The following is a 71,081-nucleotide window of genomic DNA, read 5'->3' on the forward strand; positions in this document are numbered from 1 at the left end:
GCTTCAGCGCGCGCCTCTTGTGTAGTTGTGAGATCCAGAAGCCTGTTTAGATGTAGCCTTCCTACTGCTACAAGTTCTTTCCAGCCAGGTCATGTGATTCCACATCCCATCCTGAGCACAAAAATGGTTTGTGTAATTGGTAAGGGACAGGGGTGTGATGTTTGTCTCCTACATATGGGTATCTTAGTGCCTCCAGCTTTGTTTCTTTTTTTTTAAATACATTAATCTATCTTGTTTCTTCATTTATGTGTGTGCATGTATGTGTGTTGTGTTGCGTGAGTGTGTATGCTTTTCTTTCTATTTCTGTGAAAAATGCCATTGAGATTTCTGTGAAAGAAAAAAATGTACTGTTTGTAGATAGCTGTGGGCAGCCTGGGCGTTTTAGTGTATTGGTGTTTCCCTTCCATGAGCATGGGCTGTCTATTCATTGTTCATTCGCCATGCTATCAGCATTTGTGTTTTATCTTTTGTTGCTCTTGTGAGTGGGTTCATTTTCTTGACTTCTCTATCAGCATTTTGTTGTTGGTATATGAAGGAGTGGCTGGATTATGCTGACTTGCATCCTGAAATTGCTACTACTACTATTATTATTATTATTATTATTATTATTACTTGAGATAAGATCTGCTATGCTCTGCACAGCTTTAGAGGTAGGCCAGACGGGGGTGACAAGGGCAAAAAGAAACAATGACACACTGACACACAGACACACAGACACACCTACAGAAAAGCTGGGACTGGGTGGGCCATGCACTCTGAACAGCAACAGAAGCCCAGAGTGTTTCCCGCACACATCTGAACGGAGGAGGCAGGCTTACTGTGCACAGCTGAGTGAGGGCGGGCTAAGCTGGTCTCCACAGGAGGATTCTCTAAGGGAGCTGATTCAGGCCGTAAACTTCCCAGAAGAGGAAGCTACTGCTGCTGGTTTCTGCTTGCACCGGGTTCAGCTAAAGGTCAGTCATCTGTACCATCCCTACTAGGACTGAGGAAGGCTTTCTATCCCCTGGGCCTCACGTGGGGAAGGCATGCCATTCCTGGGGGTCAGAGGTATTGGGGTCTTTGACATGGCTGTGATCATGTCAACAACACATATGCACTCTACTCAGTGTCCTCTGCTCCTGACACATTCACTCAGGGCTTCCTCCACTGCCTGCAGTCTGCTGTAGCCCAGGCTAGCTTCTTCTTTTTTTTTTTTTTTTAAGATTTATTTATTTATTTATTTATTTATTTATTTATTTATTTATTATGTATACAGTGCTCTGCCTGCATGTACACCTTCAGGCCAGAAGAGGGCATCATATCACATTACATTATAGATGGCTGTGAGCCGCCATGTGGTCTCTGGGGATTGAACTCGGGACCTTTGGGAGAGCAGGTGGCATGCTTACGCACTGAGCCATCTCTTCAGTCCCCAGGCTAGCTTCAAACTCAACAGCTAGGCAAGGTTAAGCTTGAACTTCTGGGACCCTTGTGTCTACCTCCTGAGGGTTGTGAATTACAGACATTCACTACCTTGCCTGGTTCATGAGATGCGAGGACTGAGGCCAGGCTAGACAAGCACTCCATGTGCTGAACTACACCTCAGCCATTTCTTTCACATTTACTTACTGTGTGTTAGCTTAAGGTGGGCAGAGAGCTGTGCAGAGGGGTGTGTGGAGGTCAGAGGACTACTTGTGGGCGTTAGTTCTTCCCTGCCCCTGCACAGGTTCCGGGGATCAAACTCAGGGTCATTTGGCTTGGCAGCAAGCACCACTACCCACTGAGCCATCTTGTCAACCCAGTTATTCTATTTTTAATGAAGCCAACGTTGATGAGTGGAATCAAGGATAACAGACTGATTTATCTATGGTAAAGTCCTCATCAGCTTTTTTTTTTTCTTTAATAACCTTGTTTTCAACTTAAATTGTGGTTAATACACATAATGGAATATTTCCTGCTTTATCCATTTTAATAATTTATTTTTATAAATTTTTAAATTACTTGTGTGTGTGCATGCCTGTTTGTGGGTGTGTGTGCACACGCATGTGTGTGTGTATGGGTAGGTACATGTAGTTTGCTTGTGTGTGCATGCATGAGTGTGTGTGTGAGTGTGTATATGTGTTGAGCTATGCACAGGTGAGTGCAGGTGCCCATGAAGACAAAAGGATGTTGATCTCCTTGAGCTGATGTTACAGGTGGTTGTGAGTCATCCAATATGGGTGCTGAGAACTGAACTAGGGTCCTTTGGAAGAGCAGTAAGTGTTCTTAACCACTGAGCCATCTCTCTAGCCTCTGCTTTTCCCACTAAAGCATACATTTTTACAAGTGTTAAGTGTCTTCTATGCTGTGCAGTCAATCTCCAGAAGACGGTTGCCTTGTAAAGCTGACACCATACCCCTTAAATACAGGCTTCTTCCCCTTCCTCCCTGGCACTGCACAGGCATTCACTTTCTGTTTCTAGGAATTTGGCTCCTGTTTGTTCCTTATATAAACATGTGTCTCTGTGCCAGTCTTCTTCGCCTCCTTCCCCCTCCACCCCCCACTTTGTTTTTTTGAGACAGGGTTTCTCTGTGTAGCCTTGGCCCTTGGCTGTCCTGGAACTCACTCTGTAGACCAGGCTGATCTCAAACTCAGAGATTGACCTGCCTCTGCCTGTGCTGAGATAAAGGCGTGCACCACCACCCTCTGCCTCTCCATGCCCATCTTTAAAACTTATTTGTTTGTGTGGGGCATGTCACGGATCATATGTGTAGGCTGCATGCACATAAGTGTGCAAGAGGCCAGAACGGGGCGTGGGTGTCCTCTTCTTATTGCATGCTGCCATTTTGCCTTGAGCCAGGTGCTCTCATCGAACAGGAAAACCTTCAGTTTTAGTTAAACTAGCCAGTGAGTGAGCTCTGGTCCCCACTGCCCCAGTGCTGCTGTGGTTGCATGTGGCATGTGACGTATGCCTGCCTTTTTATATGGGTAATGAGCTCATACTTGTAGATCAAGCTTCACCTGAGGACAAACAAGCAAGCAAGCCAGCATGCATGCATTCGCCTCTCTCTGCTCTTGACTGTGGGTGTGACGTAACTGTCTGTTTGAATATCTGTTCCTTGCAGATCAACCACCACTGAGCCATCTCCCAGGCCTCTTTGTCTGTCTTGAGTTCATTTGGCACGAAGTCTTCAAGTTCATCAGGGTGTAGAAAGTGTCAGAATTCCCTCTTGTTTTAAGGTAGGTAATGCTCTGTGGTACACTTTTGCCTATTTGGTCACCCGTCAATTTTCTGTAATGGCTATTTCATCCACTGTTTATCATAAAATACAACTTGTGACACAACCTAGAATTACCTGGTAGCAATCTTAATGAGGGACTGTGTACACTGGGTTGGCCTGTAGGTAAGCCCGTGTGTGTGTTTGTGTGTGTGTGTGTGTATGTGTGTGTGTGTGTGTATGTGTGTCTGTGTGTGTGCGCACATACTTGGTATCTTTTTTTTTTTTTTTTGGACAGCTTTGGCTGTCCTGGACTCGCTTAGACGAGGCTGGCATTGAACTCACAACTATCTGCCTGCCTCTGCCTCCCAAGTGCTGGGATTAAAGACGTGTGCCACCACACCCGGAGTGTGCACTCGAGGTATCTTACATTAACTGATGTGGAAAGACACAGCCCACTGTGGGCAGCACCATTCCCTAGGCAGGGGGCTCTGAGCTGTATGAGAGTGGAAAAATTGAATTGCGCATAAAGCAAGCAAGCCAGCATGCATGCATTCGCCTCTCTCTGCTCTTGATTGTGGGTGTGACATGATTATCTGTGAGAATATCTGTTTCTGCCTTGATTTCCCTAAAATGATGGACAATGGCTTGGAGTTGTGAACTAAAAACAAAGCCTTCCTTCCCTAAGTTGCTTTGTTTTCAGGGTATTTTATCACAGCCACAGAAATGAAACAGGAGCAACTATGTCGATGTGCTTTGCTCATGGAAGGCACAGTTAGGGCTCCCAGGGTGCCCCTCCCAGGGTTCCATAGGTGGGGGTGCTTCCTGTGTCTTTGAGTGTTCATCTGTGACTGCTGATATTTGCATGGTGTCTCTGGCCTCTAGACAAAGATCTTTATCTCCGTTCTCCCTTCCTGCACAAGGAAGTTGGGCAAGATGAACTCCAGAAGCCTTCCTACTCAAGGCCCTACTTTCAGGGTCCTCTTTACGCTTGGCTCACTCCTTTGCTTTTCTGTCTTGTGATCCAGAGTTGTTTTCAAAATTGCGTCTTGCAAACATGGAAATTACCACTCAGTTAGAGCCATTTCCCCCCTAATGCTTCCATGTAGGTTTCAACCCAGAGATATGTTCCTCTGAGGGGACATTTGACAATACCTGCAGACATTCTGGACTGGCACATGTGTCAGTTACCTTTCTGTTGCTGTGATAAAAATGCCCGAGACAATCAATTTAAATGGAAGTAAGCTTATTCGGGCTTATCCTTTCAGAGATATTGGTCCATGACTGCTGGACACCAGCGTTTGGAGCCTATGGTAGCATGGGTCATCTTGTGGAAAAGGAGGCAGCTCATCTCAGGGGGACAGGAAACAGAGGGAGGGGGAAGAGGGAGGGGGAGTGGGCCAGGATCTCAATCCCAGAGAGAGAGGGGAAAGGGGAGGGGGAGAGGACCAGGGTTTTAACCCAGAGATGGAGGGAGGGGAAGAGGACCTGGGTCTCAATCCCAGAGAGGCTGGAGGCAGAGGGGGAGAGGGTCGGAGTTTCAATGCCAGAGAGAGGGGTGGAGGGGAAGAGGAACGGCCAGTATCTCAATCCCAGAGGGGAGTTGGGGAGAGGGAGAGGGCCAGTATCTCAATCCTAGAGAGAGAGGCGGGGAGGGGGATGGAGAGGGGGTCCAGTGTCTCAATCCCTGTTGAGGGCACACACCATTGATTGATTGATTGATATTTTATGTGCATTAGTGTTTTGCCTGCATGTATGTCTGTGTGTGAGAGTGTCACATCTTAGTGTTACAGACAGTTGTGAGCTGCCATGTTGGTGCATGCTGGGAATTAAAGCTGGGACTTTTGGAAGAACAGTCTTGACTTCTCTTAACCATTGAGCCATGTCTGCAGCCTGCTGCATTTATTTATTTTTCTCTTTGCTGTGGAGAGTACCTGATAGAGACCACTTAAGGAAGGGAGTTGTTTTTTTTTTTTCTGGCTCATGTTTTGAGGGTGCAATCCATCATAGTGGACACAGCATGGCAACAGAACGTGATGGTCACATGACCTCCGCAGTCAGGAAGCAGAGAGAGATGGATTTTTATTCACTCTGGCATCCCAGCCTATGAGGTGGCACCGCCCACACTCAGGGTGGACTTCCTTTGACTGGGCTGTTCTGACTTGCTTACAGACATGCCCTGGGATTTTTCTCCTTGATGGTTCTAGATTCTGTCTGGTTGACAATCAACATTAATCATCGTGGTGGATAGAACCTCAAAAAACCTCCTGCCAGTGACTGACCTCTACCAGCAGGGTGCCATCTTCCAAAGGCTCCGCAGCCTTCAAGTGGTGACACATACCAAGGACCCAACATTTAAAACATAAACCTGTGGGAGATTTAAACCACAAAACCCCAGTGGCCCGATGTCCTTCAGGTAGGCCCCAGCTTTATTTAAAGGGTACCATGCACTGGCAACCAAGCCTTCTCATAAGCCTTGGGAGGCGCTTTTGGCATCTCAGAAGTAGAAGCCAAGGATGCTGCTGTCAGTCCTTCAGTGAGCACCCTTATGTCAGTGTCACCCCAAAGGTGACAAGGTCAGTGTGAGACAATCAGTGGAGATAAACTTGTATTCATTGGTTTCAATGTTCACTCAATGAAAACTGTGTAAAAGTGGACTCATCTGAGGCTGAGGGTGGCTGTGACTCAGTGGGTGTGTCACTCAGAGTGCTCGCCTCCCACGCACCAAACCCTGGCTTTGATCCCCAGCATGGCATAAACTGGGTAAGGTGGCATTCTGTATGTCTGTATGTAAGGAGGCATGTCTGTGTCTTCAGCACTCATGAGGTGGAGGCAAGTAGATCAGAACTTCAAGGTCGCCCTCTGCTACATAGCAAGTTCAAGGTCAGCCTGGGATATATGAGACCCTGCCTCAGAGGGGGAAAAGTACATATCGAAGTATTCCAGTCTCCAGAAAGTAGACCCATGGGACAGCCTGCCTTCAGCGTATTTATGGAATGCAGCTATTGACATTCCTCTTCAGCCTCTACTTTGGTCTTATTTCTGGCTCTGCCTCAGCCTCTTGAGACCTTTTTATTATTGGCTCAAGGAAAAGATTAATGGGCAATTTTTACTGTTTCATCAAATGGAAACATTTTAAATCGCAGAATTTTTTTTTTAACTTGGAAAATAAACATAAAAATCAAGTCTTAAAATTTGTGGTCCCGGTTGTGGTTTTTTTTTTGTTTTGATTTGTTTTACATTTTGATTGATGAAATGAATGTTTTTAATTGACTGAGCATTATCTCTAAAAGTCATCTGTTATTGTGTGTTTGTGTGCATGAAATGCGTGGGTGAGAACACATGCCACGGCTTGTGTATAGAGGTCAGAGAGCAGCTTATGTGGATGCTGGGTGTGCTGGCTAACTTTATGTTAGCTTGACATAGGTTAGATTCATCTTGTAGGAGGAAATTCCAATGGAGAAAATGCCTCCATAAGATCAGGCTGTTGACAAGTCCACGAGGGCATTTTCTTAATTAGTGATTGATGTGGGAGAGCCTAGTTGTGGGCGGAGCCATCCCCAGGCTAGTGGTCCTAAGTTCTATAGGAAAGTAGACTGAGCAAGCCAGTAAGCAGCACCCCTCCAGGGCCTCTGCATCAGCTCCTGCCTCCAGGGTCCTGCCCTACTTGAGTTCCTGTCCTGACCTCCTTCAGTGGTAGACTATGGTGGTGTGGAAGAGGAAGCCACATAAACCCTTTCCCCACCAACTTGGCTTTTGGTCATGGTGTTCCGTCACAGCAATAGTCACCCTAACGAAGACCCTGAGGATGGAGCTCAGGTCACCTTTACAAGCTGAGCTATGTCACTGATCTTGTATTACTGTTAAAACTTTTTGGGTTTTTATAAAGTACATTTATTCATTTACTTAATGTGCACACATGTGTGCCTGATGCTTGCTACAGGCCATGGACGAGGGTCAGAGGACAAAGTGCAGGAGCCATGGGTGGACCGAAGGTCATCAGGCCTTTTACCTACTGAGCCGTCTTGTCCACCCCTGCATAACCTTTAAAGTCATTCAAATGATTGTCTTCCTCCTGCAAGACGTTCTGGGAAGCTGTGTATTTCTGTAACCCTTTCTCTGCTGCCTTTGTGCAGATTCTGAAGCTAAAATGAATTTACTCTTAGCAAAGGCTTGCCTGGTGTGCTCATTCGGACCTCAAAACAAACAAACAAACAAACAAACAAAAACACCAATGAAATAACTTGTGGACTAGAACTTGGGATCTGATTTTAAAAAGAAATTTATCAGAAATAAGGAAATGCAGCTCTCAGTCTCTCTCATTTAATTTTGAAGGAAGTAGAAAATTCCATGTCACGGGTGCATTTATGCACTAGCTTATCCCCCTTTTTTCCGTGCAAACACTAGCAAGCCTGCCTATCAGCTATTATTCAAGAAGTAAAACTTTGCAGTCTCCTTAGAGTATTCTTTTTCTCCTGGATCCTGATGACGGTTTTTTTTTTTGGCTCGGCGCTGTCATGGGGGAGGGGGGCCACATTCGGATATGACAGCAGCATAAGGACAGATACTTAGAACATTTACCTGGCTCTGAAGTCTCACACAGTTCCTGAATTCTCCACAGTGCGGGGCTTATCTCTGGGCACCATGCTGTCTTATCTGCGGTTCTCTTTCTTTTCTTCTTCATGAGGAGATTTATAACCCAGAAAAGCCACGCCATGATTTCCACTTCCAAAATTGTATTCTGGCTGCTCTATTTTGTCACGTGCCCTCTGTTGGCTCCAAGTATGCTGCTAAATAATCTACAGATTCCCAGAGTGTATTTGACTTTGTAGGCATCACTGGCTATTATCTTTGCTGGACCTGTTATAGAATGTTAATACATTCCAGGTTACTTCAGCTTTGTAAAGTTCTATTAAAGGCAGGCTGGGAACCGATCAGATAGGAAGAAAGGGACCAGAGTGTGTCCCTATGATGCCACAGGGAATTAGACTTTAAGCCTAGAATGGGGAAAGAGCAGGAAAACAGGCTTCGTAAAAGTTACTTTTTTTTTTTCTTAAAGAAAACTTTTAAGTGACACACTTAGACTGATCACTCAGAACGAGAGAAAGGTCCTTTCTTTTAAAAAGAATCTTTCTTGGGCCAGGCATGGTGGTACATGCCTTTAATCCCAGAACTTGGGAGGCAGAGGGAGGTGGATCTTTGTGAGTTTGAGGCCAGCCTGGTCTATAATGTGAATCCAGGACAGCCAAGGCTACACAGAGAAACTCTGTCTCGAACAACAACAACAACAACAACAACAACAACAACAACAGCAACAAAACAAGCAAACAAACAAAAGAATCCTTCTCTTTATTTATTATAATGCCCAGCACAAGATGGACAAGATGATGGGTGAGGGGACCTCGGAGATCAGGGGTGTCCAGGGACCCTCATGCAGGCCGAGGTGAGGGGATCTCGGAGATCAGGGGTCTCCAGGGACCTTCATGCAGGTTGAGGTGAGGGGTACATGCCCTGGAGAGAGAGAAGGAAGCTGCCTCTGCTGAGCTGAGGGTCCTCAGTCCTTGTCCCTGGGGGAGCTGGGAGTTTCATAAAAGATGCTGTGTCCTTCCACAGCCTGCCTGACAACCTGAGCTTAGTCCCTGTGACACAGCATGGAAGAAGAGGACTGACTCTTGCAAGTTATCTCTCACTTCCACATGTTCACTGTGGCATGCTCACTACACACACACACACACACACACAACACACTCACACAGACCACAACACACACTTATACACACACTCATTCATACACACATGCACGCATATACCACACACTCATACACACATGCACACACACATGCACACACACATGCACACACTCATATACACACACCACAACACACACTCATATGCATACATACACACATTTCATACACACACCAAATACACACATTCATACATACCACACATACATACACACACTTGCACATGCACACACTATACTTTCACACACACATGCACACATACTCATATACACACCATACACACACACCACACACACACCATACACACACTACACAAACACACACACCATACACATACATACATATACATATATGTATTTTTTTTAAAAAATAAACAACGTAAGGTGCTTTGAAGTTCAGGTTACAGCACTTCATGGGAAGGAGGTCACGGCAGGTCGCAGGGCTCTGCAGTCAAACATTTTAAAGCAACAACTGTGTGTGTGTGTGTGCTGGTGCTCGGCTCCAGCTGGTACTCTCCACTCTCACAGCGCAGGACCAAATTCCCAGAGGGGAAGGAGCCACACCCAGCTCAGCTCCTCATTGGTTTTCTCAAGTTCTATCCACTGTGACCTGAAAATATGGAGGTCACTTGACAACCACAAGGCGGTTGGGGTTCCTGCTCTCATGGCTCGGGGAGAGTGTGCAATGCGGTAGTAAAGAGCTTGGATCAGATTCCCCCCTCCCCCGGCACCCCCCCCCACCCCCCCCCCCCCCCCCCCGCAGTTCTACAGTCCTGGGGCCACTTAAGGCCCATGAACATCTGGGTGACTTTTTCTGTGTTTCTCCTCCCTGATCTCTGCTTTTTTCTATTTGCCTTAAGAACAAAACTGTGACAGGAAGAGGGTTGAGGCTCGGTCGGGCCTCAGAGGAACAGCCTTGTCTGGCTGAGCCAGGGGCGGTGGGTGAGTTAGATCCTTAGCACCCAAAGAAAAAAGCGACAAGAAGCAATGGGAAAGGACATGGGCTTTTCTTTTGCATTTATCTGTTTAGTCTTCCTCGACCCCTTCTTTTAAAACATTTAAAAAGCAAAAACCAATAGTTTATGTGGTGCCGGGGATCGAACTCATGGCTTCCTGCGTGGGAAGGAAGCCCTCTTCCATCTGAGCCAGATCCCCTGCTTAGCTCTTTGCACTGACTTTTACCTTTTAGTGTCAACCTATCTTGCCTGGGGCTAAGCCTGTAGTTTGCCTTGTATCTTCTTGGAGCTTGTTGCGAAACCAAAAGTTGAGAGGTGGAGCAGCTTCTCTTCCACAGACTCCAAGGAGCCCGGGGCTCCCCTCAGGCTGCTCCATGCTACGAATGACAGAAAGAGTCCTTTGGACTCAGGTCTCCCCCAAGCTTTCCTCCAAGGCCAAGATCTGGATCCTGGTGTCTTCCTCTGCGGTCCCTGGTGTGTTTCACAGTGGTAATGTACTACACAGTAGACCCTGTCCCCTCCCAGAGGGGACAGGCAGTTCTGCGGGGGGGGGGGGGAGGGGGGGGAGGGGGGGCAGGGGGATGACAGGCTCAGCCTCTTCCTGGGTTGCTTGGGGTCAGAGAGAGGAGCTGCTCTAAATTTCCAGGGCCTTCTATGTGGCCTGTGGGTTGCTGAGGGCAGGCTCAGGTCTCCTTCTGAGTGGTCAGATAAATGGTCTTTTACCAAGTTACTTGGGAGAGAGAGAGAGAGAGAGAGAGGAGTAAGCTCTCAGATTCTGGAGCCAGATAGTCTGAGATCAGAACTACTTGTTAGTGATGCAATATGGACCCAAGCTGGTGAGCTAAGCCGCACAGTAACATGGACACCAGGCTTGAGTACAGGTGACATGGGCTAACACAGCTGGTGCTTGGAGCCCAGCTCCCTGCAAACTTAGTGTCCACGTTGATGACAGCTTCCTGCTAAAATGACTCAATGGTCAGGTGTGATACATATAAAAACACTTTATTATAAAATACCCAGTCGCATGGCGTTTGAGAAGACACGGAACGGCGACTTTTTTTTTTCTTTCCCCTCTTGCCTTTTGTTACCCACAGGAGACCAGTGTACAGAATCAGTCACCTCACGTGTCACCCGCTGAAGGTCATCAGGCCTTAGACCCTCAAAGAACCAACAGCACCAGTGGCCCCTAGGGACCTCCCCCACAGCTCACCCCCACACGGGCATCATTTTATTCACAAGACAGTCTCGTGCCCTTTTGGCCAAAGCTGAGCCATGTTTTCCACTGGCTCAAGGCTGCAGTGAAGAAAGCAAGCACAAAACTTGGTTTCTTTTCGAAACACAGCGACTGTAGTGAAAGCGAAAGGAGGCAACCTCCGTCTAAACACAGTCACCAGGGATCCTAGCCCAGCTCGGGGGAGGAGTGTGTGGCCAATCATCCCGAGGTGGGAAGGAAGATGGAGGGGATGCCAAGGCCACACTGCCTTGCTGTGCTTCCGGAGCATCACAAGCTCCCAGCATCCACCTGGTGCGCCTGCGCTGTGAAGCTCCGTGAATCGTCCTTAATAACTCCCTCTACCCAGAATCCCCATCACAGTGGCTAAGTGTGCCTTGACCCCTCGTCTGGGGCTGAAGTGGCTTTGGTGCAGTCTGTTGGTGTGGAGGGTGAGACAGGAGGGAGTGAAGGCAGAAAAGGGTCTTTCAGTCGGGTGGCCGGGCATCGGGTGCCTTTGCCTGGACCTCATCATACTGAGGCGGAGGAGTTAAAGGCTCGATAGAGGGAGGAGGAACGTTCTTGTCCGGGAGATTGATCCTGAAGTCTTTGAGGTGAAGCTTCTCGGATTTAATCCTTCGAACTTTGAGCGGCTTCAGGCGTTTGGCCAGCTTGGAGTTTTGCCTGTCGGGAGCGTGTCCTGGACTGGTCTCCGCCTCTGCCCTGGTGCTTGTGGGGGTCGTTTCGTCAAGCCCCGTTAGCGACTCATAGGAGGGGAGAGAAATGCTTAGCCTCGGGTTCTGCTCCTGTTCCCTGGTTTCTGAGTAGCCCGTGTTCATCACTTCCTCGTAGCTGGGTACGTAGTACCGTGAGGAGACCTCCTCCTCCTCCTCCTGGCTGCAGGATGACAAACAGAGTGTCAGCACACACGTCACCGGAAGTCCACAGAAGGTGCACTCAGGGTTGCATGTGAGTACTAGCTCCACACATACCAACTCTGCAAACCACATGTGGGTTCTAAACGTAATCAGTAAGTATTTTAGCATAGAGGAACCTGTTTCCCATTTCCAATGGGCATTATAAGAAAGGGCTTTTATTATGCCCATTTTACAGATGGGGAACAAATACATCAAGGCTGTGATCGTTAAGATTGCCAATGCGACAGTATCTAGGAGCATTTATGGGAGAGGCCCTTGGGCCTGTCCCTGAGGGTTTCTAGGCTGAGTTCATTGACTTGGGCAGACTCATTCTAAATGGAGGTGGTGCATCCCATAGGCTGAGGTCCTGAACTGAGTAAAAATGAGAAACTGAGTTGAGTACCAGTACCCACCTCGTCCTGCTTCCTGACTGCGGATGCGTGCCATGTGATCAGCTGCCTCACGCTCCCCTCACCCCTACCATAGCTCTTCCTGGCTAGGATGGACTGTGCCCTCAACTCTGAGCCCAAACAAACCCTTCTTTCCTTAAACTGCTTTTGTTAGGTGTTTGACAAATGTGACTAATACAAAGGTCAAGCCACTAAGGTTACAGATTCAGAGAAATGGGAGGTCAGGAGGCGAGGGCCTTACCGAACTACCACCACAACTGGCAGTGTTTGGGTGTGAACTTGGCTGTTAAGTCTTTTCACACTTCATAACACACTGGGCAGAATTTACCCCAACACCCAGCTGAGTCCCTCAGGCCAAAGGTGTGGTGCTTGAAACAACTGTGGATGTTAACCAAGATGGCTGTCCCCAAATAGAGGAGGAACACCGGAGCAACAACATTCGCACCTCCCTCACATTATTCTTTACTTCTTAATGGCACCCCCTGCCCCCCCTACCCCGCCCCCCCCCCCCGACTTCAAGGAACTCACCTGTGCGTGAGTGGCAGGGGTAGGGAATTGTGGGTAACCTCTTTTCCGTATTTCCCATGTTTCCTAGACTAACTGTGTGTGTGGTGGCTAAATCTGCGTCATGACCTTCCCAGATGAGACGCATATCTGAATCCCAGAAAACGCCCTCCCCAAGGTCTCAGGCCTCATCCTATCCACAGTGGGTGGGCCTCAATAGAACAAAGGAGGCTGGGAGGAATTCTGCCCTTGTTCGGACCCACTGACTGGGGGAGCTCACGTCCTTTCATGCCCTGGACCGGGCATGGTCTGCAAGGGCTCCCCTGGATCTCAGGGTCTTGATGTAAGGCTGATTGGCACCTCTGGGAAGCCTCCCTTCCATCTTGCAGACAGGATGAGGAGACTTCCTGACTTCTATAAACCCATGATCTAACTCCTGATAGTAGGTCTCTCTCCTCTTCTGAAGACAAGGAGGCCACAAGTGGTCTGAGTTAGCTTTGAACTCCCTACAAAGTAGAGAATGACACTGAGCTTCGATCCTCTTGCCTCTGCCCTCCAGAGTACTGGGATTGCAGCCGTATACCACCAGTTTATGTGGTGCTGGGGTCGAACCCAGGCCCTCAGGCGTGTTAGGCAAGTACTCTACCAATTGAGCCATATACTCCAGACTTCCCTTTTCTTAGTCACAGATCCGGTCATGCTCGCCTTACGCTATCACACATGGCTCAATAGGAGACAGCACACGGAGTGCTGGTCTTACAGGCCGTATCACCTAGTGGCAGTGTAGCTGTCTCAGTTTGTACAAGGCATCGACCCCGCATTTCTTGGAACGTCTTCCTGTCATTCAGCAGCAGATAGCTGTCTCTGTTTCTTTGGACTAACACTAATACAGCAAATATTATCTTATGTATTTTCTTTTTTTTTTTCTGCGGTGGGGATGAGACCTAGAGCCTCACCCACGCTAGACAAGTGCTCTGCCACTGTGGTACATGCCTAGCCTGCATGCATATGTTTATGGTTAAAAAAAATGAGGTCACGGTATGATTTAAGCTTAATACTGGAGAGGAAGAGGCAAGTGGAACTTAGTGAGTTTGAGGCCAGCCTGGTCTACATAGCAAGTTCCAGGCTAGCCAGGGCTAAACAGTGTCTCAAAAAACAAACAACAAACAAACAAACAGAACAACAACAACAAAAACCAACCAAACAACAACAACAACAACAAACCCAAGAGGGGGGTAAAAAGAAAGAGAAAATGACAGTATTTCTGACATAAAGCAACCCCCTTCCTTGCTATGTTGATAATTTGAGGGAAGAAAACAAAAACTTTGCAAACCCTCCCAGTAGAGGGTTTCGCTAAACCCTTAATCCTTCCACCAGAGGCAACCACGGTGAGTACTGTGGCCACCTGACTGTCCGCTGCAGTCCCTCTCTAGCCCACCCACGGTGTGGGGCACGCTGACACCTTCCCAAAGGCCATGTCACACAGGCCAGCTGTGGTTAGGAGAACTGCAAGGACAGCTATGTCCCGAGGCCACTTGGCTGATGAATAACGAGGTTGTTCCTAAATAGTTCTCCTGTTTTAATTTTCTTTCTTCCTTCTTTCCTTCTTTCCTTCCTTCCTTCTTTCATTTGTGCACTCACACTCAAGTGCTGTGTCATGGTACATCAAAGACGACGTTCATATGGGCTCCAGGGATCAAAGTTAGGTTTTTAGGCTTGGTGGCAGGCTCCTTTACCCACTGAACCAATTTGCTGGCCCCATAATGTCCATAGCACACTGTCCTCTGATGCCAAAGACTGCCTGTCGTGGTTAACATAGGTGAGATGGGGCTTTTAATCACAGGATTAATATACATAATAACATCATATAACCTTTGTCTATTTTCTGAGCAGTATGTTGGTCTTTTGTTTTATTCACAAGGGTTCTTTTACAATGTGGGGAGGGGGTTCCTCTTCATTGTCATCTTGAGGGTTGGGGTCACCTAAGAGACACATCTCTGGGATGTCTGTGAGGGATCTTGGGAGTAGACGAAGCCTTGAGTAAGTGTGTATTGTTGACATGAGCAAGGCCATGTCAAGAATGTCAATGTCAGGCGGGCATGGTGGCGCACGCCTTTAATCCCAGCACTCTAGAGGCAGAGGCAGGTGGATCGATGTGAGTTCTAGGCCAGCCTGGTCTACAAAGTGAGTCCAGAACAGACAAAGCTACACAGAGAAACCCTGTCACAAAAAAACCCCAAAAAAACAAAAACAACAACAAAAGAATGCCAATGTCCCAGACTCATAGGAGTAGCAAGGCCTTCCTGATCTAGGGTCGACCAGTAGGAGCAGAAAGTACTGTCTGTGGCCTAAGGCTACTCACCTACAGAGACCCCCTTAATGTGATGAATTTCCTGGCTGTTGGTGGGGCCTCTCCATCTGCGTGTACAAGGCCCACCGAATGCCAGCTTTAGGGAAGACCCACCCTGACAATGTGGACAATTTCCATGGGCTGGGTGTGGATGAGGAAGGGGGGGTGGGGGTGGGAGGGAGAAAGTGAACTGAACACCAGCATTTATCACTTCCTGTTTCCTGAGTTCACACATAATATCACCAGCCACCCCAGCTCCTGCGGCCACTGCGGCCTTTGACTCCACAAAGGACTCTAGCCTCAAACTGAGAGCCAGAACAACGGCCCTTCCTTCCTTAGGCTGACTCCTGTGTTTGGTCAGAACATATAGTCCAGGCACTGTGCTGACTGACTGCCTATACTTGTCAGCTCGACACAATCTACAGCAGTGGTTCTCAACCTTCCTAATGCTGCTACCCTTTAGTGCAGTTCCTCATGCTGTGGTGAAGCCCTGCAACCATAAAATTATTATTTTTTAAAGATTTATTTATTTATGTTCTGTCTTCCTGTACATCTGCATTACAGAAGAGGGCACCAGATCCCATTATAGATGGTTGTAAGCCACCATGTGGGTGCTGGGAATTGAACTCAGGACCTCCGGAAGAGCAACCAGTGCTCTTAACCACTGAGCCATCTCTCCAGCCTGATAAAATTATTTTTCTGTTGCTACTTTATGACTGCAGTTTTGCTCCTGTTATGAATCATAATGCAAATATTTTTGAAGGCAGAGGTTTGCCAGAGGGGTCGCGACCCACAAGTCGAGAACCACTGATTTGCAGTCACCTGGGAGCCAAGCCTAGGAGAATGCCTGTGTCTGCGTGGGCAGGTGGAGCGGAGGGGGGTGGGGACGACTACCTTTATTGTGTCAATGGAGGTGGGAAGATACACTCTGAATGTGGGTGGTAGCATTGCATGGATGGCGCTGAGACTAGATGAAAAAAAAAAAAAGACAGAGCTGAGTGATAGACTACACATATTAAATCACTGCTCTCTGTTCTTGATGGGGGTGGAGGTGATAGTTCCAGCCTTCTTGACTCCCCCAAAACGATAGACAGTGACCTGGAATTGTGAACTAACTAAATCCTTTCTCCCTTAAGTTGCTTTTGTCACAGTGGTTTTTTTTGTTTGTTTGTTTTTTATCACAGCAACAGAAATGAACCTTAAAAAGGATGCCAACCTTTATTACATATCCCCCATCTACCATCTATCATTTAAATATGTTTGTGATATTTTGGGGCCAAGTGAAAAATGTGCCTTGAACTTTTTAAATCAAAGTACACACACACACACACACACACACACACACACACACAGCATCTAGGACAGAGAGACAAACCAGCAACCTAGAGCCCCGGTCCCTCAAGATCTGACCAGTTTCTATGGTATACTTTATAATACACCTCAGCCACAGGATTTGGAAAGCCTGCATCTAAGTCAGCACAGAGGTATTTGTAAAATGGTTTGAGGCACCTTCCTGGAGGAGAATGGAAATACAGACTTGTAGTGCTCTGTCAGCGAGCCTGTGTGTCAGTGTGTCCCTACCCTTGGCTGCAGGGAGCAGTCACCGGGTCTCACCTGTCTTCCTCCTGGGTGGAGGGTACAGCTCCCGTCTCCTGCTGGATGCGGGCCAGCTCCTCGCTCTGCCGCAGCTTCCTCTTGTCCCGGATACTCAGGCAGATGGACAGCAGCAACAGCATCACGCCAGCCCCGACCAACACGTAGGCCACTGAAAAAGTCTTGCTCTTGAGGATGCCACCTCCTCCCTCTGTCTTGTTAACCTGAGTCGATGGCTTATCTGCAGGGCTGAAACCAGGGACCAGGTTCCACATGGCCATGATGACCCCAAGGACCAGCATCCCTAGGCCGATGGCTGTCAGTGCGTAGTGCGAGCCGTTGGCCTTGGACTGGGCCATCATGGCAGCAGCAAGGGGCAAGACCCGGTTCAAAGAGATCAATTAAAAAGCAGTGGTGGCAACAGATGCTCCTTCCGGGCAACAAAGAGACTCTTCTATGCCACAGTGAAAAGTCATTAGCAGACTCTCAAGTGATGGCTCTTCTCAAGTGCAGGGCATCCAGGGTGGACCAAACAGATGAGAGGTCTGAAAGAAGAGAGAGAATGGGAAATTATCAGCTCAGATTTGGGGAGGGGAGGTTCCCTGTGAAGGAGGTACCAGGCAGGGCTGAGCTACCAGGCTCCACCCTAGCCTTTACCTCTAATACATTGCAGATGTTCCAGCCACCACCCCTATGCTAAAAGGGAAAACTAGATCTGTCCCTGCAGGAGGCCACCGAGGTCAGGGCTCAGAGCAGCTGAAACATGCTGTGAAGTTTAATGAAGTACCGTCTGATCTCAGCCCTCGTAGGAGAGCTGGGGTGGGGGTGGGGAGTGTTGTTGGGCCATGGTCAGTTGGATTGCAGTCACCTGGGCGGGGGTGGGGGTGGGGGGAGGGGATGCATCAGTTAATGAGGAGACCCATATAGTCAGCCTGCTGGGGTCACGATACAACCCTCTCCGGCTCCCTATTGTCTTAGAGGAGAAAATGCCTCATGTGTATGTTCTACTTGGCCTCACCATCTTGGTCTGCACACCCACTCCCAGCACCTCTGCAGTTACCAGGTTACCGCCTTTTGGGTGTTTATGGATAACCCACTAGCTACTCTGTTGGGCCTGTCTTCTAGTGGTCTCTTCATTGTCCACACAGCAGGGTCTCCACTGTGTTGTGTTCATGACAAGTGAAATGGATGGAGACTGCAGGGCTGCCCAGAAAGACAAGTTTTGCCTCAGTCCCATCTCCCCCACCTCCGAAAGGAGGCAGAAGTCCAGAAGAACCCAAAGCCAAACCAACCAACCAACCAACCAAACAAACAAATCCCTTGTCCAAAGATCAAAGACCCTTCTTGTGGGATCTGGGATTCCAGAACCTTCGGTGACTGAGGGAGCCTAGAGACAAGGCATCGAAGCTGTAGTTTAGGATAGATGCGGAGCACATGCAAGAGGGCACGGCCCCAATCTGCCCAGCCCTCAGCCGGGGGTGGGCAGGAAACGTTGCTGAGCAAGGTCGCCCAGCCGGGCGCTGGGATGGACAGGCCCTGTTTTCAACTCTCTGCATTCTTTCCAGCCTTTCTGAAAGCACAGCTGAATCAGGGAGTTTGAAATGTGATGCCTCGGAGATGTTTTCTTGTTAAACTTTCACCTTCATCTGAAACTCTGCGCTTTGTTAAAATTTACTCTAAAAATATCTGGGACAACATCCTCTCTCAGCTTGAAGTCTGAACCTTCTTTTTTTCCACCCAGTAAATATTTCTGGTGCATCTGGCTACCTGTGAGCGGCATGGGAGACGCTGTGGGCGCCTGGGTGAAGGAAGGAAAGGACACTCAGGAAGAAGGCAAGGAATGACCGGAAATGGAGGAAAGCTATGAGCTTTCTGGCCTTCTAAGGGAACTTTCATTTGTATGAAAGGCCCGCATGCAGAATTCACAGTTGTGTGTATGGGCATAGGCGTGTGTGTGTGTGTGTGTGTGTGTGTGTGTGTGTGTGTGTGTGTGTACGACTATGTACATACAGGCACACATGCATGTATGTGTATGCATGACTAGGGGTGTGTGTGTGTGAATTCACATGCATGTTTACATGTGCATGTGGTATAAGAGTGCATGCTGTGTATCTCATATGAACACATGCTGTATGCGCACATGGTATATGCCATAGGAACATAGGCATCTGGAAAGTGTGTGTTCTTGGTATACAGAGCAGAGACTGCTGCAGTAGGACCAGGGGAGGCAGCTTATCCTACATACATGGTGCCTTTTTTGTTGTTTTGTTTTTTGAGACAAGATCTCGTGTGGCCCACACTGGCCTTGCAATTATTATGCAGCCCAGGATGACCTTGAACTTCCGATCCTCCTGTCGCCACTTCCCAAGTGCTGGGGTCACAGGCGTGTTAGCCCCTTATCTGGTTTCTGTGGTGCTGGGATGGGGGAGGTGGAGGGAGGGAAGCCATGCCTCACACATGCTGGGCCAGCACTCAACTGTCTGAGTTACACACCCTAGAGGGGTTGTGAGTCTAGTGGCAGCAGCTTTCCGACCCCAATGGTCTCTGACCCATCCCCCCCCACCCCACCCCATCCCCCCACCCCCCCGGGACTAGGAAAATCAGGTTCCCACTGGTCTGCTGTTTGTGTTATATCTGGCTTGTTGACCACTCTTGGCCCTGTGGTATATTTAGCCCAGTTTGCTTTCCCTTGCTGAATATACCACAGAAGCTAATTTTATGCTTAGACGATTTGGGCCACACAGCCTCCAGCATGTCCTTAACAAGTAGCGAGCCGAGGTCGGGGCCAGAGAGGGATGTTCGGTTTGGCCAAAGTGCTCTCTGGACCCAAGAGCTGAACCTGCCTGTCACTGTTCACGTATGAGGCAGCCTGGCAACACAGGAATGATGCTGTGTCTGGGGCTTTTTAATGCACTGTTGGCATAGGGGAGAGGGTTCACCTACCTGGGGCTACTGGGGAGGCTCTGGGAAGGCTGGTACACAGCTGTCATGCTAAAACCTTCAATTAAGGATCCACCTGCCAAACCAAGAAACAAGGCATTTTAAGGTGGCTGTGAGATACCCACGGTGAGAGACACCTGTTTTGGAGGTTGGGAGCCTGAAGTGGGCCTCTATAAGAAAAGGATACCAGAAGAATTCAAGGGGCCTGGGGAGATGGGCCATTCGCTAAAGGGCTTGCTGTACAAGCATGACGACCTGAGTTCAAACCCCAAGGATTCAGGTAAAAGGCCAGGCACAGCCATGCGTGCCTGTAACTCTAAGACTGTGGGAGATGGAGACAGTGGGGTCACGGGGGCTCACTGATGGCACGCGTGGCTCCAGGTTCTGTGGGAGAGACAGTGTCTCAAGGGGATAAGGTGGAGAGTGGTAGAGCGTGACCTATGATATCCTCTGCTGGTCTTCGCACCATATACACAGGCATGGACAATTGCACGCAGGAGCACATACCTATACACACACACACACACACACACACACACACACACACACACACACAGTCAATGCTCTGTGTCACTACCCTGGTCTGCAGAATGCTGGCAATCCAGGGACACTGATCCCCAGCGCTTCCACGGTCTTCTGCATGCTAACCACAACTCCAAAGAAGAAAATGGAATCCTCTCCAGGTCACTGTATGGGGGGGACAGATGAGCACCATAGCAAAACCACTAAAGGCCGTGCCCGAGAGGGATGACAGGCCACTCGGATGTGACCGTTCCCGGACGACAGTCCTCCCTGCGGACAGATGCCTTCATCTCAGTCTTGTTTTGACTCTCTTCGGCTCCCTTACTCACCTCATCCCCGGAGTCTCAACTTCCAGAAAGGCGGCTTTTGTCTGCCTGGCTCCCAGCGCACACACACACAATGCCAGGAATGTAACAGGCCCCTAATACATACCTGCGGACTGAGCAAACGAATGCCCACAGGTTTAAATGCTGAGCCCGTATCTCTGTCGATGAGGGGAACTCCAGGCCCAGGTGGCCACAGTCAGGAAAGGATCCCTAAGGTCTAACTCAGGAGTCACCAGGTACCCATGTCTTGTTCTTATATGCAAATGATATCCCCCTGGTAACCAGGATGGTGCTTGCCACTGGGGCCTGGGAAGGTGATCTTATCACACTCCCTGGAGGGCCCGAGGTTGCAGCAGTCCAGCTCTCTGGTCCTCCCCAGGAGAGATCAGCCTTCCAGCTGAGGGAAAAAGTCTCTGCTCTGATACCAGAGTGTTCCCTCTGTCTGACTGCAGCCAGATCGTTCTCAGCCGGAGCCAGTCCCCGTGGACTACAACTTCAAGACAAACAGTGAAATGAATCCAGCTAGGAAAGCCTGGCAGGTGGCTCAGGGGTAGGGCCCCTGCCTCCTTACAGAACTTCATGTTGTAGTGCCCTCCCACCATAAAATTATTTCATTGCTACTTTGTAACTATAATCTGGCTACTGTTATGAATCGTAATGTAAATATCTGAAAAGTGACAGGAAAGAGGGGTTGCAGGCTGGCCCTCAGGTTGAGAGCCACTGCTATATCCCATGCCTCAGCACTGTGGATTTAAAACAGCAGGCCCAGAAAGCTACAGCAGGGCAGAGGGCCCAAGCTGGTCTCTTGAGCCTGGCTGGGCTGCTCTGCAGCATAGGATCTAGGAGGTGAGCTCCAGCCTCAGGAGGCTCCGGGGTGCCGCCATCAGCTTTACTGACAGAAAGGGCTTGCCAGATCAAGGTGGCCAATGCCCGACAATACACACTGCCTGCCGAGCTGCACAACTGGGACAGGGATCTCGTTCCAGGGACACAGGCTGTGCTACATTGACACCACCGAGGAGTTCTAGCCGGACCTGCCAAGCTCAACCCACAATCACTTTTGTTGCTAAGGCCCAGTGTCACTTGGTGGGAGTGAAAGAAAACCTCTGAGCTGCCGCTGCTCTTGGGGGGTGGGGGTGGGGGGTCCTACTGGTCAGAGAATTTTGGGCCACCATCCCCAAGGCCTAAGGCCTAAGGTGTCAGGTGCCTGTTTCAACAGCACAGCAGAGGAGGTCTCTTGGATAGGCACCTGGGAAAACTGAGAGAGAGGGAAGGAGGGCTGCTGTGCCAGAGGGCATCTAGGTGGGCACTAGAAAGCCAGGGGAGCAGTCTGTGAGGAAGAGACTGGCTGGCGGTCTTAGAGACACCCATGGCATTACAGCTCAAGTGTGAGTTGGGCACCCATGGGTGCTCACCCAGCATTTCCGGCCACGCGAAGGTACAATGAGCTGTGCCATCCCAGAGCCTCTGGCCGGGGCCACACAAACCAGTAAGCAGTTGAGTCAAGATTCACAACCAAATCTGGCTGACTTTGAAGCTACCCTCTTTGTCCTGAGCCAATGGCTGAGTCCCCAGGGCCACTCCCTGGGCTAGGCAGACAGGTTCTGCAGTCTGTCACCACAGAAGCACAGAGAGGGGCAAGTCAAGGTTTCTTTGACTTTGGTGACTTTTATTTAAACACTTCCTGGGCCCATTCTATGTGACTTGGTCCAGGGGAGGCACAGGCACGTAACATTTGTCCACAGCTCACCAGAACGACCAGTGAATCCCCAATAGGGGGAAAGCTCGTGGGTGAGTGACAGCAAGATTCTTTCCCTGGCTCCCAAGCACTTTGGGAAACTGAGGCATGAAGATCACTGTAAGTTCCAGACCGGCTCCTGTGAGAACCACGGGTCCTTTCCCAGTGACTTGCTTATAAATAAACCCTAGGCATCTCTTGGGAGCCAATGGGTTCAAGGCTGCCGCATTGGGTAACCAGCTTCTAACAAAAAACCTTCAAGGGCTATGTTCAAAATATATTCAAACCACAGCAACCATTTGATAGTTACCACTTTGGTTTTTGTTTTGTTTTGTTTTGTTTTGTTTGTTTGTGTTGTTTTGGTTTTGGTTTTTGAGACAGGGTTTCCTTGGCTGTGTGTATCCTTGGCTGTCCTGGACTCCCTTTGTAGACCAGGCTGGCCTCGAACTCACAGTGATCCTCTTGCCTCTGCCTCCTGAGTGCTGGGATTAAAGGCGTGCCCAACCACGCCCGCCTCAGCACTTTGGTTTTTATAATGAAAGATGCTCAGGTCCAGAGAAGCAAAGCAACTTTTCCAAAGTCACACAGCCAGTACAGGGCTGGGGGTGAAGTACGCTTTGTTCAATGACTTGTGATTTTTCACCCCAGGTGGCATCTCTCAAAAGAATGATAGATGAGCAGCAAGAAGATGAAAAAACCAGTCCTGCAGCATCTTGAGCTGTTTAAGTTCTGTGATGGAGTCTGAGCTAGGAGATGGGACAGCCCCGGGGAAGAACAATCGGCCTGATTCCAGAGAACAGAAAAGCGAGCATATCCCAGAATGCACCAGGCTTGCCCGGAAGAGACACAGTTCCTCTCGCAGGCTCCTGGCACAAGGCACTGGTGGACTTCATGAGCCAGCATCACTAGGTCCCTCATTAACTCAAGTTAAAGAGGTCAGCTCCATTTGCAGTCCTCGGGGTGCTGGCCACAGGAGGCAGGTTCAGGAACCCATGTCTCCCATGGGAGTTTGTCTCAAGCTTTTCTTTCAGCAAGCTGCTGATGTATGGCCCTACAGACAAGACTGGCACCAGAGACCCAGCCCTTAAGTCCCAGGAGCATTCTGTGTTCCCTGAAAACCCTTGTCTTCTTCCATGGGGACAGAGCCCATGGACACAGAGCAGTGGCCAGACTTTTCTACTGGACACTCCAAATGACTCCGACGCTTGGACTGACTCTGGTTGAGTCCATCGGCCTCTCTGAGATGAGCCACGGCTGGCCTGCCGCCCTGGCAAAGATGGGTGAATGCCATGGCCAGGCTGGCTCTGAGCTCCTGCCCCAGCTGTGGAGAGTGCCACCTCTGAGCAGCCAAGTCTGTTACCCAACCATAAGCTTAAAGGAGGCGCCGTCCCGACTCTCCTCATAAACGGAGGAGGGCGTTGGGCTCATTCACAGAGGCTGAGCAGCTTGTGTGGGCCTCCTCCCTAAGGAGCTACAACCCTGTCCCCAGACCTCCTCACTGCTGGAAGCAAAAGCCTGGGCTTCCACTCACAGGGAGAAACAGAGAGCAGGCAGATCAGAGGCCTACCTCCAAGGACTCTTTTGGATATCTGGAGATGAGGCGGACATGTCCCCAAGAATAGGAGTGACACTTTCTGAGTCGTTGGCCAGATCTAAGGAGGTGAAGGATGGGGACCACTGGGAGGGACGCCCCATGGTCTGTTTAGCTGTCCACACATCCTGCTCACCTGGGGAGACTCCTGCTGAGAGGTCTGTCCTGGGCATGTGGTGACTTCAGAGAGCACCTGCATCTCCTCATGGATCTTCCCCAAGTCATGTCACTCGAGGAGCAGAGGACGGCAGGAGGGAGGTCTTATAAGATCCAGACTATATGTCCACCTCAGAGAGGCGAAGGGGAGGAGAGGGCAGCCCTAATGGAGGCCATGTTATGACAGGCAGAGGGCATCTGGGTGTGTCTCAACTGGTGGCTGCACCACTCACTACTATGTTTCTTAAAGTTTGGGAGGTGACACATGGTAGCCCAGACAATGACCCTCCAAGAGAGTAATAAGATGTTTTTCTTCTTTTTTTTGTTTTTGTTTTTGTTTTTGTTTTTTTTGAGACAGGGTCTGTCTGTGTTGACTGTCTTAGACTCACTTTGTAGACCATGCTGGCCTTGAACTCACAGTGGTCCGCCTGCCTCTGCCTCTGGAATGCTGGGATTAAAGGTGTGCACCACCACACACTTGGCTTTCTTTATTTTCTATGCAGCCCAAACTGGCCTCCAACTTACTATATGGCCAAGGATGACCTTGAACTCCTGATCTTCCTGTCCTCACCTATGGAGTGTCAGGGTTTCAGGTATGTACCACCATGTCCGGTTTATGTGGTGCTGGGGATCGAACCTAGAGCTTCATGCATGCTAGGCAAGGACTCTACCAACTGAGCCACATCCCCAGCAACTCATAGGACCCCAGACTGGGACCTTATGTGGCCAAAGCACTTTTCAGCCGTGATTGAGCCAAGGATCTCTAGACAAGCCAGGTGAGTCCAACTGATTTACACATGCCTTTACATGACAGAGGTGAAGCGGTCAAAGGAGGAAGTGACATCTAAGAGGGTGGTGTTATGTGAGGGAGGCACACTGAGGGGTGATGGAAGCTTCTAGAAGCAAGAAAAAGTAAAGAAACTAGTTCTACTCTGAGCCTGAGAAAAGAGCCTACCCTACTGATTGACGTCAACAGTTGACACTAACTAGACTGCTGAACTCTAGGAACTAAAAGAGAATGTGGGTTCAGTTGGCATCTTTGGGGAATTTCTCCTGAGAGCCATAGAATGTGACTATAGGCAGTGTCCTATACCTGCCACCACATGGCCTTCCATTCCACAGCAGTCAGTGTCACTGGGCACCACATAACGCCTCCCTCCTGACACTCCTTCCTGAGCCTGGGCATCAGACCTTAGCAAGTGGCCCTCCCTCTAGGTTTGCACTTGACCTAGGCAAAACATGTGTTCTGACTCCTGCATGGGGCAAAGGCTTGAGGGAGAAGAGCACTAAGGTACCTCATCTATAGCTGCTCCGATTTCTCGGGCCCAAAAATCGCACATTCAGAGTCCCAGGCTCAAGTCAGTTGGTAGATTACTCGCCTAGTATTCAAAGACCCTGGGTTTGAACCCCAGTTTCCTATAGACCAGGCATAGTGACCAGGCATAGATACTGGGGAGACAGAGGCAGAAGGGCCAGGAATTCAAGGTCATTTCTCAGCTGAGTAGTGAGTTCAAGGCCAGCCTGGACTACTTGAGACTAAAGAAAACAAAGAGCCCAGCACACGAGGGGGTTATGACCCTAACTCAGGCACAGGGAGAAGGGGTCCTAGGCTGGCTGAGGTTGTCCACCAGAGCCAGCCCTCTGCAGTCCTCGGCTATTTCTATACCTGAGGGCACACTCAGGGGACATTTGTCCTCCAACGCCTGGACTTTAGGTTTTTGGTTTGTTTGTTTATTTGTTTTTAGTTCCATGATGGAGGCAGTTTGAAAACCTTCCAAAAAGCATTCCTGTGCAGGGCGGAGGCGGTGAGAGCCTCCCGCAACACTCTCCCTTTGGAGCCTTATCCCTGCCTTTGCCGCTGGAGCAGTGGACCTCAGCTGCTTCCGCCAGCTCAGGCTCTTCCGGGCCCTGATGCACAGGGAGCCAGTTGGCGGGCTGGGTTCCCTCTTTAACTGCTCACTTGGGACTCTGACTGGGCTCCCTCAGGTGTCTGACAGGCTTAGGCAACACCAGGCACTGGGTATTCCTTGCCACTTATGACCTACTTGTTATTGTTTGAAAAGCACTGTCTTGCTTTATATATGGCCTCTATTATATTTTTATTCATTACGTATTTCCTTTTATCAACAACTCATCATTCCTCTGATAGATTCATACTTTTAAAAAATATTTATTTATTTATTATGTATACAATGTTCTGCCTGCATGTACACCTGTAGGCCAGAAGGAGGGCATCAGATCACATTACACATGGTTGTAAACCACCATGTGGTTGCTGGGAATTGAACTCAGGACCTTTGAAAAAGCAGGTGGTGCTCTTAACCACTGAGCCATCTCTCCAGCCCCAGATTCATATTTTTATGAGCCGTGGCCGTGTTCATGTTTTCCAAACCTCCATGATGAATTTTCAGGAATGATTTCTAAGAAAAGCTTGAAGTTCAGAGAAGCTCAGACACCTGCTCAAGGCCACACAGCAAATGGCACAGGCGATTTGAAGCCTATATCCCATCCATTGAAGGCCTCCCCGACACCCAGCACAGCTCTTTCCCCAAAACCCTTGCCAGGTCAGAAGGTAAAATTCCTTTCCCCTTGAATCGTTTCCAGCTGTGAGTCACTCTGTCCCCACAGCTCTGGTGCTTTCTGGCTGTGGTTTAAGTAACCTGTGCAGGGTTGTTTAATTATAAACCTGGTATCAGCAGGCTGAGGTGAGGGCTTGAGTGAGCAGCAAGAGTCATGGCTGGGACTAGTCTGCTTGGTCACCATGGCCCGGTACACACGTGGGGATTTCCCCAAAGGCAGGGTGCTGACTGGGTTGGTTTCTCTCAGGCCACTTTCCTTAGTGGTCCCTCTCTGTGTGGCTGCGTCCTCTGCTCCTGCTTTGTTTCGTTTGTGACAGGGGTCTCAAGGAGCCCAGGCTAGCCTCAAATTCAGTATATAGCTGAAGATGACCTTGAACTCATGAACCTCCTCCCTCCACCTCCCAAAGACACGGGCCACCATGCCCGGCTTGGCCTCTCCTCTTTGAATAAGGGCGCTTGTTGCGTGGAAGGAAGAGAGGTGCCCATAGGATTCTATGTCAGCTTAGTTTCCCACTTCAAAGGCCCTGCCCCCAAACACAACTCCATTCAGGGTCCTGGAGGACTGGAGGACCCAGTCAAGCTAGTAGAACCCACCCCAGCAGGGGCCTGTCTCCCTTGACGCAGCACCTCTCTCCTACTGACAGCCTCCGAGGCCAATGTCTTCCCCACCTCACCTCCTGCCCCTTCTAGCAGTCCTGGAAGGGTACCATCTGCACACCCCACATTCAGAGGATGAAAGCCCAGCTGTGTCCAGCTGTGAGTGGCTGTTTGACACAGGAAATACCAAGACACAGACCTGCAGGGAAGGCAGGACCAGTGGCCTCGCCTAGGCTGCCCAAGGCCCACCCATGCTCCAGACCTCTGTGGTCACTTGTTTTTAAGTTCTCTACAGCTGTGCTGCACACTTCATATCTCCTCAGGTGCCTGGTGGAACTCCTGAGCTGGAAAACAACCTCAGAAGGGCACGGGGGCATCACTGGCTGCCTGGCCCTCTTCAGCTAGAAGGACCCAGCAGGACCCAGGAAGCCTGTGCAGCCCGGCTCATCTTGAAGCTGAGGAGCTTGGTCATTTTGTCCCCTTTCCTACCTGAGTTGCGGCGGGGTTGGAGAAGAGACGGTGACATGGCTCGCTGGCTGGGGTTCTCATGGGGTCAGTGAGGCGCTCCTGATGTCTACTCTCCCCTTCCTCCACGGTAAGAAAACTGACCCTCGGCTCCCCAGGGCTTCCCAGAACACAGGCAGCATTACTCAGCCTCCTAGGAAGCTGTTTCATATGACTGGGTTCGGGCCAATGAGATCCAAGCAGCAGCGGGCTGGGGCACCCATTCAGGGAGCATTCTTCAATGAAAAGGATATGTTTCCTCTTTCCTCCTGGTTGTAGTGTGGATGTGATGGCTGGAGCTCAAGCAGCCACACTGGGTGGTAAAGAATGGCAGAGCTAACCAGCGACAGAGCAAAGAGAGAAGAGCCTGGGTCCATGGCCTCCTCTGGCCTCCTCAGGCACCAGGCACACACATGACCAAAGGGATGAGATAAAGGAGGTTGCGTGGGTGGCATTACGACCAAAGAGACAGTCTGCTGCTCAGTGTGTAGCTTTGATGAAGCAGGTGGCCATCTGGGGGAGGAAATTCACCTAATGGGATCAAAGAAAGCCCCAAAGACTTCTTCCTACACCTGTGTCTGGGGCTAGGGTCGGGGTCAATCCCAACACCCCAGTGAGCTTAGAAGCGGATCCCAAGCTGTACTGTCAGATGAGTGTACAACCTTGGTCTGGTCACAGCAAAGGATGGACCAGGCCGTGCCTGGACTTGAGCCCCTCAGACTATGACGACATGTTAAATGACAGCTAATGAGCCTGAGGCAAACTGGGGGAAGGTGGGCCAGAGGGCTTGATAATGTGGGAACAGAGGCTGGGGGGTTGGGGGGGGCGGCGCTGGGGACAGAAGCCAGAGGAGAAGGTACAATGGTTTTATAGTCCCACAGGTGATGGCCTCAGGAAAGCGAACATCCGGTAAACAGAGGAGGCAGTTACTGCTACAGACTCTGGAACAAAGCTTGAGTTTTCTTTGCTGCACTGGAGGTGTTCTCTGTGTCTCTTTAGGCCTCCGCTTCCTCATCTTCAAAAACGATAACAGGATAACAGCGCTTCCCAGGGCTGGAGAGATGGCTCGACATTAAGACTCTACCAGACCTCAGCTGGGTTTCCAGCATCAGGCAGCTCACAGATACCTGGAGCTCCACCACCAGGAGATCTGATGCTGTCTTCTGGCCTCTGAGAGTATTGCGCGCGCGCACACACACACACACACACACACACACACACACACACACACACACACACACACACAAATAAAATAAAGCCTTCCAGCAGCAAGGATGCAGGCAGCCCTCTAAAACCTCCCTTCCAAATCTGGGGCTTTAATCAACCATTAAGTGAAGAGCTTTGCAGAGGTTGAGGAGAGGACTGTAAGCAGGGCTGGGTGACACAGGCTTGCAATCAGACCTACTAAGGCTGAGGCAGGCAAGTTCAAGACAACCCCTGGGTACAGAGTTCGAGGCCAGCCTAGGCAACTTAGTCTCAAAATAAAAAGTAAAAAGAGGGCTGAGGATGTAGCTCAGGAGTAGAGTGCTTACCTAGTACACACAAGCCTCCAAATTCAATCCCCTGGAGTGCACAGGGTTGGGGGCAGATCCCGTTGCGCCTGTACAGCAGGCTTTTCCTTGTTACTGTTCCCTGAAGGAGGCTTAGCCACTATTTACACAGTCTTCACAATGGGTCAGTCATCCCAAGGGGATGTAATTTGTGCATGGCAGGACGTGTCAGGCAAATAAGACAGGAGTGCTGTAAGCATCATTGGTATGGAACCTGGTACCAGTCTCCCCCACCCCCACCCCCCCACCCCCGTGGATGCCATGGACATCGATATGCAGAAAGTGTGTCCTCTGACCCTCCCCTCCCAGTCTCACCATGACTACCACAGTGGCCTTGGCCAATGACTGTGATGTAAACCTTCTCATCACAGATGGGTTGAGCCAACACAAGGTCCCTGCGCTCAGGACAGAAAGGAACATGCATGGTGGCGCTCTGAGAGCCGCTATTCTGTCCCTGCTTCATACTCAAGAGAGAGTAGAGAGCAGAGTGCTGTTCATCTTAGCTACCACGTTTCAAGGCTCCGATGGTCTCTCTCCAGAATTAACAGGCAGCATCTCTTAGGAGGAGAAGTGCAACAGGAGTGTCCAGGGATGTTCTGCATCAGGGACAGACCTGGTTGTCCCCACAGTGAAAACAGGACACTCATAGGATTTTTCCCAACTCCCTGCCACCAAGAAAGTCTGATGTGTCCTGAGGATGGCAGGACAGACATCCAGGAACGTAGTAGTTTAAAGTAAAGCCTACAATTGAGGCAGGGCCACCATCCCATGAAAACCTACTGTCTAGCTTTTCACAGCTTCCTTCTGTCACTAGTATGAAGCAAGGCTTTCGCTCTTTTCTCTGTCTCCCAAGCATGGGCCTGGCACTCTGGCTTTCCCTGCTTGCCCTCCTCTTTTTTGTTTTGTTTTGTTTTTTAAAAAGATTTGTTTGTTTATTATGTAGACAATGTTTTTACCTGCCTGTTCCCCTGCACGCCAGAAGAGGGCACCAGATCTCATTCTGTATGGTTGTGAGCCATCGTTTTATGTGGTTGCTGCGAATTGAACTCAGGACCTCTTAAAGAGCAGACAGTGCTCTTAATCTCTGAGCCATCTCCCCAGCCCCTCGCCCCTCTCATTTATGAGGAAGACGCCACGACTGCCGAAGCCAACTAGATGAGCCAAGGGTACCCTTTCTCTTCAAGATCTGTGACACAGTACCATGTGCAAAGGCACTGTCACCACACAGGCATGACCAGCCATGGCCTGCAAGCTGCGTTTGCCCCAGGATGGCTATGAATTTGGTCCAACACAAAATTCTAAACTTACTTCAAATATAATGTGATGGTTTTAAGACTTAAAAAAATAATAACTGCACAGTTCTCAAGAGTAAACTGTATAGATGACACACTGTGTCACCAAGCTGAAGGTTAACAGAGATGTGGTTCTGGGATGATGATGTAGCCATCCGGGAGGGCTGCTATTCAGGCAGCCCAAATGGCCTCGGGGCTCCTGCTACACTGCATATAGTGTGCTTCAGATTATAGGCCGGGATGTGGTGGCGCACACCTCTAATCCCAGCACTCGGGAGGCAGAGGCAGGCGGACCGCTGTGAGTTTGAGGCCAGCCTGGTCTACAAAGGGAGTCCAGGACAGCCAAGGCTACACAGAGAAACTCTGTCTTGAAAAACCAACAAAACAAAACAAAACAGATTACAAGTAAAGGGTCACACACTTTACTGGGGAGGGGGCTTCTGTTCCCAAAGTGAATCTTCTACGTCTTTGGAATGGCTAGTGTGCACAGATGTAGTCACCAGCCCCGTGTGGTCACCCTCATCCTCAGGCTTAAATGAAGACACTGTGGCCCTCACCCCCACAACACTGGGGTGGACTCTGAGGCCCCAAGAGCCACCTTACTCTGCCCGAAGAAGCTTGTTAATAAGTAGCAAAGCCTGGTGGCAAACGCTCAGAGGGCCAGAGTCCAGAGTCCACTCCCTATCTGGCTGCCCCGCCCTGCACGTGCCCCACATCCATGCTCTGCAAGTTAGTCTCCACCCCACCCCCCAAAAACCTTCTACCCACAGCTCCCATGAACAGCAAACTGCACTGACCAATGTCAGAAGCAGACGTTTGCCAATGACAGGAGCATGAGGGCTTGAACAAAACATGCAATAATGAAAAATGAACGCCAGGGCCTTGGATCAGCTGCCTCAAGCCAAGGGTCCAAACTGAATGCTGACTGGGGCCTCTTTGCCTCCAGGCTCATGATCCCTCAATCTTGGGGCTCATGCACACTCACGGGGCTGCCTGAAGCCCGTCTTGTGTCCCGGGACTCTGCCCTCCCTGAGCTACATCAGCACGGGGCCAGGGGTTGAGATTTAACTGCAGGGCTCTTGCCGGTCCCATTCCTTTGGATTGGAAACACCACCGTCACTTCATCCCTTCAGGGTGTTTAGATCCAAAAATCTGACCCAAGGAAGCAGAACTCCAAACGTTCTGGCATAAAATGGAGATCCTGAAAAGTGGAGTGTGGGAGTCAGCAGGGGACAGGGCTGCTCCCAGAACCCAGAGAACAATCTCCCAGGATGAACAAACATAGCCAGAGGGATTAAAACCCAGCTGCTTCTTCCTGGCTACAGGAGCGGTGCTGCCTGGTGAAGTGGGTCCTGGGAGTCATGAAGCAAAGGAGCTGCCACCTGCCTGGTGGCTCTCTCTGTCGCACACTCAACAGACACCAACTGAGCACTCACAAACTCAGGAATCCAGGTGCTGGAGACCCAGCGATGACTTCTCAGAGGGACAAGCCAGAACCCAGCATCACACAAGTATGACCGTCTTTATGAAACTTCAAAGAGGGAAAGATCACAGACAAGGCAGACAGGGATGACATCTGTTAATTAGGAAACAAGCCACTGTGGGGACACTTCAAATATGGCTCTTATCTCTGCAGAGCATGGAGCTGTCTGTGCTTGTCACACAAATGGTGCCCAGGGAGGGTCTCTGAAGGCCGAGGGACTGCCATACCAGCCTCGGAGAGCAGGCTGCCCAGGGCTGTCCCCTGAACCCTCAGATGCTCCTGCATGCATCCAGTCTACTTCAGTTTCTAAGACTGGGCGTGGCCAGCCTGGCCAATCCTTTCCTCTGGCCGCCCTGACTGTCCTCTGGGTTCACAGGAAGACAGAGTGGGGTCTGGAGCTGCCGGGAAGCGTCGTGACATCCCAAGGGGAGAGACTGCCACTCCTACAGGGATGTCCCATGGGCACAATGACAGCTGAGGTGGAGGAAGGGTGAGCCAGAGAGGACCTGGAGCCAGGAATTCCTCGAGACCTGAGGCTGCTTCCACTCTGTGACCCAAATAAGGACAACAGAGCAAAGCCAAACCAACGCGGTCCAGCTGCTTTGGAGCTTGGACTCTCCTGGCAGCTGTCCCCACTGTCCCCACAATGTCCTTTCTGCTTGTACAAGTGACTGTTAACTAAGGTCACTGAGGTGGAGACCGAGGAGGGACACCACTCAGCTGGAAGCAGGCATACACTTAGGCCCCTGACTTATCACACATTAGGCATTGCTGTAAATCACCCAGATGCCAGGCCTGGAGGTTGTCAGTTGGAGACTGAGGGAGGAAGGAGGCCTGTCCACCAAACAGCACTGCCAAGGCTAGCCATACCCCTAGTGGCAGAGACACACATAGGCTGAGAGGTAGGTCAGTTGGAAGCATAGTTAGCTAACCTACGAAGCCCTTGGTTCAATCCCTAGAACCACATGAGCTCAGTGTGGTCCTGCCTGCCTGCAATCTAAGCAGGAAGCGAAAGTAGTAAGTAAGATCAGGCACTCAAGGTCATCCTTAGGTACACAGCCAGTTTGGGGCCAGCCTGGGCTACACGAGAGTCTGTCTAAAAGTGAATGAATAAGCAAATAAGGTGATCTGAAGAGGACATGGGAGTGTGGCATGAAGGGGAGCTGGGGGGGGGGTGGCAAATGCAGACCCTGAGGACATTCTGAGCGGCCTGCCTTACCAGAGAAGTGTGCCCCCATGGGGCTGTGAGGAAGTGCTCTATGCTTGCTTCACATCGTGGTGGCTTCCACTAACCGCTCACTTAAATGTCACTCCTGGGGCTGCAGAGATGACTCAGCCATTAATTGCGCTCACTGCTCCTTAAGAGGACTCAGGATCATGTGTAACTCCAGCTCCGGGGGATCCAATAATCTCTTCTGGTCTCTGCAGGCACACACACACACACACACACACACGGGTTGGGGGAGACAGAGAGAGACAGAGAGACAGAGAGAGAGGGAGACAGGGAGAGAGAGAGACAGAGAGAGAGACAGACACAGAGAGACAGTGAGACAGAGAGAGAATGAGAGAGGGAAATAAACCTTTATATGTCACTCCTTTACATTGGAGCCAATCATCTGTTGTTGTTATGCAGTTCTTTTTCAATGCTGGAAATGAAACTCAGGGCCTTGTGCATCCTTGACAAGCATTTTCTTCCACTGAGCCTCACCCCCAGCCCTCCATGCTGTCATTCCTTAAGATTTTCTGATTGGCACTCATTTATCTGTAAATAGGTTTGTGTATGGGCGCGCGCGCAGCAGGGGGCGGGGAGGGGGATGCATTTCTATCATGACGTGTGTGTGTGTGTGTGTGTGTGTGTGTGTGTGTGTGTGTGTGTGTGTGTGTGTAGAGGTCAGAGGACAACCGGCAGGCATCAGCTTTCTCCTTCTACCGTGTAGGGCTCTGGGTTTGAGCTCAGGATGTCAGGCTTGGCAGGAAGCACCTTCATCTACTGAGCCATCTCCCAGGCCCATGCCTCAGAGGCGCTCTAGCCCTTAGAATCCTCCCAAGTGTTTACTTGCTTTCCATCTCTCCACCCCACCCACCCCCTCTCCCAGGCCAGCTCTAGGAAGGGAGGGGCAGCCACTTGGAAAGCACTAGGCAGATAGCATCACAATAAAAGCCAGGCACAGGTGTTGCAGCTGTGCTGGGTGGGGGGCCCAGGGGAGGGCTAGGGAGTGGAGGGGGGCCAGTGATCTATGAGGGATCACCCTCACTGTCTTCAGGGCTCTGTGCTGAGGCAGGAACTGGCTTTAAGGATCTCCCTTTTGCAGATGAGGTAATGGAGGAGTGGGCGGGGGGCTCAGAGCCTGTGAGAAACAGAAGAGGGGTGCCACGGAGGGTAGGCGGGGTGTGCTGTTGCTCTGACTATCCTCCTGGCCCACGTTGCACTGCACAGCTATTTCAAACCATGTTACATGCCTGAGGGGCACGCAACAAAATGAGCTCACATCAAGAGCATCTACGAATAGAGATTTACCTTTATTTTTAGTGTGTGTGTGTGTGTGTGTGTATGTGTGTGTGCGCGCGTGCCTGGACGCGTGCATGTGGGTACATGTGCTCACACGCTGGGAGGCCAACCCAGTCAAGACTCAGCAGGGAACTGTCTCCAGAAGGGACGCTCTGCAGTGAGTTCCAATCTGCCTCCAGCTAGGTGGTGGCATGCTTTTAATTAACGAAACCAAACTTCTCTGGACTTCAGTTAGGCAGCATGGTGATGGGCCGTCTTGTACTTTTTTTTTTTCTTTTTCAACCCAGAGGAACAGTTAGAGAAACTCAAAAAGGAGGTCAGTGAAGAAAGATAATGGAAGGAAGGAAGAAGAGGAGGAAAGAAGGGAAGGAGGGAAAAAGAAGCAAGAAGGAAGAGGAGGAAGAGGAAGGAGAGAGAAAAAGCGCATGTGATAATGGAAAGACCTTTTGTCCTTGTGGTAGTTTATCTTCATTGTCAACTTGACAAGTGACCAAGCCCACTTCTGGTCCCAAGCATTCTGGTCAATATAATACTTATAATAAGAATACCTTGTCTTTACAAAATGCTTCCTGGGCTAAAGGGTGCGTGCGTGCGTGCGTGCGTGCGTGCGTGCGTGCGTGCGTGCGTGCGTGCGTGCGTGTGTGTATACAGCTACTTACAGAGATACATGGTGGGGGTGAGGGACTGAGAGTCGCTAAGAGCCTCCTTGTGGCTACTTTCTCGTGCTAACGCTTTCACACTAAACAAGCAGCATATGTAAGCCTGGCTTCATACACGCAGCGTCCGCCATTGCTATCATTTTCACTTGACCTGAGGCGGCAGACAGAACCCAGAGCGGGCTTGTCTCGTCCTGCCTGATACCTTGTGCCTGGAGGATATCTGCAGCCGCGCGGCAGTCCCACCCTCTGTCCGCCTGGCATGCAGGCCCTGTGATGCAGGGCACAGGGCCAGAGCCGGGCCAGCAACTGAGGGTGCTTTGTCTGAGGCTTAGAGAGAGGCTCTCTGAAGACCAGGAGACAGCCCTGGGTCGGCTCTGACCTAATTAGACTCAGCGAGTGTCTGACATCCTTAGACCCTCAGCTGTACAGACTTGGCCTGGTGATGCCCACTCAGGCTGGGCTTTGGGCTGTCTGTCCGTGGTGTCTGTTGGAGGCTCGGGAACCCGCCCTAGACCTGATGACTGTGAGCGACAGGGCTGGGGCGAGGGCTCTGCTTATCCCATTTGCTTAAGATGCACGTTGTACAAAGTAAAATGCAGGCTGCGTTGTGCAGGTGGGTGAGGGCTTTTAAGCTTGGTTGGGGGTGGGTCTTTTTTGTTGTTGTTTGGTTATTTGTTTTTGCAGGGCTAGGGATGGAGCCAGGGTTTTGAGCACTGAGCCACATCCCCATCTCGGGGGGAGCGAATGCACACGTGCCCCCCCCCAATGTGTATTCTGCAAGGATCCCTCTGGAACTGATGTTATAGGCAGCTGCTGGGAACCACACACACCAAGGACAGTAAGCATTCTTAACCACTGAGCCATCTCTCTCACCTCCACCTCTGCCTCTGAGTTCTGTGGGCCACAGTTTAGACGAATTTTAAGGTTCTCTTTTCTTTTCCTTTTTTCATTTTTTTTTTTTTTAAATAGGGTCTCCTGTAGCCCAAGCTCTTGAACTTCTGATCCTCCTGCCTCCGCGTCCTGAGTACTGGGATTACAGGCATAAATCAATGCACCTGTTCTGTGTAGGGCTGGGGACGGAAGCCGGGGCTTTGTGCACACGAGGCAAGCCTTCTGCTGGCTGAGCCACAAGCACAGCCCTTGTCCTGATGAACTGTCCTGTCCTGAAGCTGTCCCACAGCCTGCCCCCGGCATACAGCTGCTGGCACCTGGCTGCTTCCTTCCTAGGCAGCTGCTTTATGGTGAACACAGCCCTGGCAGATCTGCGCTGCTGGTATTTATTTATTTATTTTCTTGACAAACACCAGGGATAGTGACCGGCTCACTGGGTCACAAAGAAAAGAGTGTCTTTAGTGGTCTCTCTAGGAGCTGCAGCTGTCCCCATGGGCTGGGATCCTCCAGTCCGCTGTCTGTACATTCTCCATCCAGATGAGATGCCACTGAGGGTCTGAGTCACAGCGGTATCAGTTTTGCTGGCAGCGATGGTTCCGGGTCACATTGTGCTCCTTTCTGCCTCTTTTGGCTCTGTGAACTGAGCCGATTTGGGTGGTTTGTTGTGACTAACGGTGAGCTGTTCAGACTAGGGTTAAAAGCCACCAGGATGATAGAGACAGAAGCACTCTAGATGCCAGGGTTTAGTCTTCCTTCCCTGATAATCTAGATATCAAATGGATAGTTCTCAGTCGCTCCTCAGCGCCCACTAGCGGCCTGAAGGGGACCAACACCGGCAGCCGAGACACTAGAGCTTAGAATCAATGGTGGCAGAGATCCAGGTGTGTGCTCTGGCTTCTCCTACGCAATGGTTGATCTCCACTGTCAACCTGACTGGGTTTGGAATCACCTAGGAGACCCATCTTTGTGAGCGTCCATCCAGGAGATTCCAGAGAGGTTTAACTGAGGAGGGAAGACCCACCCTGAATGTTGGCAGCTGCCTGCCTGGGCTGGGGTCCTGGACAGAATAAAAGGGAGAAAGCGAGCTGAGCACCAACATTTACCTCGCTCTGCTCTCCTGACTGTGAATGCGATGAGACCAGCCACCTGCCTCTCCGGGCAGCAACAGCCAACTGCACACCTTCCGACTGTGAGCCAACATAAACCCGTCCTTCCTTCAGTTGTTGTTGGTTTTTTTTTTGTCACGAATTTTGTCACAGCAACGTGAAAAGTAATGCACTGCTTCACCTCAGTTTCCTTGTCCAAAGAACGGGTGCAGCATCACCACGCTAGCTCATACGGCCACCACGGTGTGCAGGACAGACGGACAGGAGGAGGCTTTAGTAAAGAGAGTGGCAGACGGGAGGAAGGGAGCGGAAAGAGCCGTCGTTTGAGCCTCTGCGATTATGTGAGGTTTTCTTCAGGAGAGGCAGTGAAATTGGGCTGCGCGCCAAGACTCCTGATGCTCGGCAAGCCTTGGAACATGGCCCTCACCACTGTGGATTCATGAGGAGCCTGATGGCTTGGCTGGGCACGGAGTGCAAACACAGATGGTGTGGGAGGGATGGGAAGGAAGTTAGGACCAAACCGGAGAGATCCAGGGTCAAATAAAAGGGACTGGTGTGTTTTTTTTATTCTTGCCTTTTGGCTCCGCTCTACAACGTCCTCTCCCCTACACCTGCTCATCTAAAAGGGCCCCAGCCAGGTCACAGGGGTCTCGGGCCACAAAGACATCAAAGGGCCCGATGGTTACCTCAGCAGAGTCCCAGGGCCCTTTGTGAGGGAGGTGGTCTAGGCCAGGCAAAGGACTCTACTTCTGTACCTCAGAGGAGGCACTAGGAGCAGCCCTCTCACACTTCCCCCTGCAGCAAGCACTCTCCCTCAGGCCTCAGTTTCCACCCACCTCCTCCAAACAGCTCTGAATTTAGCTCTTCACCACTACATGATGGCTCCACCCAAGAGGCGGGAGCAGGTCAGCTCTGAGAGCCAGGGATGTGGGTCTCCGGGTTTGTTTGAGTTACTTCTCCAGTTGCTGGGATAAATATGTCACAAAAGCAACTTGGGGAGCGAGGTGGTTCATTTCCTCTCACAGTTCCTCTCACAGTCTGTCATGACTGGGAAAATATGGCGGCAGGGGTGTGAGGCCGTTGGTCACGTGGTGGCACCCAGTCAGGAAGAATGGCTCTTCCATCCTAAGTTAACCCATCTAGAAGCCCCCTCAGACGTATCTCCTAGGTGATTCTACACCCTGATAAATGGACAGTATTAATCGTCATAAGGGTATCCCTGAAAAGAAACTGTATCGCAGCAGGTACCAGCGCCCCTGGATGCCATGACTGTACAAAGCACAGGGACAGCAGCAGACCCAGGCTCCGCAGGGATGTTTTCCTGAAATATCTAGGGTGTGACGTGTCACAGGTGACAACTGAGCGACAACAGCCTTCCATTTAGGCACGAGATGGCTCCTCTGCCTCCTCCCCAGCTGGTCCAAGGTCACCTTCAGAAACAGGTCACCAGACTCTAGTGTGGGGGTGGTTCAGGGGCTACATTTTTTTGTATAGAACTTTATTTTTAATTTTTAAATTGTAAGGGGTGTGTGTGTGTGTGTGTGTGTGTGTGTGTGTGTGTGTGTGTGTGTGCGCGCACTCATAGAGACATGTATTTGGAGGTCAGAGGACAACTTGCAGAAGTCGGGTCTCTCCGCCAGGATGTAGTTGCTGGAGGGGTTAAACTCAGGTCACCAGGCTTAAAGCCGAGTGCTTTAACCCACTAAAAGCCATCTCATTTCATCAACCACTGGCCATGCCAGCAAAGACACTCATCCTGAAAAACCTGCTTGGGCTGAGTTCTAAACAATTACTGCCGCCGGGCCGAGGCGGTAAATGTCCCCGCACTTAAATGCTGAGCCCGAATCACGTGCGTGTGAGCTGCCAGCCTGCTCCTAATAGCTTTCTGAACCATGTGACTCTGCCCACAGTCCCTCCTCAGGGTTGGGGGACACACTTGAACCTTCAACTCATGGTGGAGCTAAACACCCCAACAAATGTGACCACAGTGGCTGCGGTGCAGTGATGGATGGTGCCAGTCTGTGCATCTTTGGAGTTTGAGTTCTTAAAATGGATGCCAGATGTGGTTGACACAGCTGTAACCCCAGTACTTCAGAGGTAGAGGTAGGGGGGCCAGCTTCTAGTGCTATTTGAGGCCAACCTGAGACAACACACACACACACAACAACAACCACCATCATCACCTACTACAAGGACCTCAAAGAGCCAAAAGCTGGCACAGCATACGGTTCTCCATACAACCATTTATTTCATGACCAGACCGAATGACTTTGTCCCCATAAAGGATAGGGTATGCCGACACAGCTGGTCCTAGGTCTTGTGTGTCCTAGAGACACTGTACTCCCTGGTGTCGCTGCACAGGGACACTTAGACCCCTCAGGGGCTACCGAAGATGAGGGCAAGGCTGAGCGAAATGGCCAGGATGCTGGATCCTTCCATTTGAGCCGCTGACAAGTGACTCATGCCGAGTAACTGAGGGGATCATGTATCTCAACAAAGCAAGCTCTTGAGACTCGAGGCTGAGGTGACATGTGAAGGCAGGGGCTGTGGCCCTTTGGGGCCAACAGGGTCAGTACTTTCCTCTGAGAGTGAACAAGGCCCAGTCAAATGGGACCATCAACAACTCCACTTAAGATCACATCCAGCTGGGGTCTGAAGCCCAGGCGCCTAAGGTACCAACTCTAGTGGGCCTTAGTTTACCTCTCACCGGGGTGCCCATCAACAAACAGGAACAACTCCTCTCTGATCCCAGACACCACCACCACCACCACAAAAACAACAATAACAACAGTTCACCAGAGCACAGATGAGAGCTAAAGAGGCCACTCCCTACCTCCCACCTCCACAAGGCACGGCTCAGGCCTCTGCCTTCTGGTGAAGCATTAGCCTTTGGCAAGCACTGTTCCCCAGGCACAGCCATCTGTCTGTGGCAAAAGTTAGTCGCCATCCATGTCCCTCCCACAGTCGCTGCCTGTCCTCACCTTCTCCTCTAGACCCTCCCCCTGAAGGCCAGAAAGGTAGCAAGGTTCGGTGACCTGCACTTGAATGCAGAGTGACTCCCGGCACCCTCTCACCTCCTTGCTCCACCCTCAGTACATACATACACCCTCACCTCAGACTCGTCAGCCTCAGTATGGCGCCTGCCTATCCCTCCCCCAAAAGCTGCTTATTTGGCCTGGGAGGTGTGGGGCGTTTATCGTATGTACTGTGGGATGGCGGCACTGGGGAACACGGTGATACTGAATGCAAACCTGACTTGTCTTGCCTGCCTCAGCACCTGGAGTGAGTCAGAGCTCTACTCAAGGAAGGGTCTAGTCGCCACTTTGCCATAGTCACCACCACTCCCTGTTACCACACACTGAGCCTGACTTCTTCATCTTCCTGGCAGGGTCTTTCTGGGCAAGTGAACTCATCACTCCTGCTGCTTTGCACACTCCATCGTTTCCCAGACTGCTTCTCCAAAACAGCCTTCTTTCTTGGGGTCCTCCTCACCCCAACTGACTCCTCATATGACCATAACCAGACTTTTCCAGGCCCTGTCAGCTCCCAAGCCTGGTCATGCTAACCCTCCAGCCTGTGCCATCAGCACGTCAGAGAGGTTTCCCTCACGGGCCCCCGCAGGGAGTTCTAACTTTGGCAGAGTCTAGACCACACCCATCTCACCTCAGTCCTGCATCACCCCTCACCCCCACCCCCCACATGCTCACTCTGAGAAGAGCATTGGACCTGGCTCCAACAGCACCAGTGTAGGGGAGGCATGAGCTGTCCAGGAAGATCAGTATAAGATGGGACACATCCGGGGTACAGGCAGCGCCACCTGTACACTTAGCCTTCCCCTCTTCCCGCCCCCCCCCCACCCCCCAACCACAGAGGCCTAGCTTTGCCTCTCCCAGTGCTTCAGGACAGTGAGGCAGGAGCACATGACAGAGGAGACAGCCAGTTCCATTTCAGCAGCCAAGAAGCAAAGTCAGAGGAGGAGGAGCTTGGGCCCAATATCCCCTCCAAGGGCACACCCCCAGTGACTTAACATCCTACCACAAGGCCCCACCTCTTAAAGGCTCCATGACCTCCCAACACTGCTACTGGCCAGAGACTAAGCCTTCAACACATGGACCTTGGAGAGCGCTTTTTCATTCTCTCTTTCTCTCTCCCTCCCTCCCTCCCTCCCTCCCTTTCTCCCCTCTCTCTTCCTCCTTCTCCCCCCTCTCCTTCCCTCCCTCCCTCCCTCCCGCACCCTCTCTCTCTCTCCAAGTAGACAATCCTGGCTGGCCAATGAGCCCTAGCGATCTCCCCAGCACTGGAATTGCAAGCTTAAACCACCACATCTGGCTTTTGACACTTGTGCTCAAGGGTCAAACTCAGGTCCTCATGGTTGTGTTGCTTGCACTGTACCAGTGAGCATCTTCCCAGCCTCCTTCTCCATCACTGGCTCCTAGATTCCTCTTCCCTTCCCTTCTCCACTTCCAAGCAGCTGAACTACAGCGTTTCCCCTCATAGCTGCTATGTGCATCTTGGGAGTGACAGCTTCCTCGGTTTCCCCTTGTAGCTGCCATGTGCATCTTGGGAGTGACAGCTTCCTCGGTAGCCACAGCAAAGCCAGTTCTCTCCTTATGCCCTCAGCTGGCCAGGGACACAGATTTGATCTGCTGGGGTAACAAGTCTGAGGAAACCGTCCAATCTGCTCCTTTGTTTGTTTGTTTTCAAGTTTTTCGAGACAGGGTTTCTCTGCGGAGCCCTGGCTGTCCTAGACTTGCTTTGTAACAGGGCTGGCCTTCAAATCACAGAGCTCCACCTCCCTCTGCCTCCCGAGTGCTGGGATTAAAGATGCAGCCAATCTTCTCCTTTGGAAAAGTAGCTCCTTCAGCCAGCACAGCCAGCAATGTCACAGAACACCAGGTACAAAAAAGTCAGAGCCTTCCAACATGGGGCTAGATCATAAGTGACTATCTATAACAGGCATGGTGGGACACACCTGTCACCCCAGCACTGAGGAGGTAGAGTCAGAAGGAGTTCAAGGTCATCCTTGGCTACCTATTAAGTTCATGGGGCCAGCCTGGGCTACCTCACATGATATCTTTCATCCGCACAGCTACAGTGAGGAAGGCAGGCATCACACCCGTTATATAGATAAGGAAAAAGCATCAACAAACAAGCAACACAGACTCGCTAAAAACAAACAAACTGCTTTCAGATTCAGCAGGGCTGAGCGTTGAGTCCATACAGGGAATTTAGTTTTTACGACAGAGTTTGTGGGATTTGCTTAAAGTAGAAACAAGCGAACAATATTTATATAAAACAATGCCTGGAATGTGAACTGGGGGGCAGGAAAAGCAAGTCTGGCTTTCATGTTTTGAATACTGGGTCAAGGCCAAGTCTGGCTGGCTGCTGTGAGGACAGTGAAGACCTTAGCCCTGGACACCTGTAGGCCCATTTGTCCACTGTTGACTACACAGTAACTCACCAGAAGTGTAACACACGTGGCATCCTTCATCCACACAACTTCAGCGAGGATGGCGGGCATCGCACCCAGGCATCAGATCAGCAAGGGCGGGTAAGTCACTTTCCCAAAACCACGGAACTAGCAAGTATCCGAATCAGAAGTGTACCCCACATCATCTTAGCTCCACATTTCTCTGTTTTCCATGGCATTGGCATCCTCAAGCTCAGGGTAGATGAAGCAGGGTGCAGCTCAAATGGTAGAGGAGTGCCTAAGTGTGCACAAAGCCCTGGGTTGTATCAACATGGCCTGGTGGTGCATGTCTGTAATTCCAGCACTCAGAGGCTAACTCTCAGTTACATAGTGGGTTTGGGGCCAGCCTGGCAACAAAAGACTTTGTCAGAAAAGGGGAGGGGGACATCAGCTAGAGAGCTTGACAACAGTTCTGATGCTATGGCTGCCTGCTGATGCCTGATTCCAAAGCCTGGATCAAACCTGTTTCTGTAATGTTCCTTGAAGAGTGCTGGTCCAGCCAAGGAGCTTGGCAGAAAGTTACAGGGATGGATCACATCTGGACCAGCCAACCAGTCCTGCTGTGAGAGCTAGGGACCCATAGCAGAGCCCTCCAAACTGCCCTTGGGCTCAGGTAGGTGGCTTAAGGGCTGGAGGACTTCCAGTTCCCAGAATTCCTTTCCCATCTGGTTCTTGGTGAGAACTGGCCAAAGAGGACCTATGTGGCCACAATGAGAAGGTAAGTGTGAGGCAGTGGCTTTCACGATGCCAGGGTTTCGAAGCCCAGTTGTGGACAAACAGTCCCAAGTCCACTATGGGATACTTGGCTGGGTACGTGTAGTGGGACAATGGCTAGCCCAGGCTGCTCTGCTTGCCTGGAGAATTGCAGAATTACATGTCTGCAAGTGGATGTTCTGGCCTCTCTCACATGGAAGATCTCGCCCTCAACAGCCCTGTGTTTGCCTCCCACACATTTGAATATGACCTTGCTCCCATTCCTGGTCCCAGCTTGCCCTAATGGCCCTAATGACCTCATCTTCTTCTCTGGCCAGCAGGCCTTTCCATCTATGGCTGTGGTGACTTTGGGGAAGGGCAGTCTGCTTCAGCAGGCCCCTGGGGAGTGGAACACATAATGAAACCTAAAAGACACATGTGTGGGCATTGAAGAAGCCAGCATGCATTGCTGTGTGAGATAACAGAAAGACAGAGGTTCGTGCTGCAAAGAAACTAAACTAAGTACACTGGCCAGTGAGATGGCTCAGAGGGCTGCCACGCCCCAGGTCCTGAGTTCATTCTGGGGAGAGAGCTGACTCCTGAAAATTGTCCTCTAAACCCCCACTTGAGCAACACACACACACACACACACACACACACACACACACACACACACACACAATCATGTTTTAAAAAAGAAGCTTCCCACACATTTAAATGAAATGTCCTGACACTGGGTTAGTGGTGGCTGCTGGCGACACTAATGGGGTAGGGGAACTTCAAATACTTGCTTAAGAGAGTTGGGGTGTTCTTTTCAGGAGAGGAGACTGGGAGTTGAACACGGGGTTTCACACATGCTAGACATGCACTCTACCATGACGTGCATCCGTGGCCCCTTCCCTTTTTGTTTTTTGTTTGTTTGAGACAGGCTCTCTCTATGTTGCCCTGGCTGGCTTGGAACTCGACATGTAGACCAGGCTGGCCCCAAACTAATGGAAATCTGCCCTGCCTCTGCCTTGTGAATGCTGGGACTAAAGACTCGCATCACCATACCTGGCCCTTTTCACTTTTAAATTTGGGACAGGCTGTCCTTGGACTTAAGATGCTCAGCTCCAGCCTCCTAAGTATCTAGGATCACAGGCCTTTGCTGCTAGGCCCAAACCTGGAAATAAGTTCACTGGGGATGTGGGGGGTCAGGGGGTGATGAGGAAAAGAGTGTGGAATGACAAAGAGGAGACTACAAGGCATTATGTATATACTACCTGACTGAATCAGTTACTTTAAAGTGACTTTTGATGTCATGTGAATTTCTAAGCTGTGATATGTCATCTGCATCAGTACTGGCCAAGCCTGCCCTCCCTCTGCCCCGCCAGCTCCTCCGTACAGGAACACTGCACCATCAGACCCACCCTGGGCAGGTGGCAGTACCCTTCTCCTTGAGTAATAAACTAAACGAGGACTCAGACCATCTGACTCCACTGTTCTTATTTGTCACTATGTCAGAACACCAAACTGCTTCCTTGTGCAAGAGACAGAAACCAGATGTCAGTCTGAGCAGCCTTTGGTGACGTAACAAAGGAGGAAGGCAGCCTCTTAGCGCCTGTGCCCAGAGGCAGGAGGGAACCAGATCACTCTTGGGATCACAACCCTGGCCCGTCTGAGGTGAAGCCCCATGGGCTGCTACATATGGCTGGCTTCTTTTTTTGTTTGTTTGTTTTTTTCCAGACAGGGTTTCTATGTGTAGCCTTGCTGTCCTAGACTCACTTTGTAGACCAGGCTGGCCTTGAACTCACAGAGATCTGCCTGCCTCTGCCTCCTAAGTGCTGGGATTAAAGGCGTGCGCCACCACGTCCAGCCACATGGCTGGTTTCTATTAGAGAACAGGCTTGTCATAAGGGAAAGGTTTTCAAAAGCTTTGGGGTCTGGAGATGTAGCTCAGTTGTAGAGGAGGGCTTGCCTAGCTTGGGTGAGGCCCTGGGTTCTCCCTCCCCACTGCAAGAATGGGGTGTGTGGTGGTGCCCCAAAGAGGTTGGCACAAGAGGAACAGAAGGTCAAGGTCACCCTCGGCTACATAGTGGACTAGAATCCAGCCTGGTCTACATGAGATTTTGTCTTCTAAAAATGCAACAGTAAGATGAACAATACTTAGCTAATCTCACGATTGGCAGTCGGCTCATTTAATCCTCACAAAACTGACCCCTTCCTTCCAACCGTTGGCCCAGGCTGGCTTCAAATTCCCTATCCTCCTGCCTCAGTTTCTTGAGTGCTGGGAATCACAGGCCTGCAGGCCACCATGCTCAGTTCTCACAAAATCCTCACGTTATTCTCTCTCCATTCAGAAGGGCTGAGCACAGCCATTAGGTCAAAGGTTCGCATTTCAGTCTGTTACTTTAGCCCAAGGTAATTTGTATTTCTTTGTAAGAGATTTAGTACAGGTGAGAGCGGAGGGAATATGAACCTCACATAACCTATTAGCAATTATTGTCGGAGCCATTATAGTAAGGAGCTTACATTTTCTCTTTCTCCAGGGCTGGTGAGGTGGATCAGCAGGTAAACAAGCTTAGCTTGCGAGCCTGGCGACCTGAGTTCCACCAACTCCACACCACTGTCCTCTGCTCTCCATTTTGAGCATGGACCCTCCATGCTCAGCGTGCACACGCACACGGGCAGTGAGACTAAATAAATATGGTTTAAGATGTATTATTTATGTCATTTTGGAAATAAAATATCTACTCTGGTAGATTGTCTCTCTATGTAGCCCAGGCTGGTCACTCTTAACTACCTTGAGACTCAGCAATACCACATGCAAGCAAACAGCCCATCTGGGATTAGTATTAGCCAATTCCTTAGAAATGAAAATACTGATGGTGAGAAATGACCATGTGGGGCCAGGATCCTCCCATCCCTTCTTAAATTATAACGATTTAAATGAAGATCTACTGGAGCCCTGGAGATGTGGGGCTGTTTGCACAGTGGCTAGTGTCCTGCTGCCTCAGTTTCCCCACCAGTCATAAGATTGTTCGGAAAACATTCAATAGCTCCACATAGAAGGGGCTGCTTGGAAAGGCATGTCTCTGCTCCACATATCAATCCTGTTCAGGACAGTCCCCATGCTGTCTGTGGCTTGCATCAGCACCCGGATGTGTCTCTGTCCCCCAGGAATTTCCCTCACTACTTTTTGAATAGTGCTCAGCCAGCTTACAGGAAGCCTCTTCAAGTTCCTGGTAACCAGCTCATCCCGGGCGAGAGAGCACACGTGCTCTGGGGCTGTCAGCATGAGTCTCTACACGAGTGAGTCAGTGCAAAGGTGGGGTGGGGTGGCGGAGGAAGCCTGTGAACTTCACCTCGAAGGTAGCAGCCGGAGCTGCTGTCACTCGTGACAAAGCTACCATTGCATCCAACGGCCTCTCTGCCTGGCAAGCAGAGAAACACAAACCACCGGGGAAAAGTCCAGAGGTCACCCCAGCAAAACGGCCCCCTACCTTTGCGCATGTAAACTTGCTCCTCAAACCTCCCGGCCTGGTCCTGATCTTTCTTTTCTTTGGGTGCACAGATCCCTTTCCGGTATCTGAGGAAAACTTCTGACCTGACTCTCTAAAACACAGATGTGAAGGTCTGGGCATAAAAATTCCAGGTAGTTAATTCCGGGTCCTAAGTGGCCCTGTGACCCGGATATGAGTTAGCTAGCGCATGTTTAAAATGACTTGACAGTTTTGCTGCGCTCCTGACAACTGCAGTAATTTATTGCTTTGATCAGGTGAATGCATCATTTAAAAGTATTGCTAAACGGAGGGAGGATTTCTAGAAGGGTGTGCGAGGAGCCAGGAACCTTGAGCACCTCTGGTGTACTACCAGAAAAAAAAAAAGAAAAGAAAAGAAAAGAAATTCTAGTATTAGTGTTAGATGGCCTTTGACACCGATTATGTCATGTGTACTCTGTCATTAAACAGAGTTAATAAGACATTATTTAAGAGCTGTATACAAGCCATTGTTACTTTCAGGCCTGTGATGGGAAGGGAGCAGTTAGTAATGAGGAGGCCAGATTCCTGCCCAGTGGGGACTTGGGGGCTTCACACCAACTGGAAGGCAAAGACTTAAGACCAGGAACTATTCAAGATGGCCACTGTGGGGTCTTCTCTGTGGGTCCTTAAATTTCCATGAGGGACGGGAGAGTGCTGGCAGTATTTCGTAAGCAATAATACTGACCGGAGGAACTGGCCAAACCCATGCAAGTTTGTTCATTTTATCTAAAGACAAACACACAGTCACCTGCAAAGTCAGGAGATTTTAGGAGGGCATTTGTTCACTGCTCATAGCCTCAGTGCCAAATTCTAAGTGCGCTGCAGTTTGGCGACAACAAGGACACTCTAATTGTAGGATAACAGCCACTGACTGACCGCGTGACCATCCATTCAGCTCTTTACTTTGTAAAAACCGAACCCCTCCCCAGCACATAGTCGCTCACTGCCCCCCTCCCTTTATCCCTGGAAACCTGCAGTCCCCTTCTGCCTTGAAGATCTGAACTCAGGTCCTCAAGTTTGCATGGCAAGCTCAACCCACTAACCACGCCCCCTCCAGGTTGTCTTTTTTTTCCTCTCAGCATAAAGTCCTTAGCTGGCAAGTGCATGAAGACTGAAGGATATTCCATTCTGTGTATGGGCCACTTTCTGTCTGTCTGTCCATCCACCAGTGGACTACCCTTCCACATTCTGGCTCTCATAAGCGCTGAGCACAGCATACGCTTGTCTCTCCTGAGCCTAAAACTTTTGAGCTTATTCAAGCACAGCTGCTGGATGGAAAGGCAGGTCATTTTAACTTTTGAGGGAACTGCTACCACTGAAATAGCTCCTAGGAGGAAATTCTGTAGGTTTTCCCCCACCCCACCCCCACAGCTCTTTGGGCCCCTGAGAACTTAACTCTCCTCCTCCAAGGAACTTTGTACCCTGGTTGCCACATCCACCAGGAGGGCTTGCTGCCACTTGAACTTTGTTCCCCTTCCCGCTTCAACTCAGACTCTACTTCTTTAAAAAGTCCTTTTCCTCAGGTTGGGGGAATGTAGCACAGTGGGTACTGTGCTTGTCTAGTATGGGTGAGGTCCTGGGTTCGATTCCCAGCATTGCATTAATCAGGTGTGCAGATGCAGCTCTCTAATCCCAGCACTCGGGGGAGCAGATAACTCTGGGGGTCAGGTCGTCCCCAGCTATATGGTTCTGGGCTAGCCTGTGCAACATGAGGTGCTATCACTAAAATAAAATAAAACTTTTTCCTGCACCCTGAGTTTGAGTGAACCCCTTCCTCCTTCCTAGGCCTGGGTCCCCTGATCATACAGTCCCCATTGTCTCCCTCAGGATCATGGCTACCTCTCCGTGGATAGCAGACTCAGTACCTAAAGACTGGAACAGTGCATTTGTTTACCAATTTGTTTATGCAAATACTTTCATGTATGCTTGGGTGTGGAGACAAGGCACAAGCATTTGCACTGCTGATCACCTGAGAACAAGAGTTGCCCAGAGGCAGTTGCAGCCCATAATTACCAGCCCCAACCTGCAGTTCACATTGCTACTGACCTGAGGTCTCCTCGGGATGCTTTCCTAGGGGGAGGTTGAGAGATTTTTTAAAAAACCATTTTCCTAGGGCTACACAGAGAAGCCCTATCTCAAAAAACAAAACAACAACAACAAAAAAAAAAAAAAACAACCAACCAACCAAACACATCATGTCTCTTCCACCAAATATCAACGATCCAGGCTCACACCCTAATGAGGCCAGATAGTGGGGGCAGGGAAAACGTACAGAAAGAAGGCAAGCCAGTTCTCAGCCCTCTCTAGACCTGATTTGAAGAAGAAACTGGCAAAAAATGTAAGGTTCCACCAAGATTATCTGGGCCTATAGCTTAGTGGTTTAGCATATGCAAGGCCTGGGGTTTAGTCCCAGCAGCCACCCATAGTCTCCTGCAGAGGACACTTCAGGAACTTCTGGAGACTTCCAGAACCATATAATACACACAGCTCAAGGCACTGGCCTACCATCATGAGCCTGGGTTCTGGTTCTGCCAACATATGTGGGGTGAAGTTAGGTTGGTCCTGATCATCTTAAGCCAGGAAGACAGCTTTGGGGAGATGTCAGTCATCTTGTAGTACACATGCTGAGAGACAGAGAGACAGAGAGACAGACAGACAGACAGGCAGACAGACAGAGACAGAGACAGAGAGACAGAGAGATAGAGAGAGAGAGAGAGAGACAGACAGACAGACAGACAGACAGACAGACAGACAGACAGACAGAGACAGACAGACAGACAGACAGACAGAGACAGAGACAGACAGACAGACAGACAGAAAGACAGAGACAGACAGACAGACAGACAGAGACAGAGAGACAGACAGACAGACAGACAGACAGAGACAGAGACAGACAGACAGACAGAAAGACAGAGACAGACAGACAGACAGACAGAGACAGAGAGACAGACAGAGACAGAGAGACAGAGGAGGGAGAGGAAGAGGAGGAGGGGCTGTGATGCAGTTCACTAGAGGAGTGTTTGCTCAGCTTGCACAAAGCTCTGTGTTCGAGCCCCACCACCTCCTAACCTGGGTGTGGAGGGCATGCCTGTAATCCCAGCACTGAAGTGGTAGAGGCAGGTAGATCAGGAGTTCAAAATCATGCAAGGCAACTTGGCAAGTTTGAGGCCAGCCTGGGATATATTGAGACCTTGTCTCAAAAAAGAAAAGAGAATATTAAAAAGAAGAGAAGGAGGAGGAAGAGGAAATGGTGACATATTATTCCTGGGTGGTAGATGAGTGTTGCCATTGGCCCATACATGCTTTTAAAAAATATTAATTTTTTATTTATTTGTATGTGAGTTCCTGCACGCATGTGTGTACTATGTGGGTGTGGATACCCAAGGAAGCCAGAAGAAGATATCAGATCCTCAGGAGCTGGAGTTACAAGCTTTTATGAGCTGCCTTATGGGCTCTGGGAGCTGAACCCAGCTCACCTGCAAGAGCAGCCAGCACCCTTAACATTAAAATATCTCTCCGGCCCTGACAAAGTGATGCTTTATGTCAGCATCTAAGCAGGGCTGCTGCCAGGTAGCAATGGGCATGCCTAAAGACTGTTCCTTGTGCACACGCAGTGTGGCCTTCAGCCAGTACAGTCTGTGCTGTGGATGTGGGTCCAGGCCAGCTCGCTACCTCACACCACTGCCTAGCCGCCTTTAGAGTGATGGCTCAGAGCTGTCACAGTCTCCTCTTGGAAATATTCATCAGAGTGAGGCCACTTGCCTCTGCCTCTGTTTCTTTTAAGAAGAACTGAGGAGGCCGTGTAAAGGGCGGTTTTCTACTTTGTGATACTTTTTATTTGTAAGCTCTCTGAATTCTTTGAAAGGGACCGTCAGCACCCAGGGTATATCTGGAGCATTTGTAAGCAGTCCCTCCTTCCGGCTGGCCCTGCCTCCCACCCCTGAGCCAGCCTTGCAAAGCCTGAGCTGCTTCTGGGAACTATCCAAGGGATCCTGAGTTCCCAGGATCACAGCATAAAAACCCAGCAGTGGGGGAGGAGGGCTGCCCAAAGCTTTCACTGCAGAGACAAACAGGGCTGCCGCACAGACTTCCCGTGGACCCAAGATATGCTCAACAGGTAAACGCATGCGCTGTGAAGCCAAACCTGATGGTGGACCACTTTGTGATACATTTACTTTTAAGGTATCTGAATTCTTTTAAAAGAACCTTCTACACTCAGGGTATATACGGTGATATACACTGTGAAACCGAATCTTGCATTTGTATGACCCAGATGGCAAAAGGAGAGAACCAACTCCGGCAAGATGTTCTCTGATCTTGTCAGCCATACCTTGGCACAAGTATATGCCCCCCCCCCCCCAGAGAGAGAGAGAGAGAGAGAGAGAGAGAGAGGAGAGAGAGAGAGAGAGAGAGAGAGAGAGAGAGAGAGAGAGAGAGAGAGAGAGAGAGAGAGAGAGAGAGAGAGAGAGAGAGAGAGAGAGAGAGAAATAATAAATGTATTTTTTTAAGCTGATAAAAAATACACAGGGTGGGGCTGGAGAGATGGCTCAGAGGTTAAGAGCACTGGCTGCTCTTCCAGAGGTCCTGAATTCAATTCCCAGCAACCACATGGTGGCTCACAACCATCTATAATGAGATCTGATGCCCTCTTCTGCCTACAGGTGTACATGCAGGCAGAACATTGTATACATAATAATAAATAAATAAATCTTTTTAGAAAATACACAGGGTGTGATGGCTTTAATATTAGCACTAGGGAGGCAGAGGCAGGAGGATCTCTAAGAGTTTGAGGCCAAGCTGGGCTATATAGTGAGAACTTGTCTCAAAAAGTATTATTATTATTATTATTATTATTATTATTATTATTATTATTATTATTATTATTATTATTATTAAATAAAAATACTTTCTATGGGCCAGTGAAATTACTCAGAAGTTAAAGGTGCTTGCCACACAGCCCACTGACCTCCGTTCTATCCCTGGGCTCCACATGGTGGAGGGAGAGAGCCACCTCCTATGAGTCATCCCTTGACTTCCACCTACGAGACATGGCTCTGAAAAGCCTCTCTCCAACCCCTCCGAAACAGACACAAAATAAGTAAAATGTTTTTTTAAAATTATGCGTATAGATTTCTAGTCTTTCCTCTCTTTCACTTTTGAAAAGACAGGGCAAGAACACTTAGCTGCCAATCAAACCCACTGACAAAACACTGTATAAACCGACGGCACGTGCCTGCCATCCCAGAGCTGGCAGGCGGAGGCTGGAAATGAGACTTTCAAGGTCATCTATGGCTATATAGCAAATGAAAGCCAATCTGGGATACAAGAACCACCCCCCGCCCCCCACGTCTCAAAAAAAAAAAAAACAAACCCAAACAAGCAAATAAAAAGATGGTACCCACAGTCTGCAAATGTTAGTCTGGAAGATTCTCCTTCTCTGTCCAGGACTCCCAAAGTGCTACCCATGTCCCATCCCAGAAGTCTGTCCCCAGGAGGACCTCACTGCATCACTTCGTAGGAAGCAAATTCTCTGCACATTTTATTTTGCCTTTGATCCTTTTGTGTATGTCGATGTAAGTGTGTGTGTGTGTGTGTGTGTGTGTGTGTGTGTGTGTGTGTGTGTGTGTGTGTACACCAGTGCGCATGTGCAGAGACCAGGAGAGGGTTCCATGTATCTTCCTCTAGAACTCTCCACCTTATTCTTTTAGGCAAAGTCTCTCCTGAATCTTGGGCCCTCCTCTCCTCAGCTAGGCTGGAAGCCAGTCAACTCCAGGGATCGTCCAGCCAGTCTTTCACAGAGCTGGGGTTCCAGGCAATGGAGAGAGAGCCAGCCCGTGACCTGTAGGCATGGCTCTGAAATCCTGATTTGCACAGTCAATGCCTTTGGCCAACTGAGACATCTCTCCAGCCTCCACTCCCAAGAGGAGCTGAAATGAACAAGCCCAAAGCGGGCATTGCTAGGGGTCTCCTTTTGAGACACTACAATGCTGCACACAAGGCTCGGTCTGAGGAAGCTGTGGGGCCAGGGATGGTAGCACTGGTTGGCTTATTGAACACAGCCTACATTAGGTTCTTCCTCTGTGTGACCTTGGGTTCCCACCAGTCCCACGCAGACGCCAGCCTCCTCTTTCTAAGAACCTCATGAGGATCAGGTGCCTCAAACACAACTCTCTCTCTCTCTCTCTCTCTCTCTCTCTCTCTCTCTCTCTCTCTGTTTTTAGGTTAATTCATTTTTTTAATTTTATGTATATTGGTGTTCTGCCTGCACATACGTCTGTGTGAGGATGTCAGATCCCCTGGAACTGGAGTTACAGACAGTTGTGAGCTGCTATGTGGGCGCTGGGATTTGAACCTGGGTCCTTTGAAAGAACAGCCAATGCTCTTAACCACTAAGCCACCTCCCCAGCCCCCCAAAATCCCAGTCTCCTTAACACAGTGACACAGAGCCACGGACCCCGGAAGCTCCAATGCACCTCTCATTGTGTTCAAGGATCTGGGTCAAGACAGTATCCTGGCTGAACTGACCCTAAAGGTCCGACTCCTGAATTCCTGGTGGCCATCATGTAGAAATGAGTCTGACGTGCAGGAACCCACAGGGGGGAGAACTTGTCCCTTAGGAGCGCAGCACCTCAGAATGTAAAGCCAGACTAAAGTCTGGTTGCAGCCTAACTGTCAATCAGCCCCACAGCCAGCCGCTGTTGGGTCTAGGACACAGTCCTTCCCTGTTCTTACAAGGCATGGATGTGCTTGCTGTCTGGAGGAGCAGCTGTTTCCTTAGTCTGCAGGTGCAGGGACACCTGTACGGCTCAGTGGGCAAGGGAGTGTCAAACACATGTCACCAGCAGCTCCCTCCGAGATGACAATGAGCAGGGACGACATGAGAATGTCAAGCCCACCGGGTCCCAGCTCCAGCACCACAGAAACTGGGCATAGTGTGGGGTGTCTGTGGTCCTTACTCTCAGGAGGTAAGGCAGGAAGATTAGAAGTCATCCTTAGCAACATACGGAGTTCCAAGCTGTCTTGGGCTAAATGAGACCCTGTCCAACAAACAAACAAACTAACTAACTGACTGACTAACTTACAAACAAACAAGCAGAAGGACCCCCCCCACACACACACACACACAAAACCCAAAACAAACAAACAAAACTGATACAGGCTGGCGAGATGGCTGGCTGGGAAAGGTGCTTGTTGCCAAGGCCAATAACCTGAGTTACCATCCCAGAACCCAAGGTCAGAGACAACTGACTCCCCAGAGATGTATTCTGGCCTCTGCACGCATGCTTCGGCACGCACACACCTGCACATACGCATTAATAATAAATAAAATAAAATAAATCATTTTAGACAGAATTGGGAGAGTCAAGGCCTGGTCCTGGCTTTGATCTCAGGCAGTCCCTTCCCCTTCTTTGGGCCTCAGTTTCCCCACTTGTCAGATTAGCAGATTGAACTTCTAATGCTAAGGCCCCTGCTAGTTCCAAAAGTGACCAGCATGCAAATGTGAGGGCGGCTGAGCCTGCAAATCTAGGCCAAGGGAGACAGGAGTGAACTGCTGAACAGCAGCAGGCTGCCGGTGCACCAGGGCCAACCAGCCATTCTGAGATGGGACTGGGGATCTGAGTGAGGGGAATTAAGAGTGGTGACTGGGACAGCTTAGCATAGACCCACCTGTCAGATCTCTGGCCCCTGCCTTGGGCCATCTGGAAGTGGTCAAGGCAGCCTGGCCTGTGGCGGGGAAGAGAAACCAAACCAGAGCTCCCAGGAGAGGAGGCTTGGCGCCAAGGGCTGGAAAAACACTGCCAGGCCAGGTTAGGCTAGGCTGAGCCAACTGTCCAGGCTCAAGAGAAGCAGGGCTTCATGGAACGTCCAGAACCATCCAACCCTGACCTCCATGTGGCCAGGCCTCAAGGATCACATGAAGGACCCCAGAAGGGAGTCTGGGCTTCAGCATGCCTCCACCTGCTGAGCAGGTCTCTGGCCCTCCTGTGTCACACGGGTCACGTGAATGTGTTGAATGGACAGCCGGAAGCTCCCCTCCACCTGCCACACTGCAGAGTCCTCCTGTCAGCCTCCAGGCAGTGAAAGACACGGAGGGTGTCCGTGAGGCTGCTAAGTGCAGCATGTACTTCCCTAAGTGCTGACTGTAAAAGTGAAAGGAAAACAGCAGCCAGATACAGATTCCTCACACCCCATGGGGAAGCATCTGGAACTTTCCCAGCGCCTCTGACTCCCTAGCATCCTGCCCTAGAATCTCTTTTTGATCTCTAAGGGCAACAAGAGAAGTCTACAGCCCAAGCCGTTCCTCCTCTAGTCCAAGGGATGAGAGAGGCTCCGTGCCAGCCTCCAAACAGGGAAGGGCAAATATGTAGAAACATGATGGTGTAAATCTAGACTGCCACCTCCCCACCTCCCCGCCCCCCGCACACCCAAAAGGGCAAACTGCCCATAGAGAGCATCAGCAGGAGCCACCTCTTCTGTTCTCAGTGTAAACAGAGAAGGCCTTGAGCCTGTGATGTCTGGAACCCAGCAACATCTGGAGGGTCCAGGGCCCTGGCAACATCCTGGGAGTTCATGGGCCCCCTAGTAGGAACAAGAGCGGCCATTTGGGCCTCCCACAGAGCCCAAGAACCTTGCCCTTGCCCATCAGTCACGTGTTGAAGGTCACAAGTCACTCCTTGCCTCCTGGATGGTCTCCTACCCAGTGCACCTCAGTGTCCCTGCTGTCCAGCCAATAGCCTGTCTTCCTGCTATCTTTTTCAATTAAGTTTGAGAAAGTCTCACTGCCGCTCTGGTGGCTTCAGTGCTGAGGATTGAACCCAGGGCCTCAGGTGACAAACAAGCCCTGTACCACTGAGACCTGCCTCCTCCCTATGCCAGAATTATCAGAGCCTTGTGATCAGGTGGTTCCCCTGCCTTATGACGTAGAACGGAATCCGTGTCTACACTGTCCACCCTGGGCAGCCCCTGGCTTACAGGAAATGCTAAGTCTACCTCTGCTCACCTCTGTAAGACGTCCCAATACAACCCCTGCCTGCCCAGTCAGTCTCATCATGGGGCCCCAAGCTGTTAACTTCGCCTTCAACCTGCCCACATATGCACTCTCATCACCGGAATGGCACCCCACCCAACACATCCACATACCTGTAATACCGCTATATTATTGTTTCTGTTGTCTCATCAGCTCTGACGCCCTCCTTTGCTGTCCCCCAGGGATGCCAGTGCCTTGATGACTACACCAGTACTTTGCTTTTTTTTTTTCTTTCTCCCTAAGGTCCCCCCATCCCAACACACAAAATACAGAGTATGTGTCACCAATGCCTCATTGCAGTCTAGAAGCTCAGCACTCCCATATTGGAAAAGGAGACAGGCCCAGAGGGGCGAGGTGACTGTTCACCATCCCACACACAGCCAACAGGAGTATAGTGGCCCTGCAACATCGTCACCCGCTAGAGCCCTTGTCGTATCTACCGCTGACTTCCTTGATTTCCTGATTAGGCAGGCCTGGCCTTGGGTGATACCCAACGGCCAACAGATTCACCACCAGCCTTTCTTTCCCTCCTTTCTTTTGGTCTGGGTTGGGGGGAACCTTTGATCAGTTCTGAGGGAGATATCTGAAAAGGAGTGACTCCCCCCAGGGACCCTTGAGTGACAGGTCTCAGTGTTCCACCCTTCTCTTAAGAGGCCAACCTTCAAGTTGGCCTTCAAAACAAAAACCAGAGGGGAGGCCCTGGAGGGGGAGAGGTGGGGACTCTTACCTACCTAGGCCCTGTCCCTTCACTCTGTTCCCGACTTCTATTCCTAAGTTCCCAGATTGGCCAAGGACCTGGCTCAGGAATGCGTGAACCATGTGAGGGGCAACCCACCACCTTGCAAGGTCCACCATAACCGCTCTCAGAACAGGTCTCCTGCTCTTGCCCTGTGGCTGAGGGGAAAAAAAAAAATCTCTCTTAAAGTGGCCAACTTGGTAATCAGACTTGGTGTTCTCTCCCCAAACACACCTCCAACATTCACGACAAGCATGAGCAAAGTTGCTTTCTGATAGGTAATGTGTTCTCCCCTGCACACCCCATAACTTACCTCGGGAGTCCTTGGTCTACAGGCAGGAATGCCTACTCCTGTCGTTTCTATTTTACAGGCGAAGAAACCAAGGATCCCGGAGGACCCCTGGCTCTCCACCCTTCGATTGCTTCTACAAGCACGAATCTTAATCGGGTAACAGTCCGAAAGAATTAAGAACAGACGGTGTCCACCTCACATACAAGTATAAGGGTTCACAGGCGGCCAGCGAGTTCTTTCCTCTCAAAAGGACCAGTGCCCAGGTACCTCTATCCAGGCTCAGGCAGATGGCACCTCTCCCCGCCAACAGGGGGCCCCCGAGACCAAAGTCAGAGCGACGTGGAGAGGCGGGAGTATCCCACACTGGCCGGGTGCGGCTGCGGAGGGTGCGGGGCCCGGAGTCCCCTAGGAAACACGTCCGACATGATGCTCCGGGGCGCACGTATACCCGACCCGGGCGGCACGGGACACTTCCCGGCACGAGGGCGCAAACTCACCCCAGAGGCAGCGGGGTCACGCTGGGTCTCTGCCGGGAGGCCCGGGGCTGGGGGTTCTGCGACACCCCCACCCCAGGCAATCCGCGAGCCGGAGGCGGGGAGCTCTGCGTTGAGAAGGCGCACAGCCCGGCGACCGTTGTGGGGATCAGCCAGCACGGTCCAGAGCGCCGAGGGAGGGAGGGGAGGGAGGGACCGAGGGCGCCCGCAGGAGGCGCCGCCCACCTGCCCACCCAGCGCCCTACGCCACCAGGCGGGGACCGGGACCCCGGGGCGGAGCAGGCTGGAAGGCTTGGCAGCGCACAGCGCAGCTCAGGCTCCAGGGCGTCGTACTATGAGGCCGGGGGATGGCTGTCTGGAGGGCACTTGCAGGGTAATGGGAGCTGGGAGTACCTACTCGGTGACTTCACCTGGCCGTAAACTCAACTTCCTGTGCGCCCAGGCCGCTGCCTTCTCTCTACTCCTGGCCGCCAAGGGAAGGAGGAAGGAAGCGAAGTTTTCCCTGCCTCTCAGCTCACGCTCCCGGTCTACTTCCCACTCCCGGGTCTCCCGGTCGCCCTCCAGATCGCCGCTTCTAGCCTTAGCCCGGGTGTGTCCCCACAAGGGGCGCCTTCCCAGCTTGGCAGAAAACTTTCCAGCAAATCACAAGCTGCCTTCTCCCTCCGCCTGGAGCAGAGGAGGGTGCTCCGAACTGAGCGGGCGTCTCACCTGTCTGGAAGTTTGCCTGAGAACCCCGCGACTCCGGGCAAGGATCTGTCAGCTCTGAATTCCAACCTGAGTGGTTTTGTGGGTCCGCCTCCAGCTCTTTGAAGTTCAAGGCCTGAGAAGTCCTTGGGCAACCGGGCATCGGAGAAGTCAGCTGGGGCCCAAAGGCGCCTCCTACTGGGGATGTCGGCTTTCTGGATAAGCTGCACAGCTTGGGTGCAGCCAAGTTCACTTCGAATTCCTGTGTACTCAACACTATACACTGCTACCTCTTACTTGCAATTAAAAGCCAGCAAGAGCAAGTGAGTCCAGGACAGCCAAGGCTACACAGAGAAACCCTGTCTCGAAAAACCAAAAACCAAACACCAAAAACAAAAAAACAAAAAAGCTAGCAAGAGATTAATTTGGGGATGGCTTGTGATTTGGGAAGTGCAAAAGACATTTTTGGAAACAGAGGCTTGGAGCGCAAGAGTAACTGCTACATCTCGAATCCTCACGCTGTACCCCGCCTGGGTTCCTACCCACTCCCTGAACACACTCCCTCCGCCCTTCTCAAACCTGCAGGCCATTATTGATAACACCCAAAGCCCAGGCCTCTAGGTGCTTGCTCACCCTGACACACTTGAGGGACGTCATTCAGACAGTCCCAAAGGTGGAAGCAAGGAATACTGGTATTTTTCCATGCCGGGATCCAGCCCCAGACCCGCCCCACTTTGCGTCTAATCCAGCTGGGCAGGTCGGTCTATCTCAGAAAACCATCTTCCAAGCAGAGAGAGGGCAAGAACTTCACAGCCAACGCTGAGCTGCGAGCAAAGCCAAGAGAGTGACAAAGGAAGTGTGTTCTGCAGCCCCCGCCTCCCCTGTTCAACCCTCCGCCTCAGTGCCGTCCTTTTCCCTCCATCATCCCATACAGGAGCTGTCTGCCTACTTATCCCACTACACGCCAGCTCACCAGGGCAGGAGACTCGTCCTTAGGTGAGAAGATCCAAAGACAGGGATCTCAAACAGTGATTTTCTATTTCCTATTGTGCTGGCTAGTTTTATGTCAACTTGACACAAGCTATAGTCATCTGAGAGGTGGGAACTTCAATTGAGAAAATGCCCCTATAATATCAGGCTATAGGCATGTCTGTAGGGCATTTTCTTAGTTAGTGGTTAATAGGGGAGGGCACAGTCCAGTTTGGGTGGAGGACTCCTGGCCTGGTGGCCCTGTAGAAAGCAGTCTGAGCAAGCCACGAGGGATAAACCTGTAAGTAGCATCCTTCCATGGCCTCTGCATCAGCTCCTGCCTCCAGGTTCCTGCCCTGTTTGACTTCCTTCAATGATGAGCAGTCATGTAGAAGCACAAGCCAAATAACAGCCCCACCTCCCACACACACACACTTGGGTTTGGTCATGATGTTTCATCACCATGGTAACTGTATGGTAACTGTAACAAGGATACCTGTTACTTTAGGACATCAGCACCGAGGCTAGATAATGGCTACCATGGACTGAGCACTGCAAACTTCTGACCTTAACACAGCACTAAAAGGAAGATCTTCAGCTGGGCGGTGGTGGTGCACGCCTTTAATCCCAGCACTTGGGAGACAGAGGCAGGCGGATCTCTGTGAGTTCAAGACTAGCCTGGCCTACAAAGTGAGTCCAGGACAGCCTCCGTCAGTGCTGGCAGGGCTGACGGAGTTAGGATTTGAACTGAAGGTCTCTGCAGGATCCTGGCTCTGAATAACTAACTATCCCAGGAATTTCCAAGTCCTGACAGAATAATGGCTGCCCAAAGCTGTTCGCATCTGTCGTCTCCAGAACCCAAAACCTTGGATGGCAGAGAGACTACAGATATGATCTGGCTGTGAGTCTGGAGACCAGGGCTCACACAAAGTGGTCTCTGGGGCTTTTATAAATAAAGCTAGGAGGGCCAGTCTCCTAGGAGACATGACAGTGGAAGCAAGGCATCAGATAAAGCATCTGAAATGGCGCTGTTAGCCAAGGGATGTTAGCAGCCTAGGAGAGCTGGAAAAGGTAGGACTAGACGAGGTGGTAGAAAGGCCAGAAGGGTCTCCACACTGCCTGTTGTGACACATGGATTTTTTAGCCTGGGAGAAGTTGGTTCCTGACCTCCAGAACTGTAACCTTGTTGCTCTAAGCCACGCAGCAGTTCCTGGCAGTTTGTTACAGTAGCCACACCCAATGAGTACATCTAGCTCTCTCAGCTGTGCAGGCCAATGGGGGATTTCACCAGCCCTTCTGCTGACTGTCCACTGTAAAGCTCTCCTCTCAAGAGACACAGGATAGAGCCTGACTCATGGATTTAGAAGGAGGGTAAAATTTCACCAGATTTATCTTTATTAGTAATTTTTTTTTTTTTTTGGCTTCTCTGTCATTTGCTGTGTGACCTTGGGGGAAATGTCTTATCTTCTCTGGGCCACAGTTTCTTTCTTTAGATGTAAACAGTGATGCTGGCTGCGCACATAGGGGGCATATGCCAACGGCCCCAGATACTTGAGATGCTGAGGCAGGAGGATCACACATTTGAGGCCACTGTGGGCAGCCTTCTTTTGTTACCGGTGAGGACTGAAGCTTGGGCCTCATGTGTGTGAACTGAGAAAACTGAGCGTTAAACTACACCCCCAAGTCCTAACTTGAGCAACTCAGTGAGACCCTCTCCAAAACTGCAAATATTAATGAACTTAATTAAATAATTCCTAATGTAGGGGCTAAAGATGTAGCTCAATAGGTAGTGTTTGCCTTACCTGTGTTCCCAGCGAGGTGGCTCACTCCTGGAAGCCCAGCACTAAAAAGGTGGAGGCAGGAGGCTCAGAACTGCAAGATCATCCCTAGGTCCATAGCTCAGTTTGAGGCCAGCCTGGGCTACATGATATCCTGTTTCCTGATGATGACTACAACGATGAATGCTTAGCCCGTGTGCGGCCCCAGGTCCCATCCTCAGCACATCAAGAAGAAAAACAAAATAAAAATAGCGATGCTAAAAATACGCCCTTGTAGGATCAATATGAGGATCAGAGGCAGCAGGATTTGATGGAGCTCTGTGTGAGTCCCTGTGTCGTTTAAACTGCAGTTGTGGGGGACACTGAACTGCCCGCTCTGGAACACAGGACCCTTTTAGAGCAGGCCTGTCTGCTAGGCCCTTTCCTGAACTCTGGCTGAGTAGATAAGTGATACTTGAAAATGAAAATCTAACAGCCGGGCATGGTGGCGCATGCCTTTAATTCCAGCACTCAGGAGGCAGAGGCAAGTGGATCTCTTGATTTCGAGGCCAGCCTGGTCTACAAAGCGAGTCTAGGACAGCCAAGGCTACACAGAGAAACCCTGTCTTGAAAAATACCTCTTCAATAGGTAGAAAGAAAAATACCTCTTTAATAAAAAAAAAAATGTGCCTATGGGCCAGCAAGATGGTCAAATGGGTAAAGTGCTTGCTGGGCAAGCCTGAGAACTTGGGTTCAATTCCCAGATCCAAGTTGTTCTCTGGCCTCCGCATGAGCAGTGTGGCATAGGTATGCTCCCATCACACACACAGAATAATAATAATTGTTTTATGTGCTCATGGGCCAACAGGAGGGTAATATACACTGACTTGAATTTGATCCTAGAGACCCGCATGGCAGAAGGAGAAATAGACTGACAAAAGTTGCCCTCTGACCTCCTTATGTGTGTGAGCGTGTGAGCATACACACACAAATAAATACATGTAATTAAGTATGTCTAATGTTTATAAATATTTAGAAGTTGGTCAGGAGCCAGCTGACAGTCCTGTGCCTTCCATTGCTGGCTGTGGCTTCTGCCATCTGTCACTATTTCCCCTCCAAGGTCCCTGATATTCCCACTTACTGGTTTCTTTCTTTTTCTTTTTCTTTTTTTTTTCAAACAGAAATCATTAGGTACTCAGGCTGTCCTCCAACTCATCATGCTCCTGCCTCATCCTCCTGAGTGTAGCTTCCCACACTCTCTTACTAGGGCTCATCCCTACATGTTGCTGACTCTCCCACAGTCAGCAGTAAGTCACGTATGTGTGCACCCTGGCCTTGGGCTGACCATCCCTACCCTTTACCAGGAAGTGCCGTGGCTTGTATGCAAGCTTCAGGAGTGACATGCTAGCCCAACCTCTCTGAAGGCTGAGTCAGCTCCTTGTTACAGACAAGCTGGGCTCACATGGTGCAGTGCAAAATCAGAGGTGGGACTGTCAGTTTAATGGAAACAGTTTTTGTCTCATTTCCTAAAAAAAAAAAAAAAAAAAAAATAATAATAATAATAATAATAATAATAATAATAATTATTATTATTATTATTATTATTATTATTTCAGAAACATGTTCTCTACCTACTCTCCCAGAGTCACTGGGCCAGTCAGAAGGGACAAGCCAGAGAGCTGAGAATGGAACTTGGGGGGGGGGGGCAGGGGGCAGAATCCTAACATTTGGTACAGTTTCTCTTGTTCTGTTCTGATGTTTTGGGTTTTTTTGTTTTGTTTTGATTTTTGTTGTTGTTGTATTGTTTTGTTTTTGAGCCAAGGTTTTACTATGCAGCTCTGGTTGGCCTGGAGCTCCCTATGTAACCCAGGCTGGCCTAGAACTCACTATGCAGACCAAGCTAGCCTGGAATGTGTGGAGAGCTCCCTACTTCTGTCTCTGAATGCTGGTGGGGTTCTTTAATGTGTATACCTCCCTTCCAACCCACCTACCCTAGATAGGAGAGAAAAGAGGTTAATGGGAACAGGAGAAGTAGACCTTTTTAGACTCAGTGGAGCGATTCCACTGGTGTAGTCGGCAGGATTCCAGTAGACCCATTAAACAGCAAACCAGCACTTAAGCAAAGGTGACTGGAACCAGGAGCAGCAGGAACCCGGCACCTCGAAGCGTTTGCTGGAGCGGTTCTCTCTAGGAGTGTCTCGAAATGGAGTGATGGACAGCCATGACCAAAAAGCCCACCTCTTGTTTTGGGCATATATATCTTTCCTCAGAGTCCGTATTAGGATGTGTATCAGTTGGCAAAGACCATGCCCCCCACAAGAGGTGGTTCCTTTTCTAGTGGACAAACATCACCTGTTCTCTCACAAGTCTGTTTTCAGCGGAAAAACATGGCACACTCTTACACAAGTCCGTTTCACATCCCACACTTGAGATCAAAACAAAAACATATTTACATCCACTGCATGCGTGTGTGTGTGTGTGTGTGTGTGTGTGTGTGTGTGTGTGTGTGCGCGCGCGCGTGCGCGCGCGCGAGCGTGTTGAGCCCAGGACCCTGCATGTGCCAGACAAATGGTCTACCACAGAGTTATAGCTATAACCTTAAAAAAAAAAACAACAAAAAAACTCTTTCTCCCTTTCATTTTAAGATGGTTCGTCTTACTGTCAACTTGGTTGGCGTTACGGTCACTTAGGAGATAAGCTCCTGAGTGTGTCTCTGAGGGCTTTTCCAAAGAGATCTGAGTGAGAAGACCTTTAATGTGGGGGGCAGCATGCCATGGGCTAGAGAGGTAGCTAGGTAGGGTGGGACAGCGCCTGCCTCATGCACCAAGCCCGTCTCCAGCACCACGGACACTGGGCATGGCAGAACATTACTGTAATTCCGTCACTTGGTAGGCAGAGGCAAGAGGGTCAGTAGTTCAATGTCACCCTCAAGTACTTAGGGAGTTAAAGCCAACCTGAGAAGCACTGAATCCTGTTTCAAGGAAGAGAAGAAGGAAGGAAGGAAGGAAGGAAGGAAGGAAGGAGGAAATGGAGCACCAGCATCTATCTCTTCTTGCTTCCTAGCTGTAATTGTTTGGATGAGAACAGCCCCCATAGGCTCCTATGTTTGAGAAAGATTAGAGGGTGTGACCTTGTTGGAGGAGGTGTGTCACTGGAGGGTGGCTTTGAGGTTTCAAAAGCCCAGACCACCCCTAGTTCTCTCCCTTTCTGTCTCTGTCTCTGTCTCTCTCTGTCTCTGTCTCTATCTCTCTCTGTCTATCTGTCTGTCTCTGTCTCTTTGTCTGTCTCTGTGTCGCTGTCTGTCCATCTCTCTGTCTCTGCCTCTGTCTCTGTGTCTCTGTCTGTCTGTCCATCTTGTCCATCTGTCTGTCTCTGTCTCTTTGTCTCTCTGTCTCTGTCTGTCTCTCTGTCTCTCTGTCTCTCTGTCTCTGTCTGTCTGTCTGTCTGTCTGTCTGTCTGTCTGTCTCTCTCTCTCTCTCTCTCTTTCTCTCTCTCTCTCTGTTGTGGCTCAAGACCTGAGCTCTCAGCCTCTGCTCCAGAGCCACGCCAGCCTGCCTGCTGCCATGCTTTCTGTCATAATGATTATGGATTCACCCTTTGAAACCGTGAGCCCCAAATAAATGTTTTCCTTATGGTCACAGTGTCTCATTATAGCAATAGACACATGACGAAGACACTGGCTGTGGATGCCGCATGACCAGCTGCCTCACATTGCTGTCACCGTGCTTCCCTTATCATGATAGGCTGCATATCAAACTGCACATCATACCCACAATCCCTTTCTCCCTCCCTTCCTTAACTTTCTCAGGTATTTTTTTCATAGCAACATGAAAAATAACATGTCACTCAGGCTGCCCTTGAACTTCTGTTTGTTTGTTTGTTTTGCTTTGTTTTTCAAGACAGGGTCTCCCTGTATTAGCCCTTGGCTGTCCTGGACCTGCTTTGTAGACCAGGCTGGCCTTGAGCTCACAGCAATCCACCTGCCTCTGCCTCTGCCTCCAGAGTGCTGGGATTAAAGGTGTGTGCTACCATGCCTGGCTGGCCTTGAATTTATCATCTTCCCCCTTAGCCTTCCCAGTAGCGGGGGCCTCACCGGCCCTAGATAATTGAGTCTAGGTTCACTCTACTCAGGAAGCTGGCTGAGAGTAACACCCAAGGAAGACACAACCTTGCTTTTAATTTCCAGCCAACATGTTTTTTTAAAGAAGGAAACCAAAGCTGTTGGTCATTCTGGAGCTGTCTGTCCGTCCCTCTGATCAGGTGGTCAGACTTATTCCTGGGACGCATGGCGTCTATGGCATTGTTCTTAATATCTCTGCACTTTTCCCTCATAATTATATCTGGGCATCTGGGGCTCAGACACTCTTTGGAAGCCTGGGTCTGGTTAGTGTCTGCCAGGATCAGCCCTGACGTACTCCAGGCACCACCTAGCCTGGGCAGTCACCCCAGAACAAGCAAGGCACGGAGAGTGTGCATTTGCCGACCTACTAGTGACGTACACATGCCAAGTCCTCTGTCCCTGTAGGTAACACAGCAACGCCCCCACCTTCCCATGTCATCCTGGGATTATAGCCTTGTGTCTGCCACTTCAGAGACTCACGCTTCCTCACCACACTCCCCACCCTTCCCTACACTACACCCACACTGATTTCCTCTTTATATTGTGCGTATGTGTGTATGTGAGTATGTACATATTTGTTGTGTGTGTGCATACATGTGACAGCTAGAGGTTCAGAAGTGTTGCTGGGCGTGGTGGTGCACGCCTATAATCCCAGCACTTGGAAGGCAGGGGCAGAGTGGACTGCTGTGAGTTCAAGGCCAGCCTGGTCTACAAAGTGAGTCCAGGACAGCCAAGGCTACACAGAGAAACCCTGTCTCAAAAAAAAAAAAAAAAGAATAAATAAAAATAATCAAAACAGAAGTGTTTTGGCCGCAAAGAGTAACGCAGTAAACTCAGTTGACAGACACTCATTGGGTCTTGGAAATCACTGGTTGGCTAGACTGACAGGCCAACAAGTCCTTCCCCAGCGCCGAGGTCACAAATGTGCAAAAGAGCATGCATTGCGTTACAGGCTTGTCACATGGGTTCTGGAGATCTGCAAGCAGTTTAACCATGCAGCCATGTCCCCAGTCCCTTATTTTGATTTTTGAGACACGGTTTCATGTATTCTGGTCCTGGTCTTAAATTCCCTACATAGCTGTCTATGTCCTTGAATGAATGGGACTCGAACTCAGAGCTCAGCCTCTTAAGTACTCAATGCCCACTTGATCAAAGGTGTAACTCTGATTCTCAACTACACTTTCTGCTGCGTCCTTACCCCGAAGAGAATTAAAGACTATTGGTCTAGCTTTTTCTTAAAGCCCGCCTCCGAAGGCGGCCGATTGGCTGGTGCTGCCTCACTGGATTATGTGCGGGCTGTGTGTGCCTCTGGAACTCCAGCCCGGGAGGTCGGCCAGGCAGAGCAGACCTGCTCCCTGGAGGACTGCAGGGCCCGGGAGGGAAGGAGGAAACCAGAGGCTGAGTCATTGAGCTGGCAAATCGAGTTACTTCCGGCGGTCGCTGGCTCCTGTCTGGTTCTAAGTCAGCAGCTGGCGTAGCAAGCAGGGTGAAGTCATTTTTCAGAAAATCCAGTTATCACTCAGAGGCTCAAGGTCTGCCCTGGCCTTCAGCTAGGGGCCTGGCTGTCACTCCACCGTGGAGCGGCCTCAGGCATGGCAGTTAGGGACTCCCTGACTTACATCATCCTTAGCTTCTGGCCAAGAAGGCATCTCTCTCTCAATCTGAGTGGGCAGGAGCCCCTGCTAAGCATGTCCCACTAGCCCCCTGCCACTGCCACTGCCAGCTTTGCTTGAGGCTGCATAGAGGGGGCACTGGCCACCAGCTCACTAAGTGCACTGAGAGTCAGCACAGTTTGGGACAGAGACAGCTCAGTTTGGTTAGAAAGGGGAAAGTTTTTAGTTTTTCTTTTTGTACCTTAACTTTAAATTTTATTTTACTAATTCAGATTTTTAAAAACAATTTTTTTTTTGTTCTTTCTTTCTTCTTTTGGAGATTGAATCTATGTCTTCTGCTTTATTACGCAAGCTCTGGACCACTGAACTTCACCCCTGGTCCTCTTTTTGGCTTGTTTGTTTGTTTGTTTGTTTAGAAATAGGGTCTCGGGGAGCCCAGGTTGGCCTTAATCTCACTATGTAGCCAAGGATGACTTTGAACTCCTGATGCTTCTGTTTCTACCTGCCTGGTGCTGAGATTACAGGTGCAACAGTGCACCTGTTTGTTTCTCACCGCGCTGAGAATGGAACCGAGTACTCCAGATGAGCTAGACAGGCACCTTACCAGGTGAGTGTCAGCACACACACACACACACACACACACACACACACACCACACACACACACACACACAGACACACACACACACACCACACACACACACACACAGACACACACACACACACACACACACCACACACACACACACACACCACACACACAGTTCACCAAGTACCCCACCTGCCTTTGAGTTTATAATCCTCCTGCCTCAGTATATCAAATATCTGGGTTTTACCCACAGGCCGCCCTGGGGTTGGTCTTTTTCCGGCTAGAAGATTAATGATTTCTTTCACCTCATGTTGCCTTTACACTGATCCTGGACTTCTAGCATGGATGTTTAGAGTTGCGGGTCCAGGTAGTAACTGATTGCTTGCTACACAGGTGCGTGGCCCCAAAGCCCAGCCGCCCAGGAGCTAAGCCCTGGCTTTGTGGGTGGGTGGTGACTGGGATCCAGCCCTTGAGTAAGTCAGTTAGCCCTTTGGGGCCTTGGCCTCCTTGTTAGCATACCTGCGCCCAGGCTGCCTAGCAACCTGTGATGTCATCACAGGACAGTCACGGTTGAGTTGATGTCTGTGAAATGCAGACAGCAATGCTGGCTCATGAAGGGCTGCTTCAGAAACATAAGCTCTTATTGTGGACCTCAGAGAAAAGCTCCCAGCTTTGGGTCAGATGGGCCCATGCTCAAAAGTGTGGGTAGCCAGTCTCAGAAACCCCTGTGACTTTAAGGCCAAGGTCAGAATCCTGGACATCAAATCCAGCTGTCTTTTCTCTATGGACCCCGGAGAACCCTGGTGAGCATCTGTGGGATTCACTGGCTGCAAAGCGAGACCTGGACTCTCATCTCCTTGGAGGCAGAGGATCCAGAATGGGGCACGGAGAGGCCCTGGCACTCAGGAATGGGTTGGAGGTGACCTTGAGCTAAAAAGCAGTTGTGTCTGGTGTCCTGGTTTCCCAGGACCCAGCTGCTGAAAAGGGAAGCAGCGGCCACACAAGCTGAGTCAGTGACCCAGTGGCTGCAGAGGAGGTAGGGAGGTGCTGCCTGGTTCTGTGGAAATCCCCTGAAGCTGCCGGCTCCCTTTCCACTCTTCTCTTTTGGCTCCTCTCATTTACTTCAGCACATGTGTTTATTTAGTGGGAGGAGGGCGTCAACTCCTGCCACCAGACGTGTTCTGGGGACTGAACTCAAGTCACAGCTTTGGTGGCAAGTGTCTTTACCTCCTGAGCCTTCCGGCCAGCCTTCTTTGATGACTTTCCCCGTGCCCCCACCACCACCACAATGGGGCCCTCTGCTAGAATGGGGTGGGGGATGGGCTTCTGCTTTCCTGGTTCACCCTAAAGCCAGAGTGCCTCACTAAAGATGAGAGAGAGAGAGAGGGAGAGAGAGAGAGAGAGAGAGAGAGAGAGAGAGAGAGAGAGAGAGAGAGAGAGAGAGGGAGAAGAGCTTCAAGGTCCCCCACCACACCCCACTCCCGGCCTTGGTGGGACTTTGCCGGGTTGCAGTTCTGGGGATCAGGCCCTGGGTCTGCACCTCCTGAGTTGAACTCAGTCCGAAAGGACTGGTAAAGGGACATGTCCCACCACCTAGTGGCCCAAGATGGGATTGAAAGCTGTCATGACCTCAGGAAGTTCATCCCAGGGCAGTGGCAGTCAAGCTGTTGGCTGTTCCCTAGAGTCATCCGCCCACTTCCTATTGGAGCAGTACAATAGGCGAGCAGTACACATTTTAGTTTTTATATGGAGCTCATAGACATTGCTGCTGCTTCTTCTCCTCCTCCTCCTCCTTCTTCTAAGATTTTGTTTATTTATCATAGATACACGATGTTTTGCCTGCATGTACACCAGAAGAGGACACTAGATCTCATTATAGATGGTTGTAAGCCACCATGTGGTTGCTGGGTATTGAACTCAGGACTTTTGGAAGAACAGGCAGTGCTCTTAACCTCTGAGCCATCTCTCTAGCCCTAGACCTTGCTTCTTAATTCCATATGGAAATGGAAATCCTGGAGGCACTTCGGAGGAGGCAGCGAGGGCACACAGCGCGGCTACTGCTAAACATCTGACTACTGCTAAACATCTGGCTACTGCTTAAACATCTGGCTACTGCCTTTGGAGTCACAGGCTAAGAGGGACAGACATCCTGAACAGCAAGAATTGGTCAATGTTTATATGAGAGATCATTCAGAGTTGTCCTGCCGTCTTCCCTCATGTCACTCCACAACATAGACGCAGCTCTTGCCACGCAGCACAGATTGGCAGATGTGCATGGGTGTGTGGAGACAGGTGTGGTTGGAGTTGAAGGAGGAAGGGTGGTGTGTGGGCTTTGTTGGAGGAGGCTGGTGACTACTGGGTGGGCTCTGAGGTCTCAGAAGCTCAAGGCAGTTCATCTTCTGTTGCCTTTGGATCCAGATGTAGAACTCTCAGCTCTTTCTCCAGCACCATGTCTGCCTGCAGGCCACCAGTGTTTCCTGCCAGGACAAGAAAGGGCTAAACCTCTGAACCTGTGAACCATCCTCAATGACATGTTTTCCTTTATAAGAGTTGCCGTGGTCATGGTGTCTCTTCACAGCAATAGACACCCTAAATAAGACAGGAAGGAATCATTTCCTTTGAGTTCAAACTCAGAAGATGACGGTGACTAAACTGTGGGACTGTTGTGGGCTAGACCATATCCCCTCATAATTTAGATGTTACCATGCTAACCCCAGGACCTAAGGCTGTGACGCTGTGACAGGATTTGGAGATTAAGTGAAAGTGAGATCGTGTGTGTGTGTGTGTGTGTGTGTGTGTGTATGTGTGTGTGTACACGCGCGCGCGCCTGCACGAGTATGCTCTCGCAGTTCCTAGTGCAATGTGACTTGTGTGTCTATAAATAGATGGTGTCATTTTATTAGTGAATATGGAGGGATGTCCATGAAGAACACAGGGAGGGGTTGGACAACTGCTGGCCGAGGAGACCTCAGAAGGAGACGGCCCTGGCTTGTCTTGTCTCCTGATAGTTGTACGGAAGCTCGAGATGGTCACACTGGCCTAGCCTGGCTAGGGTTTCCAATCCACAAAGCGTGGCGTCAGTGCACGGGCTCAAGAGGAGTGACACTAGGAAACAATCCTCCCTCGGGTTCCACGGATAGCACCTCAGCTATGAGGAGGCGTTATCAGAAACAGCAATCACGGTAGCCTGCGTGCATCTTCCAACTGCTTTAAATCACCCCTAGATGACTCCCACCAGTCAGTACTACGTGCTGTGCAAATTAGAACTCAATACCTCACTGTGTAGGGAGTGAGGACAAAGCAATGGACTAACCGGCTGCAGACGTGGAAGCTGGCTGTTCTGCCTTGACTGGAAGATTCTTTTCCCTCCAGGTAAGACAGCCTGGCCCCGTGGCGGGGGTAGGGGGGGTGGGGGAGGGGGGAAGGAGGGGAGGGGCCTTATGATATTCAGAGAGGAGGTCCTCCTGGCAGTTCATAGAGGTGCCAGAATTGAGGATGTGGGGACACTAATCCAAAGTCTCCGGGTGACCCTCAGTGTCAGTTGGATAGTTGTGTTGTGCTGATGTCTTAGGTCTCTTAGCTTCCCTCACACTCCAGAGTTCTCCAGAGGTGGCCAGATGTCCCTGGACAGTCATTTCTACCTGAGTTCCGGGTCTGTCTGTCTCAACCTCACAGTAGCCCCCCTCTGGGAGGGAATGTTCTTCTCATATGACAGCCGGGGACACTGAGTCACGGATAGTTTATATACATCCCCTTGGGACCCCTCCCTAATGAAGAGAGACAGGACGTCAGTGTGTGTTCTTTTCCAGGT

General features: G+C 50.4%; 1 protein-coding gene and 1 long non-coding RNA gene across 5 annotated transcripts; one reads left to right on the plus strand and one right to left on the minus strand.

Moving 5' to 3' along the window:
* Window positions 1–10,861: 10,861 nt before the first annotated feature.
* On the minus strand, window positions 10,862–58,499 carry TMEM51 (transmembrane protein 51). 4 transcript variants are annotated; one of them, XM_084784489.1, is made up of 4 exons: window positions 58,248–58,499; window positions 19,806–19,878; window positions 16,884–17,407; window positions 10,862–11,985 (listed from the first exon to the last, which is right to left on the minus strand). In XM_084784489.1, the coding sequence occupies exons 3-4, from the start codon at window positions 17,222–17,224 to the stop codon at window positions 11,577–11,579; spliced, it is 750 nt and encodes a 249-aa protein (XP_084640615.1). In that variant the 5' UTR covers window positions 17,225–17,407; window positions 19,806–19,878; window positions 58,248–58,499; the 3' UTR covers window positions 10,862–11,576. The 4 variants fall into 4 exon arrangements, with proteins under 4 accessions (XP_084640615.1, XP_084640614.1, XP_084640613.1 ...); XM_084784488.1 differs by lacking the exon at window positions 58,248–58,499 and adding an exon at window positions 57,543–57,728; XM_084784487.1 differs by lacking the exon at window positions 58,248–58,499 and adding an exon at window positions 57,067–57,728.
* Window positions 42,533–46,225, plus strand: LOC311600793. Its single transcript, XR_014780362.1, has 3 exons — window positions 42,533–42,856; window positions 43,262–43,388; window positions 45,997–46,225. It is a non-coding gene; the product is annotated as an uncharacterized lncRNA (long non-coding RNA).
* Window positions 58,500–71,081: the final 12,582 nt, after the last annotated feature.

Source organism: Acomys minous (genome assembly GCF_964271855.1).
Source record: "Acomys minous genome assembly, chromosome: 6".
NCBI classification, from domain to species: domain Eukaryota; kingdom Metazoa; phylum Chordata; class Mammalia; order Rodentia; family Muridae; genus Acomys; species Acomys minous.

What these genes read in the sequence shown, in the direction of transcription:
- TMEM51 (XM_084784489.1), bottom strand. Translation starts at nt 17,224, where the DNA reads ATGATGGCCCAGTCCAAGGCCAACGGCTCGCACTACGCACTGACAGCC. An exon ending in TCCACCCAGGAGGAAGACAG is followed by an intron (nt 11,986 to 16,883) that starts GTGAGACCCGGT and finishes GTCATCCTGCAG; the next exon opens with CCAGGAGGAGGAGGAGGAGG.